This window comes from Lissotriton helveticus, chromosome 5_1 (assembly GCF_964261635.1).
Source record: "Lissotriton helveticus chromosome 5_1, aLisHel1.1, whole genome shotgun sequence".
Classification (NCBI taxonomy): domain Eukaryota; kingdom Metazoa; phylum Chordata; class Amphibia; order Caudata; family Salamandridae; genus Lissotriton; species Lissotriton helveticus.
Window position 1 is genome coordinate 1758659613 of NC_136065.1, and position 72089 is coordinate 1758731701.

Consider the following 72089-nt stretch of genomic DNA (forward strand, 5'->3'; position numbering starts at 1 on the left):
CCTGAACGGAGGTTTTGTAACGTCCAGCCTAACTGTACAATAGAACGTAATTGGGACTGGCCATATTGTAACATTAGCATATCCTGTTCTATTATATCAATGGCAGATGATACAATGCTGTCCAGTGAATAAATTCTGGAGGACAGAGTCGTTAACCCATTGTCCACTACAGACAGTGATTTTCCAAATGAATACGATAAATTTCTCGTATTTTTTCGGCAGTTTCAATTTGCGTTACTTTCCAAGCTTCGTTGAAAGCAGCGTATATACCGGCGTATATGAAACGTTTTTGACGCTGTTTGCGAGGTCCTAATAAGAAATCTCGCAAGTCAGCACCTTCTTTAAGTAAAGTCAAGTGTTGCTTAATTTCAGGCAGTGAGATTTCTGTAGCCAATCGAGGCATAGTTTTCCTACACTGTATGTTGTAATTATCCCTGGATGTTGTCTCTGGGAATATCTTGGGTCTGGCCTGTTCTGTTTGAACCCCTGTGTTTTGTTCAGGAATCTATCTTGACAGTTAATAGTGTCTGTGGGCCAGATCAACCATTTTCTCCAATCAGGATTAGTTCTGTTTTGGTGTAAAATATGGGATATGTCTATTTCCGCATCTGTAGAGCTATTACTATCAGGTATGGGTTTTGTTATAGACGTTTTTTTTAAGTCCTTTATTTTGGCTAGGCCAAGGCAGGTTGTTTGATGAATGGTGTTATTCAGGAACATTATCTGTTCTGGGATCATGCAGGCTCTGAATAATGATTCTAAACCTTGTACCTGCCATTCTTTTGTACCCCAGACTGTTTTTGTCCCAATGTTGTTTCTCCAAAATTCAAAACCAAATGTAGACATTTTTTCATAAAATTTAGTAGAATATATCAATTTAGTATTTGTCAACATGTTTTTCATTCCTGTCTTATTTAAAATTTTAAAATAAAACGTTTCTGGATCAGTGTTATTAAATCCTGAGAAGTAGGGGAATTTCTCATAAAATGTTTTCAAGCTGCCTTTTGGCGGTGTTGGACAATGTTCCCATTGATTATAAGCAAAAACATTTCTAGGATTAGCAGATTTATGCAAAATAGTGATGCCCATGATTAAAGCAATACATTTCTTCATAATCTGATGAACCTTCTAAATAATCATGTTCTGTAACTTTTGCTGACATTTCTAAATCTTCAATCATAGTATTAATATTTTCAAAGTCCCAATCATCAGAGAAAGTACTAGGTGATACAAAGTCACTTAATGAAACCTTGAACTGATGTAGATATTTCAATAGTTCAACCGGGCCATAGATGTTGTAATCAGTAGCGTCCCATGCTACACCACCAGGTATAGGAATGGCTGTGATGTTTACTGATGATAGTTCTCTTTTTTCAATGTGAGTAGATCTGTGAGGCATTAGAACCAAGTTGATGTTCTGACTTGCTGTGTCTATTGTACTGTATTTTCCATCAATCATTCTTCCCAAGCTTAAAACCAAAATTAGCCAGAGTAGGAGGAAAAGTACACCCAACACAATCCATAATTCAATCCATGGTGAAATCAGATATATTTCTACAAGTTGATGAAAGAGTTCAGTTATTTTTTTTAAAGGTTTTATTTGCTGGCTTTTCTTCATGTTCACTTGGATCTTCAGAAAAGTTATTGAAATTGATGAAGTAGCCAGATGCAGTTCTGTCAATTGTTGGAATTGCTTCCGGATTTTCATTAATCTTTGGATTTGTATAGTTAGAGGCTACATCATTGTAGATTGGTGTTTCTTGACGAGCTGTTGCAATTTAGGTTTCAAGAGGCACAAGTTCCATGGCTTTGTTGCATAGTCCTTTTTTATTCACTGCAGGTTTATCAAATGTGATTAGTCTCTCAGTTTGAACCTCTTGAATTGTAGCAAGGTTTGGTCTTCTGCTACATCTTGGGAGACCACTGGGCCTACTACTTATTATTGGACACATGTTTGTGGTTTTACCAGGTCAATTGATACAACTCTGTTCTCCTTTTTACCAGCAAGGGGCGGTAGTACTACTGATCTTGTTCCGCTGATAGCTAAGACAGGTACTGCTTTTCTGTAAGAAGGCCCAAATTCCTTCTTCACCGCGATCTTTTCTCTGACCAGATCCCCAATCTTTGGAATCCAGACAGGTCTTGCTGGGACAAGTGGTTTTTCTTCAGTGGCTGTTGGCTTTAGCTTTGTGTTACGTAGATTTCTTCTTTTTTCATTTAAGTTCTGTAAAACAGCCAAACGATCTTTGCTATCAAAGGTTTTTTGTTCCACCACTGAAGTCTGACTATCGAGGTCTTCGATTATCATTCTAGTACCAAACAAAAGTTCATACGGAGTGATTCCACCCAGAGAATGTCTTAGCCGAATATTAAGACTACGTTGGACACTGATTAGATGTTTGACCCACCCGTCACCCGAACCTAATACCCTCACTGTTATACATTGCTTTATGTCACGTTTTTTTCTTTCAACTACTGCATTTCCCTCGGGATGGAATGGACTAGAGTACCGCAATGCAATGCCCAAGCTGGCCATGGCCTCCTTGTAAGCTCGAGAGCTAAACGCTGGACCCTGGTCAGAATGTAGCATGCCAATTGCGTATGTGCCGATAAAGACTTGCAAATCTTTTATAAAAGTTCTGGCGTCAGCCGAGCGCTGGGGCCACATCCAAATGATTCTCGTCTTAATACTTATGGGATCGCATTTTCCGTGTGGATGTCTGCGTGTAGATAGCCTAATGCTGTCTAATAGAGGTGCCTGGGCTGGTATCTGGTCTGGTTCACAATTGCGATCTTTATTGCAGTCCTGAAAATCCTTTGCAAAGTTATAAATTTGCACGCTCATCCCCGGCCACCAGTATTGTGATTGCAATTCTATTAGAGATTTCAAGATCTCTTGGTGCCCAGACCCATTCCCATGTGTGCTTCTTGAATCAAGTAAGCCCTCCGGTTTGTGTTTGGAATTACTCTGTCCCCCACTTCAGGGATTCTAGCAAAAGGAACGGAGTTCGCATCAATTATGTATGTATTGTTGAGTGGATAGTTGAGAGGTAATGCCGCATAGTCGCCTTTTAATGAGGATTTTACTGCCAGCATGGTTTCTCCATCTATTTGTTTTTTACAACGCTTTTTTGTAGCAATGGAAGCCGGTTGTACAGCTGATGTTTTGGCTTTGCTAGCCAACGAATTCCCTGCAACGTGAACGCCATCACGTCGAAGACTCTGCGTATATATCACGTGAGTCTTTCGTAGTTCTTTCTTTAAAAGAACTACTTGTTCCCAAAGTTTTTTATGCTTTATTGTGACACCTGTCTCATCTTTGTAACCATTTTCAATCCAGGTCTGCATGAAATTATTGTAAGATTCGACACAATAACACGAATCGCACACTATAAGTGTCGGGAATTCGCGATCGGCATTCTCAAGCGCCATCTTTAAAATTCGTAGTTCAGCTCCTTAAGCTGTACAGTTTCTGAGTGATTCAGTTTTAGTGACCATTGGTCTGAATTTACCTATGCACCAGCGACCTTTAACAATCGCGCATGCTGCATTGTAAACTTTTTTATCCACAAAGTAGTGTTGTGCAGATACGTCTGTGTAGATTACACAGGTGTACTGTTCGAAAGGCAGAATTTCGATTGACAGAGGACATTCATGTTCGTATTCTAGATGTTCTAGTTTTTTCATTTTGAGATCAAATGTGTGTATCACGTCTGTTGTAATAAGAGGATTTTCCCATTGTATCCATTTTGGATCTAATGCCATAGCATTTGGAATCCTCGGTCTTGTTACTGCCTCAAGGGCAGATACTGCTGTTAAAACAGATAAGCTCTTCCCTTGAGCTAGGGCTCTTTCTTTTGCTACAGCAGTTCGGACCGCAGTCAGATTTTTTTCAGTAGAACTGAATTTAATTTCAGCTTGTGTGTACAAGTGTGATTTATAAGCTATTGGTACCGTTTCTCCCACATTAGAGGTCAGGTACTTGAATCCGCATCTTCCTGGGATGACTCGGATTACAAGGTTGCGCTCGTTTGCGCGTGTTTGCAGTTTTATTTTAGTTAACATGTCTGTTTGTATTGATCGTAACATTTTTGTCCAATTAATTGGTTTGAAATCAGGTTTTATTAATTTGTAGAGAGGTTTAACCCTCTCTGCGTAGTTTAGAATGTAAGTTCTTCTGAAATTCAGGAAACCTGGAATTGATTGTATGTTTTTTAGCGTTTTTGGAGCTTGGAGTGCTGCACACTTCTCTAAGAAGTTGTCTGCTAGGCTTTTGCCTTCACTTGATAACTCATACCCTAAAAATAGGACAGTGAGGTGGTCAATTCGTGAATTTTTAAAGTTGGATTTGTACCCTTCAGATGGGAACCCAAGTATTATGGTGTTCACTCTTTTCAAGTGTGTCTCCAGGTCATCGTCTGTAAGATAGATATCATCGACATAAGATAATGCCTCATTATCATACATTTGTAGTATTTCTATTACCCTGGCTGAAAATAATCCTTGGCTGTTCTGGAATCCCTGGGGGAGATGACAGAATTACCTTTGGACCCCCATACTGGAGAAAGCGGTCAAGTACCTGCTTTCTGGTGCAATGTTTTGACAGAAGAAACCATTTGAAATATTTAATGTTGTTTTATATTTTTTGCGCACGAAGTTATTCATTAGTGCTGCACTGTGTGAGTTTTGTACTGCAAATGTTTTGCAACAAGAGTTTAGGTGTCTGTAGTCCAAAACTAGACGATATGAATCATCTGGTTTGGAGACGGGAAATAAAGGGTTGTTCATTTGTGACGTGCATGTTTCAATCACCCCCTGGTATTCAAGTTGATCTAAGATCTCCCTGACTTGTTTTTTAGCTTCTTGCTTAACCCTTCAGCGCTAATGACAAGGGTAACTCGTCATGGAGTTTCCATTGATTTCAATGGAAAGTCAATGGAGGTCCATGAACACCCTTAGCATCGAAGTGGTTAACAGGATACTGCCTATGTGCAGTAGGTTGATTTTTTAACTGAATTTTATGGTGAGGAGAATCCTCATCCCATTCTACATGATTTTTGTATAATGCAGGGGCATGGGCCACTGCCCATTTTCTAGCATATGTGTATTTTTTATGAATTGGAATGTGATTTGAGAAGGCAGGCAAAATCATTTCTTCGCCATGTGGGCACTCCCTGACGAACTCTGGTGGCCAGTCTTTCTCTGCTAGAAGGATATCATAGCCTTTAGATAGATTCTCCCAAAAGAGACCTCTTATTTTCCTAGTTTTGTCCTCTTCTATACGTAATGTTATTTCATATTATTTATGGGGTACACTAACTCTGGTGTCTGCCGTTTACACTTGAATGTATTCATTCGTGTCCACAGTCTCCAGAGGATTCCTCAGGATCTTGTGAGCTATGGTCACTTCTGCTGCGCTGTCTAGCATTGTCTGGGCCCATTCTCCATTCTTGAGTTGTGTCCTCAGAATCCTCGGCATGTGGTGCGATCCCCATTGGTAGACAGATTGTCAGAATTCTGTGTTTTTCATTAGGTGTAGTATCAGGAAATACTGCCTCTATTTGAGTAATTTTTTGAGCTAACCAGAACAGAATTTGTTCCCGTTTTGCAGGTAATTTGCCAATGACTGATTGTAGTCTGTGGTGTAATTTTATTAGTGTTCCCCTGGTGAAGGGTGTGCTGTGGAATCCTTATTGCTGGTTGGACTGTTAAAGTCCGCATGACATATTGGACCAATTGTCTATGTATTTTAATTAGTTGTTTTAGCTGAGCTAAAAGTTCTCCGTTTGACATTTTTTCAATGTCAGGATGTGGTGTATAGCCGGCTAGAACCGGCCATGTGGCTCCTGGTCTACCTAGTGGACCGAGCCTGGTAATGTGATTTTGATGTTTTAGGGTGCCATTAAACCAGAGCTGATGCTCTTGGTAGGTTAGTGGAATCTCAACGTCATCGAAAGGGACGTATTCCTCTGGAGGTTCCTCTGTTTTGTAGTAGTGGAACTCGTGTGTCACAGCATTTGCTGCTGGAATATTTATCCATGAATAGAACACCTCTGTCTGCTGATATTCATGGGCCTCGACCACAAATATGATTTTACCACCTCTTGATGATACTCCATTTTCTATAAGTTTTATAGTTATGGTTTGATTATGGTTATGATTATAGCATCCTGGTCATCTTGCTAGAGACTTGTGTCCTCCGCTAAAAGTTGAGCTGCCAAAGCATCTCTTTCATCTTCACTTCCCGTCATTTTACTGACTGAAAGGTTTCTGCAGAGCGAGTTTCAAGGAGACAAAGATTAGGTGCACAATATTTTGGAGCACTGTATCCTTCAACGTTGACTAAACCAAAAACTAATACATTCTCGTCCTACTAAGTTTTGGCGGATATTTAACCTTTTACCCACTCCAGACGTCTATTGGAGTTTTTACGGGAAAAAAGGGGTCTGTGTGAAAAGCATGACTGAGTTATTCTAGTATCTAGCATTAAATTATCGCCTTACCAAACGTTGGGCGCCATGTAGTGTAGTTCCTATATTCCCAATAGGCGCTGCGCATTGGAATAACATAAACGATAGTTTAGACGTAGACTTAGGTCAACTAGGTCTCTATTGAATATGTTAGATTTAATTATGAATGCCAGCTAGCTCAGAGGTCACTAGAAACTTTCTCGAGTGCACAAGAAGGGATTAGTTTCTGACAACCACATAAACATGACAACTTTGCTCCCTACAGAATAAGGAGTATACCTACAGAGACGCGGAAACAATAGATAACTATTTTACTCAGTCAATCGTGCATGCTTAGGGTCACCAGAAGCGCAGAGAAATAGAGAGACAGGCGTTTTCAATAAAAGAGGTTATTTATTGAACAGTCTTCTTTCCCATGCAAGAGAAGTGAGTTGCCACAATTGCAATACTTGTCATAAAGTAAAGTGCGTACTGTAAAAGGAGTATTATGAAATAATACTGTAAAAGCATGGTATGGTTTCTAAGCCATACGGTGTTTAAAATAGATAAAATATATACATAGATAAAATCATGACTAAACGTACTCAACTGGTGCTTCTAAGATACGCCTACGTGTACCTAACCTAAGCCTAATATGTGGGAAGAGTAAGTGAGCTGCAGTTTGAGTTAAGATAGTTTCTGCCAAGAATCTGAATCAAGAATTCTCTAAGGGTCTAATCAGCTCCGTACCTTGGTTATAGAATGAAGGAGGTCTTGTATCTCTCTCTCAGGACTCGATCTCCCAGCAACCCGCAAGGGTGACAGGGAAGCACTTGAGCTGGATTTCTCGGCAGGAGAAAAGACAGCGTCTCTCTCAGTGCGTCAATGGGAGGGTCGGCTTCCTTCGGCACTGGCTACAGCAGGGCGTCGGGCAAGTAGATAGTCGATCTGCTCCAAACCACTGTGTGTTTTGCTAGGGCAGATGCTGGTATATTTATACCTGGAAGGTGCCGAGTTTGACGTAAGGTTGGACATAAGACGTTACTAAGAACTCGCAGTTCTTTCAGGACTCCAGGATTTCTAGGACAAATCAATACAGAAGCATGGGGAATTCCCGGGCTGCTGGAGGCTTGGTTTGTTTAAGAACGCGTTGTGCTTTCTAGGAGTCTATGGGAGTAGCCTTGCCGTATTTGGACTGCATTGGCTATGATTTAATATGGGTATGATTCTTATGCCTTTATAAGGATATGATTTGATATAACCACATAAGGGCATGAATCAGGAATATTTAAATAGGGTCCTAGATACGGTTACAACAGCAAGGTGTGTGAATGGATGTGACACAGAGGTCTTAGCATTGGATGTGTTGCCATGGACAACGGCAGTAGCATAGTCAAGGCCATGTCAGACAGAGGCTATTTCAGGGTCCTGTGTTTGGCACATTGCATCAACCTGGTTGTGCAAGACTTCCTCCAAAAGGAAGACATAGTCAGCAACATACTGACCACCTGCAGAACAATCTGCACCCATTTCAGCCATTCTTTTAAAGCCCAGAAGCAGCTGCAAATTATTCAGCTTTATAATAGAGCACCAGTTGAAGCTCTGATACAGGAGGTACCAACACGTTGGACCTCCACCTTTTACATGCTGCAACAGTACAAGCAGATCTATGACTATGTCATTCAAAGAGGAAGGGATGCAGTTGGCTATGACCATGTATGCAGACAAATGGGCTAGTCAAATGTTTGACACAGATGATACTCCCTTTTCAGGTGCTCACGAGGGAAGTTAGCAAGGAGGACAGTACGATGGGACAAGCTATCCCGTTGCTGGATCTCCTATAAGACAAGTAAGGAAGGTGTCTGAAAGATTCGTCCCTGCAGGACTGAATAAAAACACAGAAGCACATACATTTGTTTATAGCTTAGTCCTGAGCTTGGCTTCTAATATAAAGCTGCAAAACTACATCACCATGCCCAAAGATTTCATATGTGCCACACTACTTGATCCACGGTACAATTAAATTCTGTCCACTTTCATCCCTTTTTATGAAGGAGATGCTTTAAAATACAAGAGTTGGATTGTAGAGCAAGCTGGAGACTTGGAATAAGATTGGCTGGAACTTCGAGTCCCATCCGCTGCAACATCTGTTTGAGCATTACAAGCATGTCTATGACTATGTCATTCAATGAGCAAAGGATGCAGTTGGGAAGGCTATGACCATGTATGCAGACAAATGGGCTAGTCAAATGTTTGACTTGGAATAAGAATGGCTGGAACTTCGAGTCCCATCCGCAGTTCTGGGGTGCCGCCTTCAACTTCCAGAGTGGGCAGTCTTGGCCTATAGCAGCCAACAACACCATCAACCAGAACACCGGCAACAACAACAAAAGACAGACTGGACCCAAACTCTGCATTGTATTGGTTTCAATTAGCAGGGCTCAAGTCCAGTGCAGAGGTGAAGGCAAAAACAGGTAGATGATCCAAAAGAGATCTATGTTGATCAAATACCATTGATGTATTTGTATGGGAAGAAGCGCCAATGGCCAGAGCTCAGCAGGCTGCCAATAAAGTACCTGGCTTCTCCTGTCACCAGTCATTCTGCTGAATGTGCGTCCAGTGCAGCTGGTGCGGTTGTCACAATTAGAAGGAACAGTCTGTCACCTCAAAATGCAGAGAGATTGACTATGATCAAAATGAACCAACATTTTATACTACACAATTACACCGTTTCTGAAACAGCAGCTGGGAGGAAGAGGGTGATTGGTCTGACATTGAATCAAATGTGTTAGCTGACCAACTTTTGGGTGAACCTCCTGAGTTTGAAGGAGGATGCTATTTCCTGGACTAATTATGCCAGTGCCCCCATAGAACTTTTAAAATGTTCTTGTTGAATTTAGTTCATTCTTTGCAAAAAAATATTACAAAAATGCTTGCTAGAGGAACATTATTATTTCTGTGTCAGATTTATACTGCCCTACATTTTTTTATTAGTCACATTTATATTGCTGGGTTGCAGCTGGACCAGTGTGCATTAAGGAAGCCTTCACAATTCCTTCTTGACATTGGGGCAAATGCTTGCCCCCTCACATGCCTGTTGCCTAATGCCTATTCCTTTTGCATTACTTAGTACTAGAACGACTGCCCCGTAAAATCATTTATTAGGTACAGGACCAAATTCCAATGTCTTGCGTGCATCAAAGATGATTGAATATCCAATACCTGAACTACTTGTACTTGCCTTGGAAGGGATAAGGTAACTTCAACTATTACAATTGTGAGTGACTGATTTCGAAAGTGATGCTTTTAGTTGATTGATCATTCATGTGGTGGCAGACACTCATGGAGGGTGTGTGTTGACTGTAATAAGGGAAACATCTTGAGATGATTATTGATTTGCATTGTTTTGGGCTTGAGTGATGGAGCATATTTTTCCCTGTACGTGATGATCAGCCCTTTAACAAGCCAGATTTAATTAACTGCAGGGGTGTTCTCTTTTTTTTCTGGTTCTTCAGACACCAAAACAGTCACTTTAGTTATCAAACAAAAAACTATGCAAAATATACTGCAATCCTGTTTCATTCTCTACTTTTTCTTCAACAGCAGTGCACTGCACTCCACGTCTATCTGGCTTGGGTCCTCCTGATTCATCATAATGTTGACTGGTCTGGAACAGCGTTACTCAGAGTCACATAGGACCGGAGGAGTATCATGGAAGAACTCAGGGCAGAAATGGGAGCTGCAGGACAACCTCATCAACAGCAAGAAGCAAAACGTGTTTGAGTATCGACTTCAGTTCAAGGATAAACCTAAAGTCTGAGGTCTAGCACTACTCAGCTATTTGGAATACAGAGACGTGTGTTTGGGAAATGCTGCTGTCTGTGTGTGGACTTGCTGCAAAAGTGAGACTCTGAGCCCCCTTCTTGTTTTTTTGCTCTGACTCTGATTATTCTTACCTTGATACACTCCTCATGAAGCTTACCCTCCTTATGTCCTTGTTCCTGACTCTAAAACACAGTTTCTCTTTTACAATCCGCAGACTTTCATTTAGTCTCCTTCATGAATGAAAGGCGAAAGCTAGCTGAGCTCAACAACACTCCTGCTTACCCATAGGACCAGTGCAAAGATGCCACAAAGAGTGGACATTCCTGAAGACAATGCATCACCTACGTTTGCAATACAGTATCATTTTTCTTTTACCAATAATATTAACTAAGAGAATTCGGTTGGTGGGTTCACTCCCTAACCTAGAAGACAGAACATTTAGATATATGGTAAATTGGGTCTCAGAGCAGAAGGACTGTTTGCAAAGCATGTATCTGTACTCTGTCATACTCATTCCTTTGTTTCCTTCTATCAACAGATTAATGGCAAATGATGTGCTGCTGCTTATTGCCCACATGAATGTTGTTCGTTTGTTGTAGTGTTTGTCAAACCTTTCCCCAAATCCCATTATCCATCCATTCATCAAACCCCTAACCCTCTTCTCCTGAGCTATGTGATTTATTGAGCTGTGGCTTTAATTACACAGTGAAAAGGGGTTCACTGACAGAATATCAGTGTAAAAAATATAGAAGTAAAAAATATAGATTAAAAAAATGTAGAATGCAAAAATAACGACTCCCTATAATTAAACACGTAAGTGCAAAAATATCGGGAAAAAATATTGATGTAAAAAATATCGTTGTACAAAATATTGATGCATATAAATATGTATATATATATATTCCAAATGAACTTGCTCGCGGAGTAGAGACACCACACCCAATGTGTTTGTTTTCACCTTGTTTATTCGGATGGCTGTGACAGGATACCACGGTCCTCACAGGGAAATAGACACCACTGTGCCTTCGCGTTTCGGGAGATTCCTTAGTCATGGCATGGCATGAGGTGAAGAGGGAAATGGTGCGCTTGGATTTTGCAGTGATTTAAATTAGCTAAGTCCAACCCCACTGGGCGTGTCCTCGCTAAGCACCCTTGTCCTTGTAGTCCGGGTGAATATACCTTTTCATAGTGAATGCCACCAGCTCCTCATCACCGATTTTACTGTTCCGTCGGGTCGCTGCTAAAACCAAGGCACCCTGTCACTCATCTTTCGCCACTCCGAACAGGTACATTGTACTGTGTTCATGCCCTTCAAGGAGGCACGCACTCCTGCATGCTCGCAGGGGGGTAGTCTCCGTGGCCAGAGCGGGCCACCACATATTCCAAATGAACTTGCTTACGCAGTAGAGACACCACACCCACAGGAATGAGTATAACAGGATACCACGGTCCTCACAGGTAAGTAGACGCCACTGTGCCTACGCGTTTCGGAAGATTCCTTAATCATGGCATGTCGTGAGGTGAAGAGGGGAATGGTGCGCTTAGATTTTGCAGTGATTTAAATTAGCTAAGTCCAACCATATATATATATATATATATATTCACTGAAAAAACCATAGGTTATAGACCATATATAGTTAGGAATTAGCATTTAAAAAACCTTATTTTACTCACACAAAACCATTGAAATTCCATATATAGTTAGTTGCACTAACTATATATCGCGCACCCGCAATCCACTGCTGATGATGTCACATATTACATCATTCATGACATGGTCAGTGACATCACTGATGACATCACTGATGACATCTCAAATGACATCACTGATGACATCACTGATGACATCATCCGGTGACTGTGTGTTTCTGTAAAGTTTAAATATGTTTTACATATCGAAGAATGAGTAGATGTATAAGTGTCTGGACGAAGGATTTAGTAGGTGCGTGACTGAATGTATGAGTGAGTGATTAAATGTGTCTCACTGAGTGCATGGGTTAGTGACTAAACTGTCTTAATTTGTGCATCATTATGTCTGTTGTTCTGTAAACTGCTGCATGTGTTGATCAGTAGCTATATGATTAACTATATGGGTTATTGATTGATTGTCCAAGTATTTGTATGGGAGACTGAGTGTGTGTGTGGCTGGCTGGGAGGTGTGTGACTCTGTGCAGATCAATGTGTACTTGTATCAATGATTGTATAAGAAAGTAAGTATGTGTTAGTATATGTTTGAAAATGTAAGGTGCTCTATGTTTAACTGTATAGACAAGAAAATGGAAGTGTGATTGATTCTTTACAGGACTGACTAGGTGTGTGAGTAACTCCATGGATGAGTGGCAGAGTGTGAGTGTCTGTATAGGTGTATGAGTGCATATGATAGTGTTGTAAAGATGAGTGATTGTATGTATGAATGATTGTATGGGTGAATGAGTGAATGTGTGTGTAGACGTAGGAATCAGTGAGTGCGTATGTAGTAACTAGTATTGGTGTGTCAATGGTTTCAAAAATTATACTCTGTATTTAACACTGGGTGAAACAGAGGTTATATTAAAATGTGAGGAGATGCATTGTATTGTCACATGAATGATATCATCAGTGATGTGGTCATTGATGTCAAATGAGATGTCATCAGTGATGTCATCAGTGATGTCATTTGAGATGTCATCAGTGATGTCATCAGTGATGTCACTGACCATGTCATGAATGATGTAATATGTGACATCATCAGCAGTGGATTGCGGGTGCGCGATATATAGTTAGTGCAACTAACTATATATGGAATTTCAATGGTTTTGTGTGAGTAAAATAAGGTTTTTTAAATGCTAATTCCTAACTATATATGGTCTATAACCTATGGTTTTTTCAGTGAATTTTCAAGGTTTTGTAAATGCTAATTCCTAACTATATATGGTCTATAACCTATGGTTTTTTCAGTGAATTTCAATGGTTTTTTAATAGCAAATATCATAAGCTGTCGAATGTCAAGTACGTGGTAAGTGAAAACATTTTCGTGTTTATGCACACTGATCTGCTTTGAATGGTGCCCCCCCCCTCATTTCTATTAGGAGTACTCTCTCTTTGCAGATAGTGAAAGGTAGTTAACGCAGGCCTTTGCCCCCGTTGTAATACGTCGTGCCTGCTTCTCTCTCCATTTGATTGATTGTTATCCAAGCATTTACTGTTTTAGAATTGGTTCTCTTTGGTTCATTCTCTATTTACAAACAGACACAGAGTCGCAATACTCTGTTTAGTCTTTGCAGATAACGAAAAATCGTGTAAAAAAAAAGAAAAGGAATCGAGCAAAATCAGTAGGCCACTAATGGGATCTCTTTTTGACCTCGCTAAAATAGAAACATTAGGAACAACCCCTCATGACAAATACAAAACTAGTGAGATGAACTGAACTCCACACAATGATGGCTGCAAAACAGCTCGGCTCCGCCACCCACCCCGCCCAAAATAACGATAAAGAGCGGCTGCCATGATTGGTTGCGGAATGGCCACGACGGAGCTACGAAATGGTGGTGCTCTCATGCTAACCCCAGCTTCAGTCTGAAACATCCAGAAACACTGTAGACTACCAATTCGATCAGTTCCGGTAGCGCCCCAATGTAACCCGGTAGAGAAGAACTAGCCCTCCCCTCTTTGACTGATGGTTCTTGTTGCCTGTCCCTTCTGTTGTCATTTAACAGAACTATTTAGCCTGCTGAAAGGGGTTGTGTTCCGACCGCTGGTTGGTGGAGACATTTTGACTATATTCTGGACCTGCGTTGTCGCGTAATGCGTCATATGACGCGCCGCGTTAGCGCATCCGGAAGTCATCCGGGGCGCGACGCGCAGCGCGTAACGTAAGCATAACAAGTCATGTGACTTGTTAATAAAACTTTTCATTGGTTCATTTTACTTTTCTTATTCTAATGATGAAAGGATTGGTCATATGACCTAAAAATTACGCTTTTTATTACTTCCGAACATTATTTTTTCTTAAATATATGTTATAATGTTCCAGGCTAATGTACTTTCCCGGAAAATTTACAACTGTCCTGCAAGTAAAATATATTCTTTTTTCGAGAAAAAGAGCGTTTCTTCGTCCCATGACGGAGCCGTTGAGCAAAAGAGGGTCGACCTGCTGTCTTAGTCGCCGATACGCCTGAATATGAGATTCTTATCGATCACTTTATGTTGCAGGAGTAGAAAACACAACATCCCTTGACCATTTATCTTTACTGCGTTCCTGCGTATTATACCTTTTACCCTTCATGTAATTGGTCTGCTTTATTTCACTTGCCTTTTAATGATTCTAAAACAGTGACTATTATTAAAAACTTTACCAATGTATATACTACTACCATGTTTTCTTTTAAAAACCTTTATTGTGAAAATTTCATTATACAAATACGAGCCTATAACCACGTGGGCCGGCCACGGAGCAAACTGTAATCGTATATGATGAGTAGACATTTACACTGTAGAGGAACGTAACGGGCGGGCCATTAGGTTGCAAGAACTAAGGTGTCTAACAGTTGCGGAATCGGTGGACGTACATTTTATAATTAAAATACGACAGGGCCAGTTACAATAAAATTATCTAGATATACATTTGCGGGCAAGTACCATGGGTGACGTTAATTCGAACTTTCAATAGTACAGTAATCAATAACACATCAGAACTTAATATCAATAGGGATGTCGAAATATTCAATCAATTCTCGTCCCCGCCCGCCATATGCTTCAAAACTGCATACGTATCTCGTGATTTCAAGGTTCTGCAACCAGTACACAACAAGGAGTTACGAGTCCCATTTATTCCGGCGCCATTTTGGGCGAGGACGGGCAGGTCCAGGATATAGTCAAAATGTCTCTACCAACCATCGACTATGATGATGTTCATATGCTGTATTTATTAGAGTAACACTCATCTGTCCACATGAAATTAATTTGCCACAATCTAAACATGTCATTTTAATCTTTCCAAAGTTCTAAATATTTGGGACCATTTCCCTTGCCTCTGATGCTGTCAGTGCCACTTCTTTGATGAATGTACTGGCAGGTCGGGGGTTCTCCTCCAAATCTCTCTTTTATGCAGCACTATAATTAATTGGTGCCACCTCTCCATATGACGATGCATGGTATAGTTACCATAACTATATTTTTTTTCGGTTCCTCTGGAGAGTACATCGTGGCAGATGAAGCGTGTAACGTACCGGGCATTTACCTTTTTTTGCATGTACAGGAAAGGAAAAAAAAAAATTGAGCGTCCGAGTTCTAAAGTGTCCCAGGGCCATTTTAGTAGACCAGGCCCAAATCCAAAGAACAAGCCGCCATTTTGAGAGTCCTGTTGCAGCCGCCTGTCGCTGTAGCATCAAGAGCAGCCGAAACTCAGCTGAATGGCAACTGAAACGGTAAAGGGGCGCCCCACTACAGCAGACGAGCCTCCACCTAGGAAGGCCCGTTCACGCCGCCTCCCCCCCCCCCTTCGGGCACCCCACGCCGTTATTCGGAGCAGTATTGTAGGATGGCCACACCAGTGCGGCAACTTGCTAGACATCACCTCGGTGGTAACCGAATCTCAGCGCCTTGTGGTGTCTTCTATTCAGAAAACATTGTTGTGCTTCCTTCGACCTATTCGCCGCAAGTGCGCACGCAACTCAGCTGCATAGCTTGCTAGACACCACCTCGGTGCCATCCGGATCTTGGAATCTCAGCGCCTTTTGGTGTCTTCTCTTCAGAAAATATTGTTGCGCTGCCTTTGGCCCCATTCGCACATCGGTCCGCTACTGACGCCATCTCACAGGCTAATGGGGCGCCCCACGCCGAGTTTCAGCATTGTAGGATGACCACACCAGTACAGCAACTTGCTAGACATCACCTCGGTGCCATCCGGATCTTCGCATCTCAACGCCTAGTGGTATCTTCCATACAGAAAATATTGTTGCGCTGCCTTTGGCCCCATTCGCACATCGGTCCGCTACTGACACCATCTCACAGGCCAACAGGGCGCCCCACGCCGACTTTCAGCATTGTAGGATAGCCACACCAGTGCACCTTACTAGACACCACCTCGGTGCCATCCGGATCTTGGCATCTCAGCGCCTTGTGGTGTCTTCTATTCAGAAAATATTGTTGCGCTGCCTTTGGCCCCATTCGCACATCGGTCCGCTACTGACGCCATCTCACAGGCCAATGGGGCGCCCCACGCCGACTTTCAACATTGTAGAATGGCCACACCAGTGCGGCAACTTGCTAGACACCACCTCGGTGCCATCCGGATCTTGGCATCTCAGCGCCTTGTGGTGTCTTCTAGTCACAAAATATTGTTGCGCTGCCTTTGGCCCCATTCGCACATCGGTCCGCTACTGACGCCATCTCACAGGCTAATGGGGCGCCCCACGCCGACTTTCAGCATTGTAGGATGGCCACACCAGTACAGCAACTTGCTAGACATCACCTCGGTGCCATCCGGATCTCGGCGCCCCACTGCAGATGAAGTGCCTCTCAACTATGAAACCACCACGGTGCCATCCGGATCTTGGCGCCTTGTGCTGGTTCCGGCCTATTCACACATCGGTCCGCTACTGACGCCATCTCACAGGCTAATGGGGCGCCCCACGCCGAGTTTCAGCATTGTAGGATGACCACACCAGTACAGCAACTTGCTAGACATCACCTCGGTGCCATCCGGATCTTCGCATCTCAACGCCTAGTGGTATCTTCCATACAGAAAATATTGTTGCGCTGCCTTTGGCCCCATTCGCACATCGGTCCGCTACTGACACCATCTCACAGGCCAACAGGGCGCCCCACGCCGACTTTTACCATTGTAGGATGGCCACACCAGTGCCACAACTTGCTAGACACCACCTCGGTGCCATCCGGATCTTGGCATCTCAGCGCCTTGTGGTGTCTTCTATTCAGAAAATATTGTTGCACTGCCTTTGGCCCCATTCGCACATCGGTCCGCTACTGACGCCATCTCACAGGCCAACGGGGCGCCCCACGCCGACTTTCAACATTGTAGGATGGCCACACCAGTGCGACAACTTGCTGGACACCACCTCGGTGCCATCCGGATCTTGGTGCGTTGTGTTGCCTTCGGCCTATTCGCACATCGGTCCGCTACTGACGCCGCCTCACGTGCCAACGTATTTTCTCCGCATTTTATACCCTATGCCGCATAACAGGTCATGTGACTTGTTTATAAAACTTTTCATTGGTTCATTTTACTTTTGGTTTCCTAATGATGGAAGGCTTGATCATATGACCTAAAAACAACACTTTTCATTGGATGAAAACTTTTTTTTTTCCCTCCGGATCTTGGCGCGTTGTGCTGCCTTCGGCCTATTCGCACATCGGTCCGCTACTGACGCGAACTGACAGGCCAACAGGGCACCCCACGCCGACTTTCAGCATTGTAGGATGGCCACACCAGTGCTGCAACTTGCTGGACACCACCTCGGTGCCATCCGGATCTTGGTGCGTTGTGTTGCCTTCGGCCTATTCGCACATCGGTCCGCTACTGACGCCGCCTCACGTGCCAACGTATTTTCTCCGCATTTTATACCCTATGCCGCATAACAGGTCATGTGACTTGTTTATAAAACTTTTCATTGGTTCATTTTACTTTTGGTTTCCTAATGATGGAAGGCTTGATCATATGACCTAAAAACAACACTTTTCATTGGATGAAAACTTTTTTTTTTCCCCAAACGATGAAAGCCCCACCTTGTTTCTGGATGTTTCAGACTGAAGCTGGCGTCACCATGAAAGCACCACCATCTCGTGGCTCCGTCGTAGTCATTCCGCGAGCAATCATGGCAGCCGCTCCCCACCCGAAGCCTGCAGGTGTCGGGGGCCCCCAAAACTTTTGATGAATCCTCAAGGCGGAGGGGACGCTTCGAGAATGGGGTCCAAGACCTAGCAGACAAGCGTCCGATTTCCAAGGTGTCCCAGGGCCATTTCAGTGGACCAGGCCCAAAAAGGAAACAGCCTGCCGCCATTTTGAGAGTCCTGTGACAGCCGCCTATCGCTGCACCGCAAGAGTGGGCGCAACTCAGCTGAATCGCGGCTTTTGACACAGTGGACCAAAAGCGGACGGAATGGCAACTGAAACGGTAAAGGGGCGCCCCACTACAACAGACGAGACTCCACCTGGAGAGGCCCGTTCACGCCGCCTCCCCCGGGGCGCCCCACGCCGTTATTCGGAGCAGCATTGTAGGATACCAAAACCAGTGCGGCAACTTACTGGACATCACCTTGGTGCCATCGTTCTGCTGCCTTGGAACTATTCGCACAACAGTTTGCTACTGATGACCCACCCCCCGCGACGCCCCACGCCGGATGCCGAAATCAGTGAAATCTGGACGTTGTGCTGCGTTGGGACTATTCGCACAGCCGACCACTACTTCGTTGTTTTTCCCTAAAAATGTTTATATGTTATTACTGTTTTTGTTTTCTTGTATATATTTATAAGTTATTAAAGTTTTATAATCTTACTACTTTGTTGGAGTGCTATATATTTTTAATGTGACACATAATTGTAAAAACTTTGATGTACAAAGAGTCATCCCTGGAATCTTCCGCTTCAGGCTCGGTCCCCTCCCCAATCACAATACAGGATGGTTTTCAGATAATAGGAACTCATCGAGTGTGGGCCTTGATCTACTATAACTCCTTTGAAGAGGGGTGATTCTTTACAGCTGGGGCCATAAACTACATCTGCAGGGCTAGCTGATACCCTAGGACCGGCCTGGACAATCGGACACAGAGGAAAAGGAGTGTCAGAGGGTGCGGTAGTGAATAGGGCGAAAGGGAGGTGTCGGGCGGGCACAGGGTGTGATTCTCAGTGAAGAGCAGCGCAGATGGGGGGTGGTTTATTACCCATGCATAAGACAGAGAGCGGGGGTGACCACTGCCTGGGGGAGATGCTTGCGAGGGTGGGTAGCCATGCTAAGGATCGACAGCGTGCAGAGAGTGGGTCTGGTCAAGGCATCTAAAATGATTGCCGTGCACGACAAAAGTGTGGCATTTGAAAAAAGGCAAGATGGCGCAGACAATGTTTTTCAACACTTCCTGATTTCCTTCGAATCGAACGTTAACAGACGTTGGGGCATATTACCAAAGTTAAGCGATATTTATCCCTAACGATGCTTAGCAACGAATTTTTTACCGCTAAGCATCTTCAGAAATTATCGCAGATAAACCTTGCTATTATCAAGGTTTATCGCAAATACGATAAAAAACGACCGCAATGCATTAATATCGCTGAAAACTCAGCGATATTCATGCATTACCGAGCTAATGCTCTTAGCCATGTTATCCACCTCCCATTGGATAACATGGCTAAAAACTGCTCAGGGCAGGTGGTAGCTTTTGGAGATATTTGCGCTTATCGCGAATATTTCCAAAAGTTGGTAATAGGAGATAGCGATGTTAGCGACTGTTTCCAGTCGCTAACATCTTGGCATGCCCACTTTGCATGTCATTAGTGATAAATATCACTCACATGCAAAGTGGGGCCCAAGATGGTCGCTATCTCCTACTAGCCGTCGCTAACTGGTGTTAGCAACAGCTAGGTAATACAGAGATAATTTTATCTCCGCGAAGCGGAGCGCTGTTACAGATATATATCTTGTTTTTGAACGTTAATTTCTCAAAATCCACTGAAGCACATATATTGAGACCTAGCAAAGGCACATCGAGCTACCAGTCCCTACAATTTTGCCAAGTTTCGTGCAAATCCATTCAGCCGTTCGATTATTATTATTTTTTTTTTTTTTGCCCCGCGGGGCCCTTTTAAAACCTCCACATCAAACCTAAGAGGTCAAGGAGGATCTACTATGCCCCCTTATGGTCATTTGCCCCTTCGCTTTGGCCTCCTCTTGTCTCTCGATCCTACTGAGAGACAAGATGGTGGCCGCTACGGACTGTTTGCAATGTTTACAGACGCCGGAGAACCAATCAGCTTCGCAAACCTCCGTTACGCGAAGCGGAGCGCTGTTACAGATATATATCTTTTTTTGAACGTTAATTTCTCAAAATCCACTGGAGCACATATATTGAGACCTAGCAAAGGCACATCGGGCTACCAGTCCCTAATATTTTACCAAGTTTCGTGCAAATCCATTCAGCCGTTCGATTATTATTATTATTTTTTTTTTTTGCCCCGCGGGGCCCTTTTAAAACCTCCACATCAAACCTAGGGGGTCAGCGAGGATCTACTATGCCCCCTTATGGTCATTTGCCCCTTCGCTTTGGCCTCCTCTTGTCTCTCGATCCTACCGAGAGACAAGATGGCGGCCGCTACGGACTGTTTGGAATGTTCACAGACGCCGGAGAACCAATCAGCTTCGCTTCACAAAGCTCCGTACCGCGTAAAGTCCGCGAACCGGAGCGCTGCCCGGTCCGCTGTTACAGATATATATCTTTTTTTGAACGGTAATTTCTCAAAATCCACTGAAGCACATATATTGAGACCTAGCAAAGGCACATCGGGCTACCAGTCCCTACAATTTTGCCAAGTTTCGTGCAAATCCATTCAGCCGTTCGGGCTAAAAGTGAGGCCAACCGCCCTATGGAAAACTCAATGTTAAAAACACGTTTTGGGACCCCCCTTTTTTCTCGGCCCCCCCTTGACGAACCCCCCCCCAAATTTTCAAGGGCTGCTCAGAAACAAAATGTGCCATTTTCCTGAAAATTTCAGCCAATTCCGTCCACAAACGCAAAAGTTATTAGACATAGAATTTTCAAAAGTCCCATAGAGAAAAAATCCTAACTATATATACCTACTGGCGACCGCCAGTAGGTAATATATATATATATATATATATATATATATATATATTTTTTTTTTGGTGTCCAAATATATGTGCTTCAGCGGATTTTGAGAAATTAACGTTCAAAAAAAGATATATATCTGTAACAGCGCACCGCTTCGCGTACTTTTCGCGTTACGGAGCTTTGCGAAGCGAAGCTGATTGGCTCTCCGGTGTCTGTAAACATTCCAAACAGTCCGTAGCGGCTGCCATCTTGTCTCTCGGTATAATAATAATCTTACGGCTGGTCATTTGCCCCTTCGCTTTGGCCTCCTCTTGTCTCTCGATCCTACCGAGAGACAAGAGGAGGCCAAAGCGAAGGGGCAAATGACCATAAGGGGGCATAGTAGATCCTCGCTGATCCCCTAGGTTTGATGTGGAGGTTTTAAAAGGGCCCCGCGGGGCAAAAAAAATAAATAATAATAATAATCGAACGGCTGAATGGATTTGCACGAAACTTGGTAAAATATTAGGGACTGGTAGCCCGATGTGCCTTTGCTAGGTCTCAATATATGTGCTTCAGTGCATTTTGAGAAATTAACGTTCAAAAACAAGATATATATCTGTAACAGCGCTCCGCTTCGCGGAGATAAAATTATATCTGTATTACCTAGCTGTTGCTAACACCAGTTAGCGACGGCTAGTAGGAGATAGCGACCATCTTGGGCCCCACTTTGCATGTGAGTGATATTTATCACTAATGACATGCAAAGTGGGCATGCCAAGATGTTAGCGACTGGAAACAGTCGCTAACATCGCTATCTCCTATTATCAACTTTTGGAAATATTCGAGATAAGCGCGAATATCTCCAAAAAGTAACAGCTGCCCTGAGCAGTTCTTAGCCATGTTATCCTATGGGAGGTGGATAACATGGCTAAGAGGATTAGCTCGGTAATGCATGAATATCGCTGAGTTTTCAGCGATATTAATGCATTGCGGTCGGTTTTTATCGTATTTGCGATAAACTTTGATAATAGCAAGGTTTATCTGCGATAATTTCTGACGGTAAAAAAATCTTTGCAATGCATCGTTAGGGATAAATATCGCTTAACTTTGGTAATATGCCCCAACGTCTGTTAACGTTCGATTCGAAGGAAATCAGGAAGTGTTGAAAAACATTGTCTGCGCCATCTTGTCTTTTTTCAAATGCCACACTTTTGTCGTGCACGGCAGCCATTTTAGATGCCTTGACCAGACCCACTCTGTGCACGCTGTCGATCCTTAGCATGGCTCCCCACCCTCGCAAGCATCTCCCCCAGGCAGTGGTCACCCCCGCTCTCTGTCTTATGCATGGGTAATAAACCTCCCCCCATCTGCGCTGCTCTTTCCTGAGAATCACACCCTGTGCCCGCCCGACACCTCCCTTTCGCCCTATTCACTACTGCACCCTCTGACACTCCTTTTCCTCTGTGTCCGATTGTCCAGGCTGGTCCTAGGGTATCAGCTAGCCCTGCAGATGTAGTTTATGGCCACAGCTGTAAAGATTCACCCCTCTTCAAAGGAGTTATAGTAGATCAAGGCCCACACTCGATGAGATCCGTCACAGCAGAAGCGTTGCTATTATCTGAAAACCATCCTGTATTGTGATTGGGGAGGGGACCGAGCGTGAAGCGGAAGATTCCAGGGATGACTCTTTGTACATCAAAGTTTTTACAATTATGTGTCACATTAAAAATATATAGCACTCCGACAAAGTAGTAAGATTATAAAACTTTAATAATTTATAAATATATACAAGAAAACAAAAATAGTAATAACATATAAACATTTTTAGGGAAAAAGAACGAAGTAGCGGTCGGCTGTGCGAATAGTCCCAACGCAGCACAACGTCCAGATTTCCGGCGTGGGGCGGGTCATCAGTAGCAAACTGTTGTGCGAATAGTTCCAAGGCAGCAGAACGCGCTGAAATCTAGATGACACGAAAGTGATGTCTAGTAAGTTGCCACCCAGCAAATAACGGCGTGGGGCGTCGCGGGGGTGGGTCTTCAGTAGCAAACTGTTGTGCGAATAGTTCCAAGGCAGCAGAACGATGGCACCAAGGTGATGTCCAGTAAGTTGCCGCACTGGTTTTGGTATCCTACAATGCTGCTCCGAATAACGGCGTGGGGCGCCCCGGGGGAGGCGGCGTGAACGGGCCTCTCCAGGTGGAGTGTCATCTGTTGTAGTGGGGCGCCCCTTTACCGTTTCAGTTGCCATTCCGTCCGTTTTTGGTCCACTGTGTCAAAAGCCGCAATTCAGCTGAGTTGCGCCCACTCTTGCGGTGCAGCGATAGGCGGCTGTAACAGGACTCTCAAAATGGCGGCAGGCTCTTTCCTTTTTGGGCCTGGTCCACTGAAATGGCCCTGGGACACCTTGGAAATCGGACGCTTGTCTGCTAGGTCTTGGACCCCATTCTCGAAAGCGTCCCCTCCGCCTTGAGAATTCATCAAAAGTTTTGGGGGCCCCGACTCCTGCAGGCTTCTGGTGGGGAGCGGCTGCCATGATTGCTCGCGGAATGACTACGACGGAGCTTCGAGATGGTGGTGCTCTCATGCTGACGCCAGCTTCAGTCTGAAACATCCAGAAACAAGGTGGGGCTTTCATCGTTTGGAAAAAAAAAAAGTTTTCATCCAATGAAAAGTGTTGTTTTTAGGTCATATGATCAAGCCTTCCATCATTAGGAAACCAAAAGTAAAATGAACCAATGAAAAGTTTTATAAACAAGTCACATGACCTGTTATGCGGCATAGGGTATAAAATGCGGAGAAAATACGTTGGCACGTGAGGCGGCGTCAGTAGCGGACCGATGTGCGAATAGGCCGAAGGCAGCACAACGCGCCAAGATCCGGATGGCACCGAGGTGGTGTCCAGCAAGTTGCAGCACTGGTGTGGCCATCCTACAATGTTGAAAGTCGGCGTGGGGCGCCCCGTTGGCCTGTGAGTTTGCGTCAGTAGCGGACCGATGTGCGAATAGGCCGAAGGCAGCACAACGCGCCAAGATCCGGATGGCACCGAGGTGGTGTCTAGTAAGTTGCCGCACTGGTGTGGCCATCCTACAATGCTGAAAGTCGGCGTGGGGCGCCCTGTTGGCCTGTGAGATGGTGTCAGTAGCGGACTGATGTGCGAATGGGGCCAAAGGCAGCGCAACAATATTTTCTGACGAGAAGACACCACAAGGCGCTGAGATGCCAAGATCCGGATGGCACCGAGGTGATGTCTAAGTTGCGGACTGATGTGCGAATGGGGCCAAAGGTAGCGTAACAATATTTTCTGTATGGAAGATACCACTAGGCGTTGAGATGCCAAGATTCGGATGGCACCGAGGTGATGTCTAGCAAGTTGGTGTGGTCATCCTACAATGCTGAAACTCGGCGTGGGTCGCCCCATTAGCCTGTGAGATGGCGTCAGTAGCGGACCGATGTGCGAATAGGCCGAAGGCAGCACAACGCGCCAAGATCCGGATGTCACAGTGGTGGTTTCATAGTTGAGAGGCACTTCATCTGCAGTGGGGCGCCGAGATCCGGATGGCACCGAGGTGATGTCTAGCAAGTTGCTGTACTGGTGTGGTCATCCTACAATGCTGAAAGTCGGCGTGGGGCGCCCCATTAGCCTGTGAGATGGCGTCAGTAGCGGACTGATGTGCGAATGGGGCCAAAGGCAGCACAACGCGCCAAGATCCGGATGGCACCGAGGTGGTGTCCAGCAACTTGCCGCACTGGTGTGGCCATCCTACAATGCTGCGCCGAAAGTCGGCGTGGGGCGCCCCGTTGGCCTGTGAGTTCGCGTCAGTCAGTGGGGGCTGTTTGAGGATCTGACTGCATTGGAAAGCAATGTGATGCTGTGCGTCGCCCCCAAGATGGAGGTTCCTCGGCTGCAGTGGGGCGCCCCTTGGTGTTTCACTCGCTATGCAGCTGAGTTGCGTGCGCACTTGTGGCGAATAGGCCGAAGGCAGCACAACGCGCCGAGATCTGGATGGCACCGAGGTGGTGTCCAGCAATTTGCCGCACTGGTGTGGCCATCCTACAATGCTGCGCCGAAAGTCGGCGTGGGGTGCCCCGTTGGCCTGTGAGGTGGCGTCAGTAGCGGACCGATGTGTGAATAGGCCGGAACCAGCACAAGGCGCCAAGATCCGGATGGCACCGAGGTGGTGTCATAGTTGAGAGTTCTGAGCAGCGCTTGTAACACTGTCTGAAGCTTATTTGCACCTGCTGCAGCTTCACTATTGCCCTGGTGTGGCCTAACATCGCCCATGACATAGGCGGCCACCTCCCGGGGTCCGGCGGAACTTTTTTCCTTTTCCTTTCTGCATCTTGTCCCAAATTCGTTTGACCTGAAGACACGACCAGGTCCCTGAATGTGTGCAGGGGGACGCTATTGATTGAATCAAAATGGCGGCTTCACACAAAGCTGACTCAAGCGTTTTCTGGTGGTTTCATAGTTGAGAGGCACTTCATCTGCAGTGGGGCGCCGAGATCCGGATGGCACCGAGGTGATGTCTAGCAAGTTGCTGTACTTGTGTGGTCATCCTACAATGCTGAAACTCGGCGTGGGTCGCCCCATTAGCCTGTGAGATAGCTGTTCTTTGGATTTGGGCCTGGTCCACTAAAATGGCCCTGGGACACCTAAGAACTCGAACGCTCGATTTTTTTTTCCTTTCCTGTACATGCAAAAAAAGGTAAATGCCCGGTATGTTACACGCTTCATCTGCCACGATGAACTCTCCAGAGGAACCGAAAAAATATATAGTTGTGGTAACTATACCATGCATCGTCATATGGAGAGGTGGCACCAATTAATTATAGTGCTGCATAAAAGAGAGATTTGGAGGAGAACCCCTGACCTGCTAGTACATTCATCAAAGAAGTGGCACTGAGAGCTTCAGAGGCAAGGGAAACGGTCCCAAATATTTAGAAGAACTTTGGAAAGATTAAAATGACATGTTTAGATTGTGGTAAATTAATTTCATGTGGGCAGATGAGTGTTACTCTAATAAATACAGCATATGAACATCATCATAGTCGATGGTTGGTAGAGACATTTTGACTATATCCTGGACCTGCCCGTCCTCGCCCAAAATGGCGCCGGAATAAATGGGACTCGTAACTCCTTGTTGTGTACTGGTTGCAGAACCTTGAAATCACGAGATACGTATGCAGTTTTGAAGCACATGGCGGGCGGGGACGAGAATTGATTGAGTATTTCGACATCCCTATTGATATTAAGTTCTGATGTGTTATTGATTACTGTACTATTGAAAGTTCGAATTAACGTCACGCATGGTACTTGCCCGCAAATGTATATCTAGATAATTTTATTGTAACTGGCTCTGTCGTATTTTAATTATAAAATGTACGTCCACCGATTCCGTAACTGTTAGACACCTTAGTTCTTGCAACCTAATGGCCCGCCCGTTACGTTCCTCTACAGTGTAAATGTCTACTCATCACATACGATTACAGTTTGCTCCGTGGCCGGCCCACGTGGTTATAGGCTCGTATTTGTATAATGAAATTTTCACAATAAAGGTTTTTAAAAGAAAACATGGTAGTAGTATATACATTGGTAAAGTTTGTAATAATAGTCACTGTTTTAGAATCATTAAAAGGCAAGTGAAATAAAGCAGACCAATTACATGAAGGGTAAAAGGTATAATACGAAGGAACGCAGTAAAGATAAATGGTCAAGGGCTGTTGTGTTTTCTATTCCTGCAACATAAAGTGATCGATAAGAATCTCATATTCAGGCGTATCGGCGACTAAGACAGCAGGTCGACCCTCTTTTGCTCAACGGCTCCATCATGGGACGAAGAAACGCTCTTTTTCTCGAAAAAAGAATATATTTTACTTGCAGGACAGTTGTAAAATTTCCGGGAAAGTACATTAGCCTGGAACATTATAACATATATTTAAGAAAAAATAATGTTCGGAAGTAATGAAAAGCGTAATTTTTAGGTCATATGAGCAAGCCTTTCATCATTACAATAAGAAAAGTAAAATGAACCAATGAAAAGTTTTATTAACAAGTCACATGACTTGTTATGCTTACGTTACGCGCTGCGCGCCCCGGATGACTTCCGGATGCGCTAACGCGGCGCGTCATATGACGCATTACGCGACAACGCAGGTCCAGAATATAGTCAAAATGTCTCCACCAACCAGCGGTCGGAACACAACCCCTTTCAGCAGGCTAAATAGTTCTGTTAAATGAGAACAGAAGGGACAGGCAACAAGAACCATCAGTGAAAGAGGGGAGGGCTAGTTCTTCTCTACCGGGTTACATTGGGGCGCTACCGGAACTGATCGAAATGGTAGTCTACAGTGTTTCTGGATGTTTCAGACTGAAGCTGGGGTTAGCATGAGAGCAGCATCATTTCGTAGCTCCGTCGTGGCCATTCCGCAACCAATCATGGCAGCCGCTCTTTATCGTTATTTTGGGCGGGGTGGGTGGCGGAGCCGAGCTGTTTTGCAGCCATCATTGTGTGGAGTTCAGTTCATCTCACTAGTTTTGTATTTGTCATGAGGGGTTGTTCCTAATGTTTCTATTTTAGCGAGGTCAAAAAGAGATCCCATTAGTGGCCTACTGATTTTGCTCGATTCCTTTTCTTTTTTTTTACACGATTTTTCGTTATCTGCAAAGACTAAACAGAGTATTGCGACTCTGTGTTTGTTTGTAAATAGAGAATGAACCAAAGAGAACTAATTCTAAAACAGTAAATACTTGGATAACAATCAATCAAATGGAGAGAGAAGCAGGCACGACGGATTACAACGGGGGCAAAGGCCTGCGTTAACTACCTTTCACTATCTGCAAAGAGAGAGTACTCCTAATAGAAATGAGGGGGGGGGGCACCATTCAAAGCAGATCAGTGTGCATAAACACGAAAATGTTTTCACTTACCACGTACTTGACATTCGACAGCTTATGATATTTGCTATTAAAAAACCATTGAAATTCACTGAAAAAACCATAGGTTATAGACCATATATAGTTAGGAATTAGCATTTACAAAACCTTGAAAATTCACTGAAAAAACCATAGGTTATAGACCATATATAGTTAGGAATTAGCATTTAAAAAACCTTATTTTACTCACACAAAACCATTGAAATTCCATATATAGTTAGTTGCACTAACTATATATCGCGCACCTGCAATCCACTGCTGATCATGTCACATATTACATCATTCATGACATGGTCAGTGACATCACTGATGACATCACTGATGACATCTCAAATGACATCACTGATGACATCACTGATGACAACATCCAGTGACTGTATGTTTCTGTAAAGTTAAAATATATCTTACATATTGAAGAATGAGTGGATGTATAAGTGTCTGGATGAAGGATTTAGTAGGTGCGTGACTGACTGTATGAGTGAGTGATTAAATGTGTCTCACTGAATGCATGGGTTAGTGACTAAACTGTCTTAATTTGTGCATCATTATGTCTGTTGTTCTGTAAACTGCTGCATGTGTTGATCATTAGCTATACGAGAGGCTATATGTGTTATTAATTGCTTGCCCAAGTATTTCTATGGGAGATTGAGTTTGTGTGGGGGTGGCTGGAAGGTGTGTGACTCTATGCATAGATGTGTGAACAGTTTATTCACTAGGTGTATGAGTTCAAGAGTGCATGTGGAAACAGCTACATGGGCAGTTGACTGTGTGCATGAGTGTATTGATGAGTGAATGGATATCTCAATGCTACATGTCATAGTAAGTACATATGTAAAACACAGTACATGTGAGAGTTGGCATATATAAATAACTGTGCATGAGAGCCACCGAATGAGTGAGTGGTTGTATCGATCATTGTGAACTTGTATCAGGGATTGTATAAGAGAGTAAATATGTGTTAGTATATGTTTCAATAAGTAAGGTGTGTTTAACTGTATAGTTGAAGAAATGGAGATGAGATTGTTTCTTTGCATGACTGACTGGGTGTGTGAGTAACTCCATGGATGAGTGGAAGTGTGTGAGTGTCTGTATACACTGAGTGTATCTAAGGTTATATTAGAGTCTGAAGAGGTTTATCGTATTAGCACAAGAATGATGTCAAATGAGATGTCATCAGTGATGTCATCAGTGATGTCATTTGAGATGTCATCAGTGATGTCATCAGTGATGTCACTGACCATGTCATGAATGATGTAATATGTGACATGATCAGCAGTGGATTGCAGGTGCGCGATATATAGTTAGTGCAACTAACTATATATGGAATTTCAATGGTTTTGTGTGAGTAAAATAAGGTTTTTTAAATGCTAATTCCTAACTATATATGGTCTATAACCTATGGTTTTTTCAGTGAATTTTCAAGGTTTTGTAAATGCTAATTCCTAACTATATATGGTCTATAACCTATGGTTTTTTCAGTGAATATATATATATATATATATATATATATATATATATATATATATATATATATATATATATATATATATATATATATGTATGTATATATATGCCTGGAAGAACGTTCTTCAAGAAAAACGAACAGCAGACCCAGAGCTGCAGGTGAAGATCTTTTATTTAAGTGGATAAAGCAACAGCTGCCAGCATGACGCGTTTCAGCCTCAACGGAGGCCTTGATCACATGTATATATATATATATATATATATATATATATATATATATATATAAATTGTAAATACTATGAAAATAACACTCAGAGGGTTAAAATGTTTTTAATGTGCCTACCAGCAATGCAAAAGCCACTTATCCTGTATTTTGCAGTATGTTTTCACTTTCTATGAATAACGTGGTGTTCTTGATAAAAGGTCTCTGGTACCACTGATCCGTTATGTGAACAAGGGTAGTCCATACCCGAAACGCGTCAGGCCAGTGAGAAACAAGGGGATAATAAACGGAACCTTTTGTACTAGACGAGCTGTGTGGTGGTCCTTGTGTTCTGCGTGCCGTGCGAGCAGCGTGGAGAAGCAGGAGGAGAAAAATAGCAATCACGGAAGTACGGTTTCTTCCGTTTCTTGGACCCCGCCCTGAAAGTTGGAGACCGCCTTTTGAAACCGGCGTTTGTTGTTGGATTTTCTGGGAAGGACTTAAGGCTGGTTATACCCCCGTAAGCCATCAGACAGCACGAACACCGATAGCGAAGACGTTGACGCTGGAGTCGGAGGACTCGCGTAGGACTGCTCTCGCGGACTCGAAGAGTGACGATAGGCAATTTTACGGGACAGGGAAATCACAGCTTACAGACACGGTCAGTTTCTCCTCAGAGAAAGCACTATGGTGCAGAAAATAAGTTAAAGACTGTTTCTCAACTAAAAAGGCAACAATGCTTACGGACTCGGTACGAGACCGTGAGGCAAATGCAGATGCATTATACAACAATATAGCCAAGCAAAATACAGTGAATGTTAATGTTATCACAACCAATGAAGATGTCAATAAAGATGTTAATCTATTGTTGAGAAACCTGGAAAAGAAAATTAAATCTGAAACCACCAAGTGGTGGGAACACAAATCGCTGAGCAAATATGTAGAGGCGGGCAGAGTACCGCGAGGACTGCTAATACTGTTGGCCCCAAGTTTTGAGAAGCCTAATCTGGCTCTTTTACGTGAGTGGGGCGAAAGCAACCTGGTCGCCTCCATGAATCTTGTTAAAATGCTTGTCAAGTATGCAGAAATAGACCGCCTGGAATTGGTGCAAGAAATTGAGGCAATAGAGGATGAACTTAGTAAGTCCGAAAAACAGGACTGGATCACAACAAAAAAGAAAGAGAATAAAGAACGCCTTAAAAAACATGAAGAAAAGATTCAAACAAGAAAAGTGCAAACATTTGCTCGTGATTTGGAGGACTATCGCTTGGGACACATTTATACATTCGCTAAAAAGTTTGACAACATGTCTAAACAGAAAAGTGAAAATCGAAAACCAAATGTGTTACGGGCTGGTCCTATAAATGAAACAACTGATGGAACAGATACAGATTCGCTGACAAGTGGTTCCAGCATAAATGAGGATAGCAACACCATTGCAACGAATATAAGAATTTCAAGCCTAGAGGAGGAAATTGATTTTTTAGTGGAGGAACGGATGAAAACGCTAAGGCCTTGGACCAAGAAAAATCAGGCCGAAAAAAGCGCAATACCATCAGGCGAACAAGGCGCAGGAAACGCAAGCGGGAAGCCAAAAAGGAAGCAAAATTATTGGCGCAAGGAGTAATGACGAAAGAAAAAACCATCATCAATTTAACAACCTTAACACTCACCAAAGCAGAGGAACAACTGCTTGCATTAGGTCTTAATTACTGCCCAATATGAACTTCAATTATGCCACAACACGTGTGGACTTATTCTGCTACATTAGAAAACTAAAATTGAAAAAATTCTATGCGCTCAAAAATGGGTGGCAGGATAGAAGAAACAAAGAAACTAATGAAGCAGGTTCAACATTGACTGTGGCGGAAATACCTGCTCTATGGGCCTTGCATGAACTGAGTAACGATGAGCCCAACGCTTCACAAATCTCCACGCAGACAAAACTAAAAGAGCTGGACTTGCTCCAAAAAGGTGCGGGCGAAAGTCCATTCAGACCAAAATCAACCATCGTTCCACTAATGCAAAAAGATGCAATTGATGTATTTCATGAGCGTGTGATTGAGGACATTAAAAAACTTAACATTCAAGTAAACTTTAAAAAGCGACAAATGGACCACAAACAGAGGGAATTCAACAAACTCATGGATAAAATCAGAAAAAATCCGGGGGTGATTGTAAAAAAAATCAGACAAGGGCGGAAACATTGTCTTATGGCCCAAAGCAGACTATGAAAAGGAAGCAATGCAACAGCTCTCGAATACAGAGTGTTATGAAAAGACAACCATGAAGGCATACAACAAATCTAGGGACAATCTTAAGAAAGAACTCCTTAGATGGAAAAATGAAGGATTAATTACCTCAGAGGAATATAAGTTCATGCATAATGCAAACCCGGAGTTACCCTTTTTATACTTGTTGCCTAAGATACATAAGGGGAAAACACCGATTCCTGGGCGTCCGATCATATCGGCTATCAACAGCATGACTGAACGGGTGGGCCAATACCTCGACTTCTATCTTCAAGACCTGATAAGAGCCATGCCATCCTATATAAAAGACACTGGTGATTTCCTCAAGCATATTAATGACTTCACTTGGTGAAATGACTTTACGTTAGTGACTCTGGACATTGAGTCATTATACACCAGTATTCAGCATGACTGTGGCCTTCAGGGGGTAGCTTACTTCCTAAATACTAGATCTTCCGATTATGCAATGCATAACACAATGTTATTGTCACTCACTGCATGGTGTCTTGAAAATCATTTTTTCTCTTATGGCAAGGAGATGTACAGACAAAGGCAAGGTGTGGCAATGGGGGCTTGCTTTTCCCCGAGCTATGCTTGCTTGCACGTTGGGCTCTGGGAGAAGCAAGTCCTCATGGACAAATACAGGGACATTTTTGATCATAAGGTTATTGTTTGGTTGCGTTTTATTGACAACGTTTTTATGATTTGGAAAGGTGACAGCATCAGTGTCCAAGAGTTCATTGAGCAAATCAATATTAACGAATGTAACCTACACTTTACATCCAATAGCAGTTCCAATGCGGTGGACTTCCTTGATGTACGAATACAGATTGTGGATGGGAAACTGGTCACTAGTGCATTTAGAAAGCCAACTACAGGAAATGCAGTACTTCATGCGACCAGTTTCCATCCGAAGCATCTGATCGCGAGTATTCCCTTTGGGGAATTGCTGCGATTGAAACGTATTTGTAGTACACAGGAAGAATATGAGAAAAGCAAAAATGAAGCCTTAGATCGCTTTAAGAGAAGAGATTACACTGATAACATACTAAGCAAAGCAGTGCAGTGCATAAAGCTAATGAAAGACCTAGAGAGTCCTTGCTTCCCATGAATGAGGTGAATACGATAGAGGAGGACAGTGATAAAGAAACTCCTAGGCTGGTGACGACATTCAGTATGCAAGAGCGGAAGATTAAGGCTATTTTAACAAAAAACTGGCCCATAGTGTTAACTGATAATGTCTTGAAATATAGATTACCTGAGAAACCAACAGTGACATTTCGGAGATGCAAAACCATAGAATCCTATCTATCAAAATCTATGATGGAAGGAACCTCAGTAAAAACATGGTTACCGGCCAAACAAGGATTTTTTAAATGTGCAACCTGTCGGGCCTGCAAATTTGGGGTAAATACTTCGAAATATAATACTCCATTTAGGGAACAGGAACAAGTAATTAAAGGAAATTTCGATTGCCGAACAGATTATGCGGTGTATGTTCTCACGTGCACTTGTGGGCTCAGATACGTGGGCAGTACCATCAAACAAGTGCACGTGAGAATCTTGCAGCACATAAGGGCAATTATTAACTGTGATCCGGCCTATCCGGTGGCTAGGCATTTCAAGGCCATGCACAATAAAGACATCAATTGTTTGAAATACTATGTGATTGATCATGTCCCGATACCCAGGAAGGGAGGAGACAGGGACATACTGTTGAGACAATTAGAGACCAAATACATCTTAAATCTCAACAGTAAGTTCCCTTATGGCCTCAATAACACAGAGGATTTACATACATTTTTGTAGATTGATCAGTTGAATAGTTGCATATTGTTTTATGTATTTTCATGATTTACAGCCTTTAAATTCACTGCCTATTCCTCTTTAATTTGCCTCCCCCTTCTGTAGCATATTGATAAGAAGATCCTAAGTATAGATGAAATAGAAAGAAGAAAGAAAAGAAATTAATTCTTCAATGGTCTTCTTTGCCAATCTATGGAGAATTCTGCAGGATTACAGAATTGGTTCTGGATAACACTGATGGGAACAATCTGTATAAAATTGAATCTAATTATAGGGATAGAGACTATGTGAGTTGAACAGTGAATTCCGTCTGATATTGTGTTTTATTGATCGCTTATGAAAGTTATTGTGATAAATTGTAATTTTGGAGAAAAAACAAGAAAGTAAAAAAGAGGGAAAAAAAAGCAAATTTATCCGCAATTAGCCTCCTTGCATATATATATATATATACGTATATATATAGATAGATATTTTTTTAACACAATTGTGTAGTATTCACTATTTTGAGCACTATATAAATTAATCTTTCTTGTCGATACAGGAGTTGAAATGAGCTGGGTATTGACAACTGGGATCAGTTGTTAAAGGGCTTAACATGAAATAATTGAATATTTTTGGCACATGTACATAGCGGAACCTGGTATAGTGTTTTCAATTAGCTATTTTTGCACACATGCGACTGCATTGAAGCAGGAAAGTTGCACAAAGGGTTATACCCTGTAAAACTAGATAACGGTAACTAGAAATAAAGTGGTCTTGTTTACAGAGTGGCACATTTTGCACATACATTCGAAGCATTGAAGCAGAACTGGATGTATTGTAAATAAATTGAATGCATTGTGTATATAATATTTAGTTTTTTAGAACAAAAGTTATTTGGTTAAAACTTTTTTGCACATTTTTATTTATCTTTGTAAATTTGTACAAATTCAGTCTATGTTTACCATCAACGCATTTATGCTGCTATAAATTGTAAATACTATGAAAATAACACTCAGAGGGTTAAAATGTTTTTAATGTGCCTACCAGCAATGCAAAAGCCACTTATCCTGTATTTTACAAGTATGTTTTCACTTTCTATGAATCACGTGGTGTTCTTGATAAAAGGTCTCTGGTACCACTGATCCGTTATGTGAACAAGGGTAGTCCATACCCGAAACGCGTCAGGCCAGTGAGAAACAAGGGGATAATAAACTGAACCTTTTGTACTGGACGAGCTGTGTGGTGGTCCTTGTGTTCTGCGTGCCGTGCGAGCAGCGTGGAGAAGCAGTGGGAGAATAATATAAATATATATATATATGAATGCTCCTTTTGCCAAGCCCCCCGATTGAGCGCACTGCATAGCTGTCTGATTGAAACTGCCTGCTGCTTCTTGCTTATACCCTGGAATAAAGGCTTGCCACCTTGGTCTTGTGTTCGAGTTCGCTCAATCGGGGGGCTTGGCAAAAGGAGCATTCATTTTTGGCGGCTACCCGGCCGCCGAGTCGGACCGCCCCGCGAAGCAAGGGAGCCACATGGCGGGCTATATGCCTGTAGCCGATCTTTGTGGATCACAGACCTGGGATGAAAGCAGATACAGTGGATGGTGGCCCATCTATGGGCTCTAAATGGGACAGAAATGAGTGCATCATACATGGTTTAAAATTCCGGGACTACAAGGACCATGATGCCTAGGGACAATTGACCCGCCCATCTAGGGCCGTAAATAGGCTTTCTTAGACTGAGACCGGAGCACGTATTTACAACCGCGACTGCCTCTGAAGAAGAGGAAAGATCCTCGAAACGCGTCCGGCTGGCCGCGTGCATGGCTGTCTGATTGAAACTGCCTGCTGCTTCTTGCTTATATCCTGGAATAAAGGCTTGCCACCTTGGTCTTGTGTTCGAGTGCGCTCAATCGGGGGGCTTGGCAAAAGGAGCATTCATATATATATATACATATATATATATAAAACAAAATAATAAATGTTAAGTAATAAAATTAATTTGAAATTAAAGTAGATCTAATATAAATCTTAACAAATAAAACAAATGTACCTATTAAAAAAGATGTAAACACACACGTAAAATTAATATATATATATATTTACTTTTAAAGAATTAACTATTTTAAGTTTAATTTATTTTATAATTTAAAATGATATAAAAATTTACTAATAACATAAAAGCTAACAAAAAACTCATTCCATTATAAATCAAAAAATTAAACCATTTAAAAATCTTCAAACTTAAAATTCCCACTCCAGTCAGTGCCACAGTAGAGAAAGTGTTATATAGCGGAGGGATAAAAATACTATTCCCACCCCAGTGATTTCAACAGTAGGGAAAGTGTTGGACAGCGGTGAGGTAAAAATTAATATTACTGCTCCAGTGAGTGCAATAGTAGGGAAAGTGTTTGAATACGCAGGGTTAAAAATTACTATTTCCACTCGAGTGTGTGCAACAGTAGGAAAAGTGTTGGGTAGAGGAGGGGTACAATTTACTAATAATCCCACTATTCCTACTCCAGTGAGTGCAACACTAGGCAAAGTGTTGGATATTGGCAGGATACAATTTACTATTCCCACTGTAATGAAAATGACTATTCCAACACAAGTCAGTACAACAGTAGAGAAATTGTTGGCTAGCGGAGGGGTAGAAATTACTATTTCCACTTCAATAATTAATAATAGTTGGGAAAGTGTTGCATAGCAGAGGAGTACAAATTACTATTCCCACAACTGTGAGTGTAACAGTAAGGAAAGTGTTGGATAGCGGGGTGTAAAATTTACAATTCCCAGTCCAGTGAGTGGAACAGTAGGGAAAGTGTTGTATAGCGGAGGGGTGACCATTGATATTCCCACACCAGTGAATGTAACAGTAGGGAAAGTGTTGGCTAGTTGACTATTCTCACTCCAGTCAGTGCCACAGTAGGGAAAGTGTTGGATTGTCAAACTGTAACAATTATTATTCTCAATCCAGTCAGTTCAAAATGAAAAACAAACAAAATATTACCAACAAAAATATTTAAAAAACAAAATAAATTAAATTATATATAAATATGTTAAAAATACAAACATGTTATATTAAAATATGAAAAAAACATATTATAATGTTAACTACATATGAAAAGTACCTACAAATATTATATTAAGTGATATAAAAAAACATTTTTAAACAACTAAATATTTTTAGTTAGAAATAATTTTGAAACAAAAACATTAAATATTACATACCTTTAGGGGCCGATTCCGATTCGATAAAATCCCATACGAATAGCCGTACGGAGCATTTTTCCCGTACGAATCGTATCCACGAAAGCAGTTCTCCGTCCGAATTGTACCACAGCCCGTACCACTCAAAAATCCGTAGCAATCGCTTTCGGAACGCGCAGTACGCGATGTACGTACGGACTTTACCCCTATAATCCCTAAAGCCCACAGCTAAAATGAAACTGTTAAAAAACTGTATTACACAACTAAACGTTTTTTCAATTAAAAAACTAATCGTATATAACAACTCATAAAGTAAGTAAAATTAATTTACTCCCCACACTGTACCCCCATAAAAGTAAATCCTACACACAAAAAATATAAACAAATACCCTAATTACATATAAATTAATTAATTGATATTATTTTATATTTTTATTAATTTTATTTTATGGAGTTTTATATAGCGCAAACTTGACCTGAAGGTATCGGGTATCAGAGCGCATCACACGAGCACCAGTTGCGTTAAATGTGGACACATTCATTTTTTTTTGTTACAAACCGGGAGAATAAGTGATTAGCCCAGAATCACTGGATATTGCTTGTCCCTGCCGAAACTAGAACCTGGTACTCCAGCTCCGAGGTCGGCCGTTAGGCTAACTCCTATCCCCTATTAATGATTAACTAATTATTAATTAATTAAACATAAATTACTTTCCACCCTTTACCCCTGTAAACACTACTCAGCTCGTCATGGCATATACCTCTCAGGTGCTCATGACGAGCTGAGCTCGTCATGACCACACCCGTTTTTATTACGGCCCAGCACTGCAGGGGAATCGCTCCAGCAGCCATGAGGTTAAAATAAGTAAAAAACATATTATAATGTTAACTACATATGAAAAGTACCTACAAATATTTTAAACAACTAAATATTTTTTGTAAGAAATAATTTTGAAACAAAAACATTAATTATTACATACCTTTAGGGGCCGATTCCGATTTGGTAAATCCCCATACGAATAGCCGCACGGAGCATTTTTCCCGTACGAATCGTATCCACAAAAGCAGTTCTCTGTCCGAAATGTACCAAAGCCCGTACGACTCAAAAATCCGTACGAATCGCTTTCGGAACGCGCAGTACGCGATGTACGTACGGATTGAAGCATCATTTTCCAACCCAGCAAGTATGATTCGTCCAGTCAACACTTCGTACAACTCTTTTTTTACAAGAGCTCAAAATGTCCGGCAAAGCAGAATTTGGCTCGAAGTACGTGCAAAACGGACCCCCGGTACGGTTCGTACACCCCATGATCGTAGGGGTGCGGTTCATACACCCGATGATCGTAGGTGTACGAACCGTACCCCTACAATCATGGGGTGTACAAACTGCACCCCATGATCGTAGGTGTACGAACCGTACCCCTACGATTGTGTGGCTCTCCGTACGAATTGCTCATACGCGACGTTTACCGTACGAATCGTCTACTCATTCCCCGGTCCAGACTGTACTTGTCGGGTCGTACGGCATGTTTATGATTCGTACGGTTCACTTTCAGGGTCCAAATCGCACGGATTTTCCCTTGCTTTTGGTACAGTTCGCAAAGATTCAGACTTATTTTTTTACTAAATAGGTACTACGAAATTCGGACGGATTTGTATGATTCGTACGGAAACGGCTACGAATCCAAAACATCGTACGGATTTGTTTCCCGAATCGGAATCGACCCCTAAATTTTTTTATTTCCTACCCTATACCATCGTATTATTTACAACCCACATATACATTTAAAAACAAATTTACTTCCTTAATTAACATAATTCATTACCAATTGAAAAATATTATTAATTAAAAAAACAAATTAAAACTCATAAAAATTATTTAACTTTACCCCTATAATCCCTAAAGCCCACAGCTAAAATTAAACTGTTAAAAAACTGTATTACACAACTAAAAGTTTTTTCAATTAAAAAACTAATCGTATTTAACAACTAATTATAAAGTAAGTAAAATGAATTTACTCCCCATAATAGTAACTCCTACACACAAAAAAATATACACAAATACCCTAATTACATATAAAAAAATTAATTGATATAATTTTATATTTGTATTTATTTTATTTTACAGAGTTTTATATAGCGCAATGTTGACCTGAAGTTATCGGGTATCAGAGCGCTTCACATGAGCACCAGTTGCGTTACATGCGGACACATTCATTTTTTTTTGTTACAAACGGGGAGAATAAGTGATTTGCCCAGAATCACAGGATTTTGCTTGTCCCTGCCGAGACTAGAACCTGGTTCACCAGCTCCGAGGTCGGCTGTTAGGCCAACTCCTCTCCCCTATTAATGATTAACTAATTATTAATTAATTAAACATAAATTACTTTCCACCCTTTACCCCTGTAAACACTACAACCCACACCAAAAATTAATTAAACAATTTCCATCTTTAATTTTCAATTAATTATTTAATATTAATGATCAACTAATTATTAATTCATTAAACATAAATTACTTCCCACCCTCTAAACCCCACTACCTGCACCTGAAATGTATTGTGCAATTTCCACAATTTATTCTAAATCTAATTAATTAATATACATTACCAACTAATTATTAATAAATCAAAAATTACTTCCCACACTTTACTCCTATAAACCCCACAACATGCACCTAAAACAAATTATACAATTGCCATAATTAATTACCAATTAATGAATTAACAGGAAATAACTGCGAATTAACAATTCATTACAAATAAATCACTTCCCACCCTTTACCCCAATGAACCCCACAACCCGCACCTAAAACTAAATTACACAATTACCATGATTAATTACCAATTAATTAATTAATATTATTTAACAACCAATTAATAATGAATACAAATACGTTACTTCCCACAATTAACAATATAAAAACTCATTTACATATATATTAATAAATAAAACATAATTATTAATTAATTATAATTAAATTACTACCAACCCTTTTCCCCTATAAACCCACAACCCGTAACGGAACTAAAAAACACAATATTTCTTAAAATAAAATTGATGCCTGATAAAAATGTAACACAGATATCAAAAAACATAAAGAATACTTATTCAAAAAACATACATCACACACATTTAAAATATTAGCTGAAATACATGACACTAAATAAAAATCTATATTTTCAACAGCTGTATTTTTTGCAAAGGATATTAATGACCTCTATTTTTTTTTAAACTAATTTCTTACCTTAAATTCGATATTCTTGACCACAACATTCTTGCAGTCAATATTTCTGTGTTATTATATTCCCAACTCAATATTTGCGTAAGTCGACATTTCCAACTCGATATTCTGTATGAATACCCATCAATGTATCACAGATTTGGTGGGGTGAATGTGGTGAACGTTACACCAACTTACTGTAGAATCTTCAAAGCAGTAGCCCACACCAGCCCATTACCAACCTGTGCATTAAAAATTATCCATAGTTTTTTAGAAATAGAATGAAGAACATCAGTTGTCAGAATCATCATCATTAAGGCTTTGTGTTGCCTAACTGTAAACGCTTAACCTAAGCTTGTAGACTCCAGACTTTGAGTACATTTTTGATAACTTGTGGATTTCAAAAATAAAACTGCTAGCTCCACATTAGCCAAAACTTGTGTCATTATCATCACGTATTACTCAGGTCATATCAATTGTTTCTAAATCTTTGATAAGTATATATGACCCACTTACTCAGTCATTCTACTTCCATTCAGTTGTCTACCATGGATAATCATCAATCAATCATTCAGAACAATCCTACAGTTGGAGCTCACCTTGGTAGAACTGGAAGTGGGACCTCGCTTGTGAAGTTGTGATGCCTCCTCTGTTATTGCTACACATATATTCAGATAACTACGATGGATGTAATTTAACTTAGATATAAATACATAATCTGATACTTTTGTGTTATCTAAATAGTTCAGACCCTCAACACAATATCTCAAGGTCATCTCATCATGGCAGCATTCCCCATAATGATCAATTATAATCCTAGGCTCTATAATGAGTGCTACACAATCTTTAGTCTTAAGTTACAAGCACAGAAACCAGCTGGGTAAAACTACTTGAAAGTAGCAGTGCAAAGTAAAAGTAAAATAAACAACTTGAGCCATAAATTTGTTCTCCCTTTATTTACAAAGCATCCCGCCCTCTCCACCCAAACAACATGCCCACCCCTCCCCCAAACAGAACTGCCCCAAGCTGCAAAACTCAAAATATTCAAGAAAATCTCACTCTCAACTCTCTTCCCACACTCTCCCCTCAACACCAACGTACAGCAAATCCCTCCCACCAAAATGAAATATTTAAAAAAGGGTTAGAAGAGGGCATTATGGAAATCGGCTTGGAGGTGGTTCATGCTCTGCTCCATCAAGGTGAGCCTGCCCTCGAATGGCTGCACTGGGGCCCGGGAGCTGTGCATTTATTTGTTCCTCCTCCGCTTCCAGGACACACCAGCCTCTGCCGCCCCAAACAGGCCACTCTCTTTTGCCTGTCAGGTGGTCTGGCCGGAGCAACAATATTAAGAAAAACAAGAAAGACAAATTGTAAATAATGCTCTGTGCAAAAAAATTTCTTAAATAACAACGTGACACAGTAGCAGTACATTTCTGGTACCCAAGGGCCATTGGAATTTATTTGATGTGATGATTATGATTAGGAGAATCGCAAGGCCAATTTTATGTTTTGTATTACCCACACATGTTACCAAAAGGCAGTGACAGTGTGCAGGAAAGTAACAGCCTATGCAGAATCGCAGAGAATAACAGCTTATTTTTTTCTTCTAAAGTCTTTTTAAGTAACTATAAACAGACACTTTGACATGAAAAATATGTGACTTCTCATTGATGAGTATGGTATTATGCACTATTATGGAGTACAAGGTGTGTGTGGTGCTAAAATATTGAATAGAAGGTGGGTGAAGGTGCACGCCAATTTTCAGTTACTCCAAAGTATATGTCTTTAACTAGTGACACTGGTGCTATGGTACTGCTTCCGCTGTCAATTCGGATGCCTGGGTATGAATGCGTAACAAACAGCAGGAAGACCTGCTGGTTTCATGTACTGTTCAGTGGGTTTGTGAACCAAAACCCCCTTGTTTAACTAAATTAATCAAGAACGTAGACTAGTTTATATTATAACGTTTCTGTGCAATATCTTAAATACTCTGAAGCATATTGAAATCATGTGCATATAAAACATACTTCACATATTCTTTGTGAAATTAAACAATAATCATTCTTAAATGATAAACATCATGCAAATTAAATACACTATTATAATGAGTATTTGTATACATAAAAGTCTTCAACCATTTTTTTGTTGATGCCCGATGCATTTCAGGACGGTGGGGTCCCTTCTTCAGGGGAAAAACCTACAACAAATATATTTAAATTATACCTATTGAAGTAAACATGAAGGTGGAATATATACACTCAACATGTTTGCATGAATAATTATATCGAAATATAAATGTGGAATGACACACCTGGATAAAAACAAATAGAAAAGTACACCGAGAGAGTGTGTTTGTGCTCAGAAGACGAACAATAAGGTTGTATTAAAAGTGACACAAAAAATGAATCTCAAATGAAATCACTGTGGAGAAAACCTCCTGTGAGAAAAAGAATAAGCTAAAAATGTTGATCTCACCATGGAGAAAAGAATCTGTCTATTCCTACTAGGACGCAGAAATAACGAACCTGTGAAGAAAGCATGGATTAAGAAGACTGTATAAATCTAAAACCCCTTACATCAGCTAAAAAAACTAAAACAACAGGTCATGTGGCTTACCTCGATATCTGGGATGATATATGCAGTTACGACAAGATTTTCAATAAGTATACACAGAAATCTGCAAGTAAACATGAGCATCTAGTGAGCTCAAAATTGAACCAAACTGAAGTGTGGCTATGAACAACATATTAGTTCTCCTATGTATGGACCCAGTTGCTAGAAGAAAAATAAAGAATGGCTCACCCTGAATGCAGTAGATGAAACGCTTGGGTATTAATGAACTGTTCCGCAATCATGTGGTCCAATATATCTAAAGATACAAATGAGCAACCCGTAAGAACAACCAGGAGATGACTATTATGAAAGAAAATATGTCCATAAAGTATGTCATAAGCAATGCTTCTGGCCTAGAACTAAGTAACGGACGATATGGTAAAAGGTGCGGTGAATACAAACAAAATAAAGGAAGCATAATTCCCAATTTGCAAATAATACTCGAGTGCCTCTAGAACTAATATCGGTTAACAGAGAATCCTTTAAACAAAAGAACAGTAGCTTACCAGAAGGATGCTGACATTCACGTCGAGTATACAACGGCTAGCGGCTCAACTTCTACGAGAATAATGAGAACACAATGTAATGTGCTAAAGAGTTTAAACAGCATGACGACCTGAAGTGTCCGAGTCACGTGACGGGAATAGTGATCAATGAAGGACTACGTGTAGGTCCGAAGCTCGGAAACTACACATTCACTCGATGCTAGCCACCAGGTAGAAGTTAGCTTAATATCAAGATAACCAATGAAAAACGAGCCAAAAACTCAAAATCTCAGTATAAAGACAAGATGCTGATCAAAACGAAAAAGAGAGACAATGCGAAAACTAAGTCACGTGCGGTGTCCTAGTCACGTGACAATAATAGAGATAAATGAAGGACTGTGAGTAGTTCATAAAAACGGAAACTACATATTTACTCAATGGAAGCCTACCGGTGAAGATTTACTTAAAATTGAAATAACCAATAAAAAACTATCCAAAGCTCACAATCCCAATACAAAGGCAAGATGCTGATCAAGACTAGAAAGAGAAATAATGCAATGTCTGAGTCACAGGTATTGGCAAGTAACAGAGTCTGAAAACTCTTAAATGATCCGAGACAAAAAGATAAGCTGGCTATCCGTACAGAAACATAAATAAAAACCAAGAGATCAAAATCCGTAGAAGTACAGACCAGAGTTATAACTTGGCAAATGAAAACTATCAATTGACAATGTGATGGACTAGGTATTAACCAAAGAATAGAGTAGTGACAGATAGAAAAAAACCTCCACCAAAAAAAAGGTGGGTGTCTTAATATATCACATAATACATGACTGACAAGAAGTATTGAAGCCATGCTCATGGCTAACCAACGCCTCTGCTAGTTTGCTACTGGCTGCAGCTGTGGTTGACAATTATCAAATTCCAATGGCCCTGATCTTCTTCAAATGCATTTCTTTTTCTACCCTGTCTTCAAAGAGGCTGCTGAATAATAAATATGATGCTACGTCAGTCAAACACCTCATGCATGGAATGCGGATATTAATATATTATCCTGTCTGCCATAGGTAGACATTGAGCAAAATGAATCTAATACACCACAGGTAAAGAAACGGTTTATAAAGATTTTATTTGACACATTCATCACTGTGTATCCCATAAGACTCAAGAAATCAAAAGTCTTCATTGGCAACTAGTCAGAGAGCAGGTGCATTTTAAATCCCTATGCACCATTTTCAAGGCCCTACAAGGAATAGGACCAGAATATCTGAAGCGGCAGTTTCAATGGTATACCCCCAAAAGAACCCTTTGCTCCCTAGGAGCTAAAATGGTGACAGAATACCCCATTAAAAACCCCATCTGGGGAGGGAGAAGCTTTATCACTTGCGCTGCAAAGGCCTGGATTGACATTTTGAGTGACTTCTCAAATTCTATTCTATTTCATTAAAAAATTCTGACATGCAGCCTCCCAAGATGGCCACCAGAGACAAAAGAACTCAAATGTAGCCCACATATCACCCAGATGTAGCCCAAGTATAGCCCAATGACAGAATGTCCCAGAGTGTTCTAAAGAACAACTAGAGCGCTAACAGTCTTACTTATGACAAAAGTATGGCACAACAAAAGCCATCTTGATTGGAATGAAGTGGTAAGTCTGAAAACATTTAATTTAAAAAGGAACAAAATGAGGGCGTTCATTTTGCCATAGAAAGTATGATTAGTGCTTCAGAAAGAAAAATTAGGGCACATTTTGAGTGACTTCTCAAATGCTCTTCTATTTCATTAAAATAATTCTGACATGCAGACTGAAACATGCACTTTGAATACCAGCAGCAGACTTCCCTGGTGAGCAGTAGCTTTACTACAGTGATATAATGAGCAACTAGAGTGCTAACATTCAGAATTTATGGCAAATGTGTGACACATCTGAATGCCTTCTTGATGGAACCAAAGTAAACACGCATTGAAAATGCAATAGATCTCGCCCTCGTTTAAGTTAAAGCCATTCTGTTTGTAATGAGGTGGATTTTTAGCTTTGCTTTTAATAGTGTTTTTCAAACTTTGATGTAAATAACATGCATATGTATGCATATATGCATATGTATGCATGCATTTATATTTGCATTTATATAGATATGCAGATTATATATGTTTATATAGGTATGTATATACCCTCTAAACCCCACTACCTGCACCTGAAATGTATTGTGCAATTTCCACAATTTATTCTAAATCTAATTAATTAATATACATTACCAACTAATTATTAATAAATCAAAAATTACTTCCCACACTTTACTCCTATAAACCCCACAACATGCACCTAAAACAAATTATACAATTGCCATAATTAATTACCAATTAATGAATTAACAGGAAATAACTGCGAATTAACAATTCATTACAAATAAATCACTTCCCACCCTTTACCCCAATGAACCCCACAACCCGCACCTAAAACTAAATTACACAATTACCATGATTAATTACCAATTAATTAATTAATATTATTTAACAACCAATTAATAATGAATACAAATACGTTACTTCCCACAATTAACAATATAAAAACTCATTTACATATATATTAATAAATAAAACATAATTATTAATTAATTATAATTAAATTACTACCAACCCTTTTCCCCTATAAACCCACAACCCGTAACGGAACTAAAAAACACAATATTTCTTAAAATAAAATTGATGCCTGATAAAAATGTAACACAGATATCAAAAAACATAAAGAATACTTATTCAAAAAACATACATCACACACATTTAAAATATTAGCTGAAATACATGACACTAAATAAAAATCTATATTTTCAACAGCTGTATTTTTTGCAAAGGATATTAATGACCTCTATTTTTTTTTAAACTAATTTCTTACCTTAAATTCGATATTCTTGACCACAACATTCTTGCAGTCAATATTTCTGTGTTATTATATTCCCAACTCAATATTTGCGTAAGTCGACATTTCCAACTCGATATTCTGTATGAATACCCATCAATGTATCACAGATTTGGTGGGGTGAATGTGGTGAACGTTACACCAACTTACTGTAGAATCTTCAAAGCAGTAGCCCACACCAGCCCATTACCAACCTGTGCATTAAAAATTATCCATAGTTTTTTAGAAATAGAATGAAGAACATCAGTTGTCAGAATCATCATCATTAAGGCTTTGTGTTGCCTAACTGTAAACGCTTAACCTAAGCTTGTAGACTCCAGACTTTGAGTACATTTTTGATAACTTGTGGATTTCAAAAATAAAACTGCTAGCTCCACATTAGCCAAAACTTGTGTCATTATCATCACGTATTACTCAGGTCATATCAATTGTTTCTAAATCTTTGATAAGTATATATGACCCACTTACTCAGTCATTCTACTTCCATTCAGTTGTCTACCATGGATAATCATCAATCAATCATTCAGAACAATCCTACAGTTGGAGCTCACCTTGGTAGAACTGGAAGTGGGACCTCGCTTGTGAAGTTGTGATGCCTCCTCTGTTATTGCTACACATATATTCAGATAACTACGATGGATGTAATTTAACTTAGATATAAATACATAATCTGATACTTTTGTGTTATCTAAATAGTTCAGACCCTCAACACAATATCTCAAGGTCATCTCATCATGGCAGCATTCCCCATAATGATCAATTATAATCCTAGGCTCTATAATGAGTGCTACACAATCTTTAGTCTTAAGTTACAAGCACAGAAACCAGCTGGGTAAAACTACTTGAAAGTAGCAGTGCAAAGTAAAAGTAAAATAAACAACTTGAGCCATAAATTTGTTCTCCCTTTATTTACAAAGCATCCCGCCCTCTCCACCCAAACAACATGCCCACCCCTCCCCCAAACAGAACTGCCCCAAGCTGCAAAACTCAAAATATTCAAGAAAATCTCACTCTCAACTCTCTTCCCACACTCTCCCCTCAACACCAACGTACAGCAAATCCCTCCCACCAAAATGAAATATTTAAAAAAGGGTTAGAAGAGGGCATTATGGAAATCGGCTTGGAGGTGGTTCATGCTCTGCTCCATCAAGGTGAGCCTGCCCTCGAATGGCTGCACTGGGGCCCGGGAGCTGTGCATTTATTTGTTCCTCCTCCGCTTCCAGGACACACCAGCCTCTGCCGCCCCAAACAGGCCACTCTCTTTTGCCTGTCAGGTGGTCTGGCCGGAGCAACAATATTAAGAAAAACAAGAAAGACAAATTGTAAATAATGCTCTGTGCAAAAAAATTTCTTAAATAACAACGTGACACAGTAGCAGTACATTTCTGGTACCCAAGGGCCATTGGAATTTATTTGATGTGATGATTATGATTAGGAGAATCGCAAGGCCAATTTTATGTTTTGTATTACCCACACATGTTACCAAAAGGCAGTGACAGTGTGCAGGAAAGTAACAGCCTATGCAGAATCGCAGAGAATAACAGCTTATTTTTTTCTTCTAAAGTCTTTTTAAGTAACTATAAACAGACACTTTGACATGAAAAATATGTGACTTCTCATTGATGAGTATGGTATTATGCACTATTATGGAGTACAAGGTGTGTGTGGTGCTAAAATATTGAATAGAAGGTGGGTGAAGGTGCACGCCAATTTTCAGTTACTCCAAAGTATATGTCTTTAACTAGTGACACTGGTGCTATGGTACTGCTTCCGCTGTCAATTCGGATGCCTGGGTATGAATGCGTAACAAACAGCAGGAAGACCTGCTGGTTTCATGTACTGTTCAGTGGGTTTGTGAACCAAAACCCCCTTGTTTAACTAAATTAATCAAGAACGTAGACTAGTTTATATTATAACGTTTCTGTGCAATATCTTAAATACTCTGAAGCATATTGAAATCATGTGCATATAAAACATACTTCACATATTCTTTGTGAAATTAAACAATAATCATTCTTAAATGATAAACATCATGCAAATTAAATACACTATTATAATGAGTATTTGTATACATAAAAGTCTTCAACCATTTTTTTGTTGATGCCCGATGCATTTCAGGACGGTGGGGTCCCTTCTTCAGGGGAAAAACCTACAACAAATATATTTAAATTATACCTATTGAAGTAAACATGAAGGTGGAATATATACACTCAACATGTTTGCATGAATAATTATATCGAAATATAAATGTGGAATGACACACCTGGATAAAAACAAATAGAAAAGTACACAGAGAGAGTGTGTTTGTGCTCAGAAGACGAACAATAAGGTTGTATTAAAAGTGACACAAAAAATGAATCTCAAATGAAATCACTGTGGAGAAAACCTCCTGTGAGAAAAAGAATAAGCTAAAAATGTTGATCTCACCATGGAGAAAAGAATCTGTCTATTCCTACTAGGACGCAGAAATAACGAACCTGTGAAGAAAGCATGGATTAAGAAGACTGTATAAATCTAAAACCCCTTACATCAGCTAAAAAAACTAAAACAACATGTCATGTGGCTTACCTCGATATCTGGGATGATATATGCAGTTACGACAAGATTTTCAATAAGTATACACAGAAATCTGCAAGTAAACATGAGCATCTAGTGAGCTCAAAATTGAACCAAACTGAAGTGTGGCTATGAACAACATATTAGTTCTCCTATGTATGGACCCAGTTGCTAGAAGAAAAATAAAGAATGGCTCACCCTGAATGCAGTAGATGAAACGCTTGGGTATTAATGAACCGTTCCGCAATCATGTGGTCCAATATATCTAAAGATACAAATGAGCAACCCGTAAGAACAACCAGGAGATGACTATTATGAAAGAAAATATGTCCATAAAGTATGTCATAAGCAATGCTTCTGGCCTAGAACTAAGTAACGGACGATATGGTAAAAGGTGCGGTGAATACAAACAAAATAAAGGAAGCATAATTCCCAATTTGCAAATAATACTCGAGTGCCTCTAGAACTAATATCGGTTAACAGAGAATCCTTTAAACAAAAGAACAGTAGCTTACCAGAAGGATGCTGACATTCACGTCGAGTATACAACGGCTAGCGGCTCAACTTCTACGAGAATAATGAGAACACAATGTAATGTGCTAAAGAGTTTAAACAGCATGACGACCTGAAGTGTCCGAGTCACGTGACGGGAATAGTGATCAATGAAGGACTACGTGTAGGTCCGAAGCTCGGAAACTACACATTCACTCGATGCTAGCCACCAGGTAGAAGTTAGCTTAATATCAAGATAACCAATGAAAAACGAGCCAAAAACTCAAAATCTCAGTATAAAGACAAGATGCTGATCAAAACGAAAAAGAGAGACAATGCGAAAACTAAGTCACGTGCGGTGTCCTAGTCACGTGACAATAATAGAGATAAATGAAGGACTGTGAGTAGTTCATAAAAACGGAAACTACATATTTACTCAATGGAAGCCTACCGGTGAAGATTTACTTAAAATTGAAATAACCAATAAAAAACTATCCAAAGCTCACAATCCCAATACAAAGGCAAGATGCTGATCAAGACTAGAAAGAGAAATAATGCAATGTCTGAGTCACAGGTATTGGCAAGTAACAGAGTCTGAAAACTCTTAAATGATCCGAGACAAAAAGATAAGCTGGCTATCCGTACAGAAACATAAATAAAAACCAAGAGATCAAAATCCGTAGAAGTACAGACCAGAGTTATAACTTGGCAAATGAAAACTATCAATTGACAATGTGATGGACTAGGTATTAACCAAAGAATAGAGTAGTGACAGATAGAAAAAAACCTCCACCAAAAAAAAGGTGGGTGTCTTAATATATCACATAATACATGACTGACAAGAAGTATTGAAGCCATGCTCATGGCTAACCAACGCCTCTGCTAGTTTGCTACTGGCTGCAGCTGTGGTTGACAATTATCAAATTCCAATGGCCCTGATCTTCTTCAAATGCATTTCTTTTTCTACCCTGTCTTCAAAGAGGCTGCTGAATAATAAATATGATGCTACGTCAGTCAAACACCTCATGCATGGAATGCGGATATTAATATATTATCCTGTCTGCCATAGGTAGACATTGAGCAAAATGAATCTAATACACCACAGGTAAAGAAACGGTTTATAAAGATTTTATTTGACACATTCATCACTGTGTATCCCATAAGACTCAAGAAATCAAAAGTCTTCATTGGCAACTAGTCAGAGAGCAGGTGCATTTTAAATCCCTATGCACCATTTTCAAGGCCCTACAAGGAATAGGACCAGAATATCTGAAGCGGCAGTTTCAATGGTATACCCCCAAAAGAACCCTTCGCTCCCTAGGAGCTAAAATGGTGACAGAATACCCCATTAAAAACCCCATCTGGGGAGGGAGAAGCTTTATCACTTGCGCTGCAAAGGCCTGGATTGACATTTTGAGTGACTTCTCAAATTCTATTCTATTTCATTAAAAAATTCTGACATGCAGCCTCCCAAGATGGCCACCAGAGACAAAAGAACTCAAATGTAGCCCACATATCACCCAGATGTAGCCCAAGTATAGCCCAATGACAGAATGTCCCAGAGTGTTCTAAAGAACAACTAGAGCGCTAACAGTCTTACTTATGACAAAAGTATGGCACAACAAAAGCCATCTTGATTGGAATGAAGTGGTAAGTCTGAAAACATTTAATTTAAAAAGGAACAAAATGAGGGCGTTCATTTTGCCATAGAAAGTATGATTAGTGCTTCAGAAAGAAAAATTAGGGCACATTTTGAGTGACTTCTCAAATGCTCTTCTATTTCATTAAAATAATTCTGACATGCAGACTGAAACATGCACTTTGAATACCAGCAGCAGACTTCCCTGGTGAGCAGTAGCTTTACTACAGTGATATAATGAGCAACTAGAGTGCTAACATTCAGAATTTATGGCAAATGTGTGACACATCTGAATGCCTTCTTGATGGAACCAAAGTAAACACGCATTGAAAATGCAATAGATCTCGCCCTCGTTTAAGTTAAAGCCATTCTGTTTGTAATGAGGTGGATTTTTAGCTTTGCTTTTAATAGTGTTTTTCAAACTTTGATGTAAATAACATGCATATGTATGCATATATGCATATGTATGCATGCATTTATATTTGCATTTATATAGATATGCAGATTATATATGTTTATATAGGTATGTATATACCCTCTAAACCCCACTACCTGCACCTGAAATGTATTGTGCAATTTCCACAATTTATTCTAAATCTAATTAATTAATATACATTACCAACTAATTATTAATAAATCAAAAATTACTTCCCACACTTTACTCCTATAAACCCCACAACATGCACCTAAAACAAATTATACAATTGCCATAATTAATTACCAATTAATGAATTAACAGGAAATAACTGCGAATTAACAATTCATTACAAATAAATCACTTCCCACCCTTTACCCCAATGAACCCCACAACCCGCACCTAAAACTAAATTACACAATTACCATGATTAATTACCAATTAATTAATTAATATTATTTAACAACCAATTAATAATGAATACAAATACGTTACTTCCCACAATTAACAATATAAAAACTCATTTACATATATATTAATAAATAAAACATAATTATTAATTAATTATAATTAAATTACTACCAACCCTTTTCCCCTATAAACCCACAACCCGTAACGGAACTAAAAAACACAATATTTCTTAAAATAAAATTGATGCCTGATAAAAATGTAACACAGATATCAAAAAACATAAAGAATACTTATTCAAAAAACATACATCACACACATTTAAAATATTAGCTGAAATACATGACACTAAATAAAAATCTATATTTTCAACAGCTGTATTTTTTGCAAAGGATATTAATGACCTCTATTTTTTTTTAAACTAATTTCTTACCTTAAATTCGATATTCTTGACCACAACATTCTTGCAGTCAATATTTCTGTGTTATTATATTCCCAACTCAATATTTGCGTAAGTCGACATTTCCAACTCGATATTCTGTATGAATACCCATCAATGTATCACAGATTTGGTGGGGTGAATGTGGTGAACGTTACACCAACTTACTGTAGAATCTTCAAAGCAGTAGCCCACACCAGCCCATTACCAACCTGTGCATTAAAAATTATCCATAGTTTTTTAGAAATAGAATGAAGAACATCAGTTGTCAGAATCATCATCATTAAGGCTTTGTGTTGCCTAACTGTAAACGCTTAACCTAAGCTTGTAGACTCCAGACTTTGAGTACATTTTTGATAACTTGTGGATTTCAAAAATAAAACTGCTAGCTCCACATTAGCCAAAACTTGTGTCATTATCATCACGTATTACTCAGGTCATATCAATTGTTTCTAAATCTTTGATAAGTATATATGACCCACTTACTCAGTCATTCTACTTCCATTCAGTTGTCTACCATGGATAATCATCAATCAATCATTCAGAACAATCCTACAGTTGGAGCTCACCTTGGTAGAACTGGAAGTGGGACCTCGCTTGTGAAGTTGTGATGCCTCCTCTGTTATTGCTACACATATATTCAGATAACTACGATGGATGTAATTTAACTTAGATATAAATACATAATCTGATACTTTTGTGTTATCTAAATAGTTCAGACCCTCAACACAATATCTCAAGGTCATCTCATCATGGCAGCATTCCCCATAATGATCAATTATAATCCTAGGCTCTATAATGAGTGCTACACAATCTTTAGTCTTAAGTTACAAGCACAGAAACCAGCTGGGTAAAACTACTTGAAAGTAGCAGTGCAAAGTAAAAGTAAAATAAACAACTTGAGCCATAAATTTGTTCTCCCTTTATTTACAAAGCATCCCGCCCTCTCCACCCAAACAACATGCCCACCCCTCCCCCAAACAGAACTGCCCCAAGCTGCAAAACTCAAAATATTCAAGAAAATCTCACTCTCAACTCTCTTCCCACACTCTCCCCTCAACACCAACGTACAGCAAATCCCTCCCACCAAAATGAAATATTTAAAAAAGGGTTAGAAGAGGGCATTATGGAAATCGGCTTGGAGGTGGTTCATGCTCTGCTCCATCAAGGTGAGCCTGCCCTCGAATGGCTGCACTGGGGCCCGGGAGCTGTGCATTTATTTGTTCCTCCTCCGCTTCCAGGACACACCAGCCTCTGCCGCCCCAAACAGGCCACTCTCTTTTGCCTGTCAGGTGGTCTGGCCGGAGCAACAATATTAAGAAAAACAAGAAAGACAAATTGTAAATAATGCTCTGTGCAAAAAAATTTCTTAAATAACAACGTGACACAGTAGCAGTACATTTCTGGTACCCAAGGGCCATTGGAATTTATTTGATGTGATGATTATGATTAGGAGAATCGCAAGGCCAATTTTATGTTTTGTATTACCCACACATGTTACCAAAAGGCAGTGACAGTGTGCAGGAAAGTAACAGCCTATGCAGAATCGCAGAGAATAACAGCTTATTTTTTTCTTCTAAAGTCTTTTTAAGTAACTATAAACAGACACTTTGACATGAAAAATATGTGACTTCTCATTGATGAGTATGGTATTATGCACTATTATGGAGTACAAGGTGTGTGTGGTGCTAAAATATTGAATAGAAGGTGGGTGAAGGTGCACGCCAATTTTCAGTTACTCCAAAGTATATGTCTTTAACTAGTGACACTGGTGCTATGGTACTGCTTCCGCTGTCAATTCGGATGCCTGGGTATGAATGCGTAACAAACAGCAGGAAGACCTGCTGGTTTCATGTACTGTTCAGTGGGTTTGTGAACCAAAACCCCCTTGTTTAACTAAATTAATCAAGAACGTAGACTAGTTTATATTATAACGTTTCTGTGCAATATCTTAAATACTCTGAAGCATATTGAAATCATGTGCATATAAAACATACTTCACATATTCTTTGTGAAATTAAACAATAATCATTCTTAAATGATAAACATCATGCAAATTAAATACACTATTATAATGAGTATTTGTATACATAAAAGTCTTCAACCATTTTTTTGTTGATGCCCGATGCATTTCAGGACGGTGGGGTCCCTTCTTCAGGGGAAAAACCTACAACAAATATATTTAAATTATACCTATTGAAGTAAACATGAAGGTGGAATATATACACTCAACATGTTTGCATGAATAATTATATCGAAATATAAATGTGGAATGACACACCTGGATAAAAACAAATAGAAAAGTACACAGAGAGAGTGTGTTTGTGCTCAGAAGACGAACAATAAGGTTGTATTAAAAGTGACACAAAAAATGAATCTCAAATGAAATCACTGTGGAGAAAACCTCCTGTGAGAAAAAGAATAAGCTAAAAATGTTGATCTCACCATGGAGAAAAGAATCTGTCTATTCCTACTAGGACGCAGAAATAACGAACCTGTGAAGAAAGCATGGATTAAGAAGACTGTATAAATCTAAAACCCCTTACATCAGCTAAAAAAACTAAAACAACAGGTCATGTGGCTTACCTCGATATCTGGGATGATATATGCAGTTACGACAAGATTTTCAATAAGTATACACAGAAATCTGCAAGTAAACATGAGCATCTAGTGAGCTCAAAATTGAACCAAACTGAAGTGTGGCTATGAACAACATATTAGTTCTCCTATGTATGGACCCAGTTGCTAGAAGAAAAATAAAGAATGGCTCACCCTGAATGCAGTAGATGAAACGCTTGGGTATTAATGAACCGTTCCGCAATCATGTGGTCCAATATATCTAAAGATACAAATGAGCAACCCGTAAGAACAACCAGGAGATGACTATTATGAAAGAAAATATGTCCATAAAGTATGTCATAAGCAATGCTTCTGGCCTAGAACTAAGTAACGGACGATATGGTAAAAGGTGCGGTGAATACAAACAAAATAAAGGAAGCATAATTCCCAATTTGCAAATAATACTCGAGTGCCTCTAGAACTAATATCGGTTAACAGAGAATCCTTTAAACAAAAGAACAGTAGCTTACCAGAAGGATGCTGACATTCACGTCGAGTATACAACGGCTAGCGGCTCAACTTCTACGAGAATAATGAGAACACAATGTAATGTGCTAAAGAGTTTAAACAGCATGACGACCTGAAGTGTCCGAGTCACGTGACGGGAATAGTGATCAATGAAGGACTACGTGTAGGTCCGAAGCTCGGAAACTACACATTCACTCGATGCTAGCCACCAGGTAGAAGTTAGCTTAATATCAAGATAACCAATGAAAAACGAGCCAAAAACTCAAAATCTCAGTATAAAGACAAGATGCTGATCAAAACGAAAAAGAGAGACAATGCGAAAACTAAGTCACGTGCGGTGTCCTAGTCACGTGACAATAATAGAGATAAATGAAGGACTGTGAGTAGTTCATAAAAACGGAAACTACATATTTACTCAATGGAAGCCTACCGGTGAAGATTTACTTAAAATTGAAATAACCAATAAAAAACTATCCAAAGCTCACAATCCCAATACAAAGGCAAGATGCTGATCAAGACTAAAAAGAGAAATAATGCAATGTCTGAGTCACAGGTATTGGCAAGTAACAGAGTCTGAAAACTCTTAAATGATCCGAGACAAAAAGATAAGCTGGCTATCCGTACAGAAACATAAATAAAAACCAAGAGATCAAAATCCGTAGAAGTACAGACCAGAGTTATAACTTGGCAAATGAAAACTATCAATTGACAATGTGATGGACTAGGTATTAACCAAAGAATAGAGTAGTGACAGATAGAAAAAAACCTCCACCAAAAAAAAGGTGGGTGTCTTAATATATCACATAATACATGACTGACAAGAAGTATTGAAGCCATGCTCATGGCTAACCAACGCCTCTGCTAGTTTGCTACTGGCTGCAGCTGTGGTTGACAATTATCAAATTCCAATGGCCCTGATCTTCTTCAAATGCATTTCTTTTTCTACCCTGTCTTCAAAGAGGCTGCTGAATAATAAATATGATGCTACGTCAGTCAAACACCTCATGCATGGAATGCGGATATTAATATATTATCCTGTCTGCCATAGGTAGACATTGAGCAAAATGAATCTAATACACCACAGGTAAAGAAACGGTTTATAAAGATTTTATTTGACACATTCATCACTGTGTATCCCATAAGACTCAAGAAATCAAAAGTCTTCATTGGCAACTAGTCAGAGAGCAGGTGCATTTTAAATCCCTATGCACCATTTTCAAGGCCCTACAAGGAATAGGACCAGAATATCTGAAGCGGCAGTTTCAATGGTATACCCCCAAAAGAACCCTTCGCTCCCTAGGAGCTAAAATGGTGACAGAATACCCCATTAAAAACCCCATCTGGGGAGGGAGAAGCTTTATCACTTGCGCTGCAAAGGCCTGGATTGACATTTTGAGTGACTTCTCAAATTCTATTCTATTTCATTAAAAAATTCTGACATGCAGCCTCCCAAGATGGCCACCAGAGACAAAAGAACTCAAATGTAGCCCACATATCACCCAGATGTAGCCCAAGTATAGCCCAATGACAGAATGTCCCAGAGTGTTCTAAAGAACAACTAGAGCGCTAACAGTCTTACTTATGACAAAAGTATGGCACAACAAAAGCCATCTTGATTGGAATGAAGTGGTAAGTCTGAAAACATTTAATTTAAAAAGGAACAAAATGAGGGCGTTCATTTTGCCATAGAAAGTATGATTAGTGCTTCAGAAAGAAAAATTAGGGCACATTTTGAGTGACTTCTCAAATGCTCTTCTATTTCATTAAAATAATTCTGACATGCAGACTGAAACATGCACTTTGAATACCAGCAGCAGACTTCCCTGGTGAGCAGTAGCTTTACTACAGTGATATAATGAGCAACTAGAGTGCTAACATTCAGAATTTATGGCAAATGTGTGACACATCTGAATGCCTTCTTGATGGAACCAAAGTAAACACGCATTGAAAATGCAATAGATCTCGCCCTCGTTTAAGTTAAAGCCATTCTGTTTGTAATGAGGTGGATTTTTAGCTTTGCTTTTAATAGTGTTTTTCAAACTTTGATGTAAATAACATGCATATGTATGCATATATGCATATGTATGCATGCATTTATATTTGCATTTATATAGATATGCAGATTATATATGTTTATATAGGTATGTATATATATATATAAACACATACATATATATATAAATGCATATATATGCATATATATATATATGTGTATATGTGTGCGTGTAGTAGACCGAGGCACAAGAAAGCAGAAAAACAAACGTGAAGAACACAAAAAGGGGGCAGGGTAGATACACCCTGACCCCCTAGGCCTGCCCAGGTGGTCCCACAAGGACAAAAATGGCCCACATTTGTTTTTTTTAAAACCTGGTCTGTTTTTTAAAAAATTACCCCCGGGGGGATCTAATCGCGGCGGCAGAGTGATAAAGAAGTGTGGGGGGTCCACAATCCCCCCAACACTGCCCCAGGGACCGCCGCCCCCGGCGCAAAGCAACGCAGCCCCTTGGCGCATACTGGAGGCTCCCGGTGGGCTACTTGGCCCCCAGGGACCCCCAGTATGCAAGGGGAATTAGTTAATATTCTGCAAACACGCCAGGGGTTGCGCTGCAGAGAGGTGTAAAAAACAGTGTGGCCTCATTACACCTCTCTGCAATGCAGCCCCCTGGAGCATACTGCAGGTTCCAGGTGGGCTAGTTGGCCCCCAGGGACCCGCAGTATGCAAGGGGAATTAGTTCCCCCTTTGCAAACACGCCCGGGGGCTGCGTTGCAGAGAGGTGTAAAAAAGGGTGTGGCCTCATTACACCTCTCTGTAATGCAGCTCCCTGGCTTATACTGGAGGCTCCTGGTGGGCTAGTTGCCCCCCAGGGACCCCCAGTATGCAAGGGGAATTAGCTCCTCCTCTGCAAACGAGCCAGGGGTTGCACTGCAGAACGTTGTAAAAAGGGGGCGTGCCCTCTGAACACCTGCCTGCAAAAATGTAGTAAATCAGTATAAAAAAATAACAATTAATACATTTAAAAATTGTCATTTAAAAAAACCTTCGAAATTGAATGAAAAAACCATAGGTTTCAGGCCTTATATAGTTAGGAATTAGCATTTAAAAAACCTTGCAAATTCACTGAAAAAACCATAGGTTTCAGGCCTTATATAGTTAGGAATTAGCATTTAAAAAACCTTTGAAATTCACTCAAAAAACTATATGTTTTAGGGGTGTTATAGTGAGCTGGACATTTCACTCATACAAAACCATTGAAATTGCTCCTATATAGTTAGTTGTACTAACTATATTTCGCGCACCCGCAATCCACTGCTGAAGATGTCACATATTAGATCATTCATGACATGGTCAGTGACATCACTGATGACATCACTGATGACATCTAAAATGACATCACTGATGACATCACTGATGACATCATCCAGTGAATGTTGTTTGCTTCGTTTTTTAAATATGCATTATATATATAGCAATTTGCATTGAAGAATGAGTGGATATATATAAATAAATATTTGGATGGAGGATTTAGTAGCAGTGTAATTGACTGTTTACTTGACCAATTTATAATGTCTCACTAAATATAGTGGATAGTCACTAAACTGTGTGAATATCTGTATCACTTTGTCAGTTGTTGTATAAACTGATTCTAAAGTTGGTTACTAGCTATGTGAAAGTCTATATTAGTTATTGATTAGTTAACTGAGTATATAGTTAGGACCTAGTTACCATAGGAAATCCGCAATATTCTATTGGGAATAACTTTGGCGTTGATTGAGGAAATTGCATGCACTTTTTCAAAATTTTAGCCAGCTCAGTTCTGCTCCTTCCCTGAAAGTTTTGGGGGGATTCGTCAAGCGGGGGCCGAGAAAAAAAGGGGGTCCCAAAACGTGTTTTCCCCATGTTAATTTCCATAGGACGTTCTGACACGGCTACAGCTCGAACCGCTGAACGGAATTACGCCAAACTTTGCAAAATTGTAGGGACTGGTACGCAGATGTGCATTTGCTATATTTGGTGAAAATCCCTCCTGTAGTTCCTGAGAAAATCAAAAGAGAAAAAATATATATATCTATAGCAGCTTACGTGTAAGCTTACTGTAAGCTTACCTTTCCGAGTATGAGCTGCATTCTGATTGGCTGCCAATGACTGTCAACACTCCAAACCAGAAAGTGTTAGCAGCCATCTTGTGCCTCAGTAGACTGAGGCACAGAAAGCAGAAAAACAAACATGTAGAACTCAAAAAGGGGGCAGAGTAGAAGCAACCTGACCCCCTAGGCCTCCCCAAGGCAAAAAAAAAATTGTTTTCAAAATTCAAATTCTTCATCCAAGAAGTGTTGGCAGCCATCTTGGGACCAATATACACTTCCAAAGCATTTCCAGACCTTCCCCAGTCAAAGTGCCCAGGTCATTCCCACCACAGTGCACAATTATAAGGTCAGGGTGTGGTAAAAAACTTGTTTTCAAAATTCAAATTCTTCATCCAAGAAGTGTTGGCAGCCATCTTGGGACCAATATACACTTCCAAAGCATTTCTAGACCTACCCCAGTCAAAGTGCCCAGGTCATTTCCACCACAGTGCACATTTATAAGGTCAGGGTGTGGTAAATGCATAAAGGATTTTACCAATGGTATCAATTGGTGACTTCTCAATCCTCTCTGTCCAATCCATACAATGTCCACATTTGGTAAATCAAGGGTGTAACAAAGTAGTGCATCACAATGTTTGCATTTGATTGAGGCCTCATTAAAAACAGGCTGAATATTTGGGGTCAGCTGTTCTGGTCGCCCCCTCACCGATGCAGTTGCTCCTCCAGTTGAAGTAGAGGCACCATCCCTTGGAGCCTCTCGTGCCAGAGCCCTGACACTCTCCCGGGCATAGTTCTGGGGGTGCCTCCTCTGGACGTGCCGAATCATAGTTCAATTACCAAAACTGCATTTCCTTCTGGGGTCTCCTCGGGAAAGTACAGTATGGCAGATCTTACTCCACCTTTGGAGCATTTACATTTTTAAGTCCCTCAGGTATAGAAAAAAAATTCGGCTGAGGAGGCTCTTCATCTATGAAACCATCTGACTCCTCACTGCTGCTGGATGCTCTGGCAGCCATTCTATCAACAAATTGTTAGCACAGAAAAAAAGAGGTCTTGCTCTCACCAAAGTGAAAGAAGAAGTGAAGGAAAAGGGTGGGGTTTCCATTCTTTGTGAAAAAAACTGTTAGCAACCAATGAAAATTGTTATTTTAAGGTCACATGAATTGACGTGCTTACGCTACGCGCACGTGGGTGCTCACGCGGCGCAAACGTAGGCACTTCCGGGGGCACTTACGCGGCGTACCTGAGTGACGTTTTGGTAGCTTTACGGAAATGCAAAATCATTTTCATTCATGGGTATCGCATGATTAATTGTGGCACATGCCAAGAATGTCCCACCCACCCATTCAATCATATACCATTTCCTTTCTTTTAAGTTACCTTCCATTCTTTCATGTCTCCCTCAAGCCATCAAAGCTCATTAAGTGAGATTGTGTTGCATTGCAGATAGAAGAGTCCATAATAACTCACCCACTGCTGTGACTGGTAAATCCGGCTGGGGGTTTCACCTCACAGTAATTTTTTATGACGGCATTGAGCAACACCATGGCAATAGCTATTGAGCATAGTAATTGCAAGAAATATGTGACTTACCAGTAGCCGTCCCTGCTGCCGCTTCATCCCCTGCAAATTAGCTATTGTGGTCTCCCCTGCAGCAGACCTGGAGCCGGCATCACTGATGTTCTGTGTGCCTAGAATTTAAAACACTACACATAACTTATATCCCAGATACTCAAACCCAAATACAATAGCAATGCAGCACTACAGCTCAGTTAGCACATATCTTCCAATCATCACTCTTTGGTTCACAAAGTTAGACAAGGCAGATGTGGAAAAATGCAAATGGAATGCAAGTGGAACCTCATACATTTTTTCCAGCCTTCCTGCACCTCCGATGGAAACTGATGGTGTTCTGTAGCTATAAATTATCAGGTCTTGAGCACACTACACAGAGGGTGTGTGGTCCATGATGACCATGGACACTGTCTCATGAACTAAACTTTGTTAGAGCTAGGCATAAGCATGAAAAAGAAAGCCTTCTGAACAAACAAACATGGCAATTTTTTTAATTTGAAAAACCAGCTTACTTGGGGTTGCTATCTTAAACTTCAGGAATCTCGATAGATAGCACCAACATTCCAATAGACAAAATACCCCAAGATTCTATGGTTCTACTCTAAGAAGTCTACAACAATCATAAAAGGACTTACTGGGATCTGCAGGGTCCATGGCAGCGGCGCGCTAGTGGTTGGCGCCGCCTAACTAGCTTGCCCCAGTCTCTTGAAATCGTCCCTCTTCTTCCCCTTGGGTACTGATGAAGGAAATTAAGAACATAAATACAAAAATATTAGTGATTCTGTTAATAATATCCACAAAATATTTTATGTAAGCATAAGCAGGGGCAAAAACAGATCACCTATAGTACTACTAGTCTCTTTCGATTGAATTCTATTGACTGTTGTTAAATCCAAATTCCAAATCTCCTTAACAAAAACTACATTTGGAACTAATCTATTGCATTTAATGATCTTTGATTTTATTCTATTCCCATTTCCCAACACCCTTGATGAGCCAACTCGGTCTGCCTTTTGTGCAATGCATAGATTCAAATATCACATCCTCACTGTGAAGTCAATTATATAACCTGGAACTGTAAGAGCTACATTAACAAAGGCACAGAGAGAACGTGCTACTCAGTGATTCACTGTAGTGATAAAAGAAACAGTCTACAAAGGCTTCTTACTTCTCAAGAAGCTCTCGAACAGACGCACTGACAGGAAAGCCATCTGGTTCACCGCCGAACTCCAGGCATCCAAGCAAGCCTGCGGAACGCTCGAGGAGAAGTGGCACCACAAACAGACACCAGACAGCAACACAGCCTACAAGAGCGCCATACGAAGGCACCACCAACTCATCCGATCCGCCAAAAGGACCTCCTTCAAAGAGCGCATTGACAATAAAGCACACAATAGCAAAGAGCTGTTCCACATTGTGAAGGAGCTCTCCAACCCCAGCTCCAACTTCCATGACATCCCGCCATCACAGCTTCAGCAACCAGGCCCCCTGACAGACACAGACACCTCAGACTCACCACTCCCCAGCCACATCGACCCCCTGCTTTCCTGGACCCACGTCAACGAGGAAGACACCATCAAAATCATGAACACCATCCACTCCGGTTCACCATCCGACCCCTGCCCACACCACATCTTCAACAAAGCAAGCTCCAAAATCGCACCCCATCTCCGCAAGATCATCAACAGCTCCTTCGAGAAAACCACCTTCCCGGAGAGCTGAAAGCACTCTGAGATCAACGCCCTACTTAAAAAACCCAAAGCTGACCCTAAGGACCTCAAGAACTTCCGGCCCATCTCCCTCCTCCAATTCCCGGCAAAAGTCATTGAGAAGATCGTCAACAAGCAACTGACCTCCTTCCTCGAAGAGAACAACATCGTGGACCCAACCCAATCTGTATTCAGCAGGAACCCTGGCACCGAAACAGCGCTCATCGCCGCCACCGATGACATCAGGGCCATGATGGACAACCGCAATCCTCATCCTCCTGGACCTCTCGGCCGCCTTCGACACTGTCTGCCACCACACCCTCCACACATGCTTCCACAACACAGGGATCTGCGACAAAGCACTGGACTGGACCACCTCCTTCCTCACCGACAGAACCCAGAGGGTCCACCTCCCCCCATTCCACTCTAAAGACACCAAGATCATCTGTGGCGTACCCCAAGGATTCTCCCTCAGTCCGACACTCTTCAACATCTACATGGCACCGCTCACCAACAACGCCAGATCGCACAACCTCAACATCGTCTCATACGACGACGACACCCAGCTGATCCTCTCCCTCACCAAGGCCCCCACCACCACCAAATCCAACCTCCACAAATGAATGAAGGCCATCGGCGAATGGATGATGAACAGCCGCCTGAAACTGAACTTGGACAAGACGGAGGTCCCCATCATCAGATCCACCCCCTCTGCCCCGGATGACTCATGGTGGCTGGCCGCGCTGAAAACCGCACTGATGCCCACTAACCACGCATGCAACCTGGGAGTCATCCTGGACTCCGCACTGTGAATGACCCAGCAAGTGCACACCGTCTCCTCCTCCTGCTTCAACACCCTTCGCATGTTCCTCAAGATATACAGATGGATCCCTACCGGTACCAGTCACACAGGCCCTCGCCAGCAGCAGACTGAACTACAGCAATGCTCTCTAAGCAGGAACCCTAGCCAATCTCTAGAAATGACTACAACACATACATATGAACGCCTCATCCTCGACATCCCCGCCACAGCCATATCACAGCCCACCTGGGAGCACTTCACTGTCACCAAGAGGATCACCTTCAAGCTCCTCACACATGCTCACAAAGCTCTACACAACACGGGACCAGCGTACCTCAATGAATGATTCACCTTCTACACCCCGAACCGCCAGCTTTGCTCTGCTGACCTCACCCTCGCCACCGCCCCCCGCATCCGCCGGATCGTTCTCTCACCTCGGCGCTAAACCCTGGAACACCCTTCTATCCTTCTTTGACAGACGAATAACGTGCTTGCCTTCAAGAGAGTCCTCACGACCTAGCTGTTCGAGCAGTAGCAGCACGCCCTCGCCCCCTAGCACCTTGAGACCCTCACGGGTAAGTAGTGCGCTCTACAAATGTAACGATTGATTTGATTGATTAATTAGTCAGCCAAACCGAGCACCTGATGAATGTGATTAGGTAGCCACACCTGCCAAGCAGAAACTAGCAACTGGGTCAAACAATAATATATCGGGGTAAACTTTACTAAACATATCTTACCTCTGAGTGCAGCAACATGCTATTCAGATTTTTTTTTCACCATGTAGAACACAAACACAAGAAATAATTAATACTCATTGAGGCCCGGAATCTTGATGCCTAGCAGGTCGAGCAGGTCCTTCTCTCTCATGATTGTCAGCCCAGCGGTGCCTCAGCTGCTAGATGGTGCACCGAATCTCGACTGTGAGCCGCATGCACCAGCACACTGTCCCGCAGTGCTACAGACTCTCTCACAGGGAGTAGCCACTACTGGGCTTGCCACCTGCTGCCAGCTTAGAGGGTAGGTGGAGCTGCACAAAAAAACCTAGTGCAGCCACCTCCTACTCTTCCAGAGTCAGCTGGGGCTGCACACCTGGGCAGGCGCTCCGCCCGCAAAGAAGACACCTCTCTGCCATGTCGCTGGGTGGGGAAGGAAGGAAAAGTAAAGAAGAAAGAAATTAGTAAAGAATGTGAAATAATAAACTAAGTCAAAAAGTCACAAAAACACAACAATATGTAAAAAAATGTAAAATATGCAAACACAAAGATGCACACTATTATAAAAAGTAAAAATGATGAGTAGAAAACTAATAAAGGAGGAGGATGACAAAGATTAACAATTCCTGCTTGCTTCAGGCAATGTTTGTGTTAAAATTGAAGAAATCAACAGTTTACATAGCTTCCCAGATCAATAAACAGACCACAACCAGACAAGCAACTGGCCAACACACCAGCTTTTCTGACAGTTCCAGGTTACCCTCAAGGCCAGTCTGACCCTAACTCCTTGTTAACATGTGTGTGGCTTGATATTGCATTCCTGGTTGGCACTGAAAGGTTTCATATATATTAAGGGCCTTATTTGAGTTTAATGGATGGTTACTCCATCACAAGTGTGACAGACAGCTGGTCCACCTTATTTGAATGCACATGTGATAAGGCCAGAGGGTTATCTGCCAGATATGTGACAGAGTAACCCATCTGCCAAACTCCGTCCCACCTTACTTTATGTGATCGTGGAAAAACATATGTTCAAATTGCTTCAGAATATTTTCTACATCCCCACAAACGGTTGTTGAAAATCTTATACACACAGCATGAATCCTGTTTTTTAGAATGCAAGGTGGAAAACAGGAAAAGTCATGCCACAATCTAGGCAATCCACACATCTTTAGAACAACCAACTTGCCCCATAGACCCATAGCAATATTTAACCAGTTGTCACATACAATTTTGTTTTTGGGCTAAGAGGCTGATTTGGAGTGTGGCAGTCACAATACATCATAATTTATTTTCAAGGAAGCTCTAATTAAGAGTAAAGTCAGTTGCCTCATTTTCCATGTTCATAGGCACAATAATATGGGAAAACTCAGCCACAAAACTGTACAACATGACGCCTGTTCAAAAAGGCATATGGAGTACATAAAGTAGTATTTCTAGTACTCTTTTACCTACTTCGACATGCCTTTGCAAATTTGCCCCATAGCATCTAAAATGGGAATACAATTGCAATATTCAGGGAAAAGTCATATACAATTAGTGCAAATAGAATTGATTTTGACCTCTTGGTCCTTTTAAAAATGGGAGTTAGACATTTTGGGATGATTCAAAACGGTATGTATGGATACTAAAGTGTACTACAGTAGTTCTACTTCCAGTACTCATGCATGTATTCAGCCTCATATTTTAAGTTTCCTTCATAAATTGAATGATTTTCAGTAAACAATGATGTTTGATGTTGCCCTATGTGCAGGGTCACCCTCAGAATTTTTTGACTTTACCCCTCCTATTGTTTGAATTTCAATATTGTTGGCATTAGTACTTCATGCACTTTGCAACTGCTATAGAGTTTGGGCTCTCTCCCTAATATATGGAAATAATGGAGATTTTCAAATAAAAGTTGGTGGGAGACCGTGTCGAAAGCCGCCTACAGGTCTAGCAGGATCAAGGCTACGGCCTTTCCCTGGTCCAGCAATGATCTTATATTGTCTAGGGCAGCCAGGAGAGTTGCCTACATACTGTTGGTGGCCCTGAAACCTGTTTGTGAGGGGTCAAGCAGCTTATTTGATTCCAGGTAATTAGATAGCTGTCTATTGACAAGTTCCTCAAATACCTTGGAAAGATAGGGGAGCTGGGAAATTGGTCTGTAGTTGGCTGGATTGTTTACGTTGGATCCTATCTTTTTCAGTAAGGCCAAAGGACTGTGAATAGCTTGGCTTTTGGCCTTTTTGTATTCCTCCCAGAGAGTGAGATAAAGGGGACTGGGTGTTGGTAGGATGGGCAAAGCTGGCAGGATGAGTGGGGAAAATGTTCTGTGTCCCACTTACATTTCAAATTGCTATCTGCGGCACACACAAAAAGGATTATGACACCAGTTTTTTGTCAACTCAAACTACTTGAAAACTTGGCAGGGGAAGGAAGAACGTTGTAGAACCAGATAGGGGGTAGCCAGGATGTCACCCCTACTTCAAAGACTGGCACCAGGTATAAACACCGGACTTCTTAAGCCACTCTTCAGAACACTCCTGGTCCTACCTACATACAATATAACAAGAAAGACTGCCTTGTTCCCCAGAATACTGCCCTGCTGTTTGAGGCCTGCCTTGTTTCCTAGAGGACTGACCTGCTGCTTAAGGCTGGCCTTGTTCCTCAGAGGAATGGCCTGATGCTACCAGAAGACTGTCTTGCTGCTTGAGGCTTGTGTTCTGTCCCAGAGTACTGCCCTACTGTTTGAAGTCGCCCAAATCTCTCAGAAGGAAAATTGGACATGCACATTTCATCCCAAGTGAGCCTGAGTGACGTTAAGGGTCAGTTAGCTAACCTGTTCCTATCTAACGGGACACAACAAGCTCCGAGGCCTCCCTACAGCTAATCAGCTGACCTGCTGCAACCTTCAACTGGACATGCATGACCCATGCCGACCTCTGCTAGAGTGAATCCCTGGTCCTCAAGTGATGCCTTCCCAGGTGCTGGACCCTTGGCGAGGATCAGAGTGCACTCTTCTACTAGAAAATGTAAATTCCAAAGGTTTTGGGCTATTTGCAACTGCCAACAGTCCAGTTTGTGCCAAGACTCTGCTGCCCTAAGAAGCTCTGGAAAACTCAACTCTTTGCTCTACAATGAAACCACCAACAACTAACAATGCAAGATCTGCACTTTACAATATAGCAATGACAGCCTGCCGTGACTGCCAATACGGAGCTCCAACAAGAATGTTTGTGTTGCCTGGCTGACTCTTGATGCTTCAGCAATTACGGACCACAACATCACGTTTGCTCTTCATACAACAGCGTTGATTATCCACATTCCTATCCCTGCTCCTCTTGGCCTCCTGCACTGCGAACGGAACTCTTCTCACTAGAGTTTGAGAAGGTAACTTTTTCAGCAGGACTAACCTGGTCCCTGCTTCTGGACAATGCTCCTGGACATGCGACTCTCCACCCAGTCTAGCATGACCAGATGACTGGCGCTTTATGCTTTCAGGTGCAATATATACCTAAAACGTTGAAATTGAATATCTTCACTTCTACTGATTGGATGTTTGTTGTTTTTGTATCATTTAATTTATTAACATTAACTCTATTCTTTTAACTTGTTTTGTAATTTTTATTGTTTTCACTTTATTGCTGTTTGTGAGCTGCATAAATCTTTTATACATTGCCTCTAAGTTAAGCCTGAGTTGTTATGTGCCAAACTACCAGAGGGTTAAGCACAAGTAAGTTTAGTGATGTTTGTGATTCACCCTGACAAGGATTGTGGTTGTTGCCTGGGTGGTGTTTCAACCACCCTCTCCCCAACCAATAACGCAATGTCTTACAAATAAACACAAAATCAGGACCAAAATCTTCTTAGAATAAGCTTTAGGTTGGTGCCGATACTAATGAACAATTGTACCCATAAGTAATTAATTGAAGTCGGAGACTTATTTAGCTATATATTAATTTATACACAACCTAGACAGAAGAAACCGTTTGTTTTTTGACATTTAACTTATAGCTGTGGGAGCCTTCCATAATATCCCATGAGATCGAAACCATAGCACATTATATTTTCAGGGTTGGGCAAAAGCAGTAGCAAAGTTCCACGGGGGAAAGTGGATTTACTGGGCAGAAAATGTATTTGCTCATAATGAGCTCCGGTGTCTTTGAAGCAAATGCCTAACATGATGATTTTATTTCGCTGATGCAGATGATGAAAAGGACTCCAGGTGTCTTTGTTGTTGCTGCTCATTTCAATGGGGTAAGTACATCAGAAGCAAAAAAGGGGAAAGCTGATCAAGGGAAGGTGAATTAGCCTTTTTGGGCCTTTCTGAATTTATAAACAGTTCCTGGTACCTGTTATGCAAAATGTTAATGCTCGTTAGTACATAAATAAAGCAAGCCTATGCATAAAAAAAATCATCTTTTTTTCATATTGCAATGGAAAATATACATTGGCATGAAAATAATCCTTAGTCTGAATGGAAGCAACTGCGACAAATTCATAGCAGCGGTAACCTGACTTGTCATTCTGAGCAGAGTTTTTCACTGCCAGTTTGTTGCAGTCATATATGCTTCAGTCTAGCAATTTAATATAAATTTGAACTTTATGATGAAAGTTCAGAGGCAGTAAATCTTAAACCCTCTTAGATGAAAAAATATATTTTTTAGCAACAGGATTTTTCAATGTTCTTGAATAGTCTATATTTATTTTAGCATATTTGAGAGCAGAGGCAATAGCCCTGAAACATTTATCTATTAGGACAGGTTACGGGCTAGCACTAGGGTAACATATATTTTTAATTTCCGTGAATTTACCTCTGATATGATATGATATAAAGGCTTTTATAACGTGCTCTATTACTAAGAAAGTATCCTGGCGCGGAAGGTGAGGTTGTTCAGAAGACAAGAGAGAGTAAACAGTTATAGGGTAATACTAAACAGATGAGTTTCAGTCCTTTCTTAAAGGCAGTGATGGTCGGGACAGCCCTAAGGTGAAAAGGGAGAGCATTCCAGACCATAGAGGCCCTAACCGAAATGGACTGGCCTCCTAGTCGGGAGTACTTAAATCTAGGCACAATCCTTTGACGCTGATTAGCCGAGCGGAGGCAGCGATTCGGAATATACAAGGCAAACCTTTTCCTCAAGTACACAGGACCAATCTGATGGAGCGCACGGAAAGAGAGAACAAGTGTTTTAAACATAATCCGGTGGGCAACCAGGAGCCAATGGAGGCTGCGTAGGTAGGGGCGGATGCTAAATCTCCTGGGCAATTTGAACAGAAGTCTTGCTGCCGCATTTTGGATGACCTGGAGACGTTGGATCAGATAAGCAGGTAGGCCACTAAACAGACCGTTCGCGTAGTCAAGCCTGGAGAGTATTAGAGCACGCGACACCGTCTATTTAGCCTCTCTCGGAAGGAGTGGGAAAAACCTACGTAAGGCTTTGAGAGTGGCAAAACATACTCCCGTCAGTTTTTTAATATGGTCCTCAAACTTAAGGTCATTCCCAAAACAAAGCCCCAGGTTCTTTGCTGGGCCACCCATGGATTTAGGACTTGGCAGATCTCGAGGCCATAAGAGGTCTCTGAATTTATCAGGAAAGGAGCCATAGAAAAGAACCTCGGACTTGTCTTCATTACACTTAAGCTGGGCAAGTGCTAGTCAGCGAAAGACCAATGAGAGGCAGAGTTGGACCGCCGACGTATCCAAATTGTCCTTTGGCCAGGTGAACAAAAGTTGGGTATCGTCGGCGTAGGCCATTATTTTGGCCCCCAGATGTTCCGCCAAATAAATCAAAGGAGTTAAATAAACATTAAAAAGCAGGGGGCTCACAGTAGACCCCTGTGGAACTCCTGTAGTGAGTTTCTTAGGTAGAGAGGCGTGTGGAGGCATCCAGACCTGTTGCGTCCTATTGTCCAGAAATGACATCAGCCAGTCAAGTGCTAGTCCGGAGATGCCAGCGGCAGCTAGTCTAGTGAGAAGTAGGGTATGGGGCACCGTATCGAAGGCGGCAGAGAGGTCTAGTAAAATCAGAGCCGCTCTGCCACCTCCATCAAGGCACTCCCGAATTGCCTCCGATATCTCAACTAGCGCCGTTTCAGTGCTGTAAGCAGCCCGGAACCCTGATTGAGCTGGGTGCAGAGCCTGAGATGATTCAATAAAATTGTCCAACTTTCTAAAAGCAATCTTCTCACAGACTTTTGCCAAGGCTGGCAGCAGTGAAATGGGCCGGTAGTTGGAAGGAACAGCCAGATCCAGCCCGGTCTTTTTTAAAAGCGGCAGCAGTTTAGCTTGCTTCCAACAAAGCGGGACAGTTTTGCATACTGTATCAGCCACCCCCCCAAGAACCCTGGCTGGGCAGGGGTCAGAGGGGGGCCCCGACTTCAAGGCCTCCAGTACTGCAAGAATGTCAGATTCAGTAGATGGAGAAAAGATAACAAACTGCTCAGCTGACTTAGGCACAGGGAAGGGGGTTAGTGCTGGAGAGGACATGGAGCCGTCACAGACGACGCGCAAGTCCTCTTGGATCTTGGCAATTTTGTCTACAAAGAAAGAGGAGAGCTCTTCGCACCAGTGATCAGATGAGGGCAGAAGAGGTTGCGCAGCACATGGTGATAGAAAGCTCCTAACAATTGAAAAGATTTCCTTGCTGTTATTGTTTGCTTTTTCAATTCTCCCTGCATAGTAACTGCTCTTGGCAGTTCTGATAGCAGCACAGTAGTCTTTTTGAGCTGCACGCAGATTGCTCTTTGCCTCGGGCAGGTAGGCTTGTTTACCACCCGTTCGAGTTTCTTGCATCCAAGTTTCAATTTCCGTAGGGTGTGGGAAAACCATGGTTTAGAGGGGGTAGACCGCATCCTACCGATACAACCTTTATTAATGGAGGCAGCAGACCCATGTTCCACCCATGTGTTAAAAGTACTAACCGCCACTTCCAACTCCGAGGTCAATATCGGACGGGTTCGAGACAAAGATTCAGTCAGGGTGACTAAGTTGATCCTCTGTAGATGAGCAAGTGGAGGGGTACTCTCAGTCTCCGTATCTCTATCCAGCGACCAGGAGAACCTGATCAACTCATGATCCGACCATGTCACGCTCTCAGAGCGGGCCATGACAATATCAAAATTAGAGCAGACCAGGTCTAGAAGGTGGCCCCCCATGTGGGTTGGAGTGTCAACCCATTGTTTGAGGTGGGCCATAGTTAAGGCTGCACCTAGGCGAGTGGCCCCAATGGAGTCTAAGACATCAACATGGATGCTGAAATCCCCCAAAAGGAGATACCTTGAAAATCTTAAGGCACGCAGTATTATAACCTCTTCCAGTGCCCCCACAAAATTCCCAACATATCCCGGAGGCCGATACACCAGTGTACCTCCTAAGGTGAAGTGTGAGTTAAGCACAAGGGAGAAATGGAGCACCTCCGCATCCCCCAGCTCATCTTGGGGCTCACAGGAGAAGACCCATTGGTCCCTGTAGATCACGGCGACGCCGCCCCCTCTACCGAGCGGGCGGTCCGCCCTCGTGATTTTAAAGCCCCGTGGAATAGCTAACTCCACCACCGGGGCACATGAGTCATTTAGCCAGGTCTCAGTAATAAAAAAGAGATCAAATTGCTTCTCCGCCAAAAGTTCAAAGATGTCGGCAGCGTGCTTGACCAGCGACCTGGCATTAATTAGCCGCGCTCTAATCAGCAAGGGGTCTGTGCTTACTCGAACAGGGCAGCTCAAAGTGGGATGGAAATGAAAGTTACACGCAGGGCAAACCCGAGATGAACTAACAGCCACCCCCCAGGGATTTACTTCCCCACAACTCATGACATTCAACGCAATGAGATTTTCGTGTGAATACCTTAAAGTGGTAGGCTGTAGCTTCCTATGTAAACAGGCAGGGGGTCTGGCACTAAGCACGTCCGGAGCACGGACGGGCACAGACGGGCCCTCCTTTGGCGCTCCTTCGGCGCGCAGACGGCGCGCAGACGGCGCGCCCGCTGCGCGTCCTAAAGTGCATCACTATTTATGACCCAAGCCCCTCCCCCAGCTAGACCACTAACTCGGGTCCCGCA